We start from the raw sequence: 64,332 nt of genomic DNA, 5'->3' as shown, positions 1-64,332 counted from the left end.
TAAAGGTTTGAGAGGTAATAATAGAAGCAAAAGCAAGAGTGACCGATTTGCAAATGTTAAGTGTCACTATTTCCATGAAAAGTGACATATAAAGAAGTATTGTCGAAAATTGAAAAGAGATAGTAAAAATCATAAGGACAAAGAAAAGAATAATGACGATGACAATGATGTTGATACAATCATGGTAGCCACTAAAGATTTTTTTCATCTTGTCCGGAGGTGATGTTGTAAATCTTGCCACACAACATAGCAGTTGGGTGATTGATAGTGGTGGTTCAATTCCATTCTACTTCGAAGAGGGAATTTTTTGCATCCTATACTCCTGGTGATTTTGGCAGTGTTAGGATGGGCAATGATGGATAATCCAATTTAGTGGGCATAGAGATGTACACTTGAAGAACAAAAATGGTTTTAGGTTGATTATGAAAAATGTGAACTTGTCCATAAATGGTCTAGATATTCATATGAACTTGATTTCTACAGGTAAGCTTGATGACGAAGATTTCTACAATACCCTTTGATAATGGCATATGGAAGCTTACTTAAAGGTTCTATGGTTATAGCAAAGAACATAATTTTTTTTCACTATACTACAGTAAATGATGAAGTGAATGTTGAGCTTTGGCATAAGAGACTTAGTCATATGAGTGAGAAGGGCTTAAAGATTTTAACAAAAAAAAAAATCATCTTCCTGATTTAAGAGTGCACCTCTAAAACGGTGTCTTCATTGTTTGGCAGGAAAGCAAATGAGGGTTACCTTTAAATCATCTCAACATTCAATAAAGACAAATGTACTAGAGTTGGTACATTCTGATGTGTGTGATCCCATGAAAACAAAGTCGCTTGGGGGTGCATCGTATTTTATAACATTTATTGATGATCATTCAAGAAAAATATGGGTTTACAACTTGAAGACTAAAGATCAAGTGTTGCAAGTGTTTAACCAGTTTCATGCCTTTGTTGAGAGAGAATTTGGTGAAAAACTTAATGCGTTAAAACTGATAATGAAGGTGAGTATTATGGACTTTTTTTATGAATATTACAAAACTCATGGCATTGGACATCAAAAGAAACCTTTTAAGACTCGACAATTAAATGGAATAGTTATTGAAAGGTTGAACATTGATTGAGAGAGTGAGATGCTTACTATCTGAGTCACAGTTGCCACAATCATTTTGGGGCGAAGCATTAAATACAGTTGTACATGTTTTGAATCTCACATCATATGTTCCATTGGAATCAGAAGTTCCAAACAGAATATGGTGAGGTAAGGATATATCTTGCAATCACCTACATGTCTTTGGTTGTAAAGCTTTTGCTCATGTATCTAAAGATGAGAGAACAAAGCTTGATGCAAAAACTAACCATGTGTGTTCCTTGGATATGGCCAAGATCAATTCGGTTATAGATTACATGATCCAGTTAAGAAAAAGCTCATCAAAAGTTAAGATGTTGTATTTGTTGAAGACCTAACAATTAGGATTTAGGGTTTAGGGTTTAAGGTTTACAAATGTTTCACTCAGGAGATCTGTTAGAGATCGACATCAATCGATAAGATACTCACCTAATGAATATTTGTTATTAACTGATGGGGAAGAACCGGAGAGTTATGAAGAGGCCATAGAGGATGAGCACAAAAGATAGTGGAACGATGCAATGAAAAATGAGATGAAATCTTTACATGCAAACCACGCTTTTGAGCTTGTTAAGTTGCCCAAAGAAGAAACTGCACTGAAAAATAAGTGGGTTTACAAAATTAAACATGAACAACATACCTCAAAGTCACGTTACAAAGCAAGATTGGTTGTAAAAGGGTTCAGTCAGAAGAAAGGTATTGACTTTGATGAAAGTTTTGCTTCAGTTATCAAGTTGTCCTCCATATGTGTCGTTTTGGGTTTGGCAGCTAGTCTTGACTTAGAAGTTGAACAGATGGATGTTAAGACTGCATTTCTTCATGGGATTTACCACGTTATGTCCTAATCACAAGACTAACCTCTAATGTCTTCTCCCGTAGCATGCCTTAATGCCCATGATCTTCTCATCTAGCATGCTTTCTCGCCCAACTAAACTCTCAAGCTTGTCGCTAAGCCTCAACCCCAATGCATAGATAACCTCTTTGGAGATTATTTCACCTAGGTTTAAGTCCAATGCCTAGCAACTCCATGCATAGCCTCGTCTTTGGAGGTTTTTCATGCCCAAAAAACGTCTTCTCACCTAGGCCAACTTCAATATTAAACACTTAGCAACATAACCTCTTTATACTTAGCCAATATTTTAACCATCAAGCTTAGCTTTCCTTCTTGGTTGCCAACATCACATCTTCAACACTTCGCCAAATTTTTCAACTTTTCTCTTTCTCTTAAACCTAGATCTTATTTCTTAAAATTTTTCTCAGTATTTTTAGCTCTCTTTCCTATAAGCTTCACTTTCTTTTTTCTTTCTCAAGAATTAATAAGTTCCAAAGGTTTAAGTATTTTTAGCTCTCTCTGTCTCAGATGAAGCTGAGCAATAATCGTTTACCGTCCATCTATCTCTGCATTCGAGTCGTCCACTCCAATCTCAGTCGAATTCACCCAAACCAAGCCGAGATCAAGTTGATCCTTCCTCCTTCAGTCACGTGTGAGTTTCCTCTAGCCTTCACGAGCAGTGTAGCCAAGTTGTTGCAACCCTTTCTTTCAAGCCAATTGAGCTATTTTGATACTTTTGGTAAGTATTTGGTTGGATTTTAGGTATGTCCATCAAATATTAATTTTCGGTCTAAGTAAATTAAATTTGTGGGATTAAGTTGAATTATTTTTCTTAAAGTTGGAATTATTTTCGATTCAGTTGGCTAAATTAGAAGAACTAATGGGGAATTTTCCTTGATTGAATTTGGTTTCAGTCTCAACTTTAGGTAAGTTGATTAATTGGAGAATTTTAGAGGTCATATCTAACCGTTATTATTTATTAATTAAGATATGTGATTTCACTCTTATTAGAATTTGATGATTAAGGAATAAATTTTTAAGCTAATATCCGAAGTAAGAGATTCTACTACTAGACTTTCGAAAACAGAATCAAGAGCTTGCATGTATTTTCTATTATGCATTTATGTAGCTAAGATGCATAACGTGACTGTTAATATGTGATAGATATGGATGACTGATATGACTGATATGTTATTATGCATGATATATTATTAATCACATGATAAGAACGTTATGATTGATATTCATGTCATGTTATGATATTTATGACATGCTACATGTTATGGATGAGTGTTCTGTTAACTTTGTCTATTAGGGTTGTACCCATATCGATGTCCCTCGGGATCACCACCTTTTCACAAATTTATAAATGTGTGGGTTCGACGGAACCACCAGTTTGTCATGTTTATGTTTATGAGCGGTCCAACGGGATCACTACAGCTCGATATCATAGGTGTTCCTTCGGCTCACCGATAAATGAGAGTGTTTCTTTGAATCACTAAGTTGTGTGTGTTCCATCGGACATACGATAGTTATAGCCTAATGTCATAGGTGTTCCTTCAGGTTCACCGATATGAGAGTGTTCCTTCGGGATCACTAGATTGCATGTGTTTCATCAAACACATGATAGTTTCGGTACCTTCTCCCATACTCTTAATAGGAAGTTAACAGACACCTAGCGAAACTAGTAGTGAGTTTCTTACCTGGTATATTTTATATACTCACTTTTTCTTATGTTTAATATTTCATGCAAAGATAGAGGATTCGAAAAGTTGGCGAGTGACATGAAGGATCCGTGACATATCATATAGGGACACAATTTTGCTTCTGCATTTATTTATAAGTTTTTAAGTATTATAAAATTTAGATATTTTATTTAAAGTTGTCTTTTTTTTTTCTTTAAAACCGTTAGAACCCGCACGTCACATTTTAAAATTATTTTTATTGATTTTGTCGACTTTATGCCTTTTGAACATTTATTTGATAGTTAATTTTATAAAATTTTTAGTTTTCCTCATTTCAACAAAATGTCTCTAGGTGTTTATTTATCTTTTGAGTAATGACTTTAGCTTAGTATAAAGAGTTAGGTCATTACATTCTATTATACCCTTGCAGACATAAGAAGTCGAAATTCAAGAAGATGAAAAAACTGAAATAAAAGAACAAGAAAAGAAGAGGAAAAAGTTGGAATACAAGAAGATAAAACTTTACATTGTCTGCTTGAGATAAAGAGCAATATAACTCTATCGTTGTCTATCCACAATTGGTAACCCCAACTAGGAAAATGATAATAGTTTGTAGGAGGAGATAGTGAAATAGACCGTAGATATAAATAGTGATAAATTACAATTTAAGAGGGATAGATAGAGAGACAAAATAAATAAATAAAATTCATTCATAAATTGTAATGTCAATCCATTTGTATATACATGTATTATAGTGCAAAAAGAATGATTACATCTTTTGACTAATTGTTCCAACTTTGCAAGTCCAACTATGTGACCTTTACGACTACAATTAAAACATCTTAAAATGTTAAAATCGCCTTATATAGATGGAATTCTTTACTTTCGGCTTGATATTTGACAATAGGAGGTAATGTTTTCATGATATCATCTTTGACTCTCCAATCCTAATAAACTCCAGTTGAACACAACCACTGTACGTTGCTGTCAATGTTTCTCTATAATAAAACTCAGCTACATAAGAATAGATATCTAAATTAAGCATATGTAGAACAACGAGGACATGTGCACATGAAATTTCCTCAAATCTCATACTCAACAACTACAATATGTCAAAGTCTAGCTTCACGGTAAACTATTCATTTTCATCCATTACCTTGTACTTAGTGTTCCTAACAGGATCAACCTAATATACAAGATAAGTAAGAGAAAAGTAATCAGTATAAACAAATATCTGAGATACTATCTATGTCTAAATGAGATAGACATAGATATAATTCTATCTATATGCCTATCTCGAATTGAAAAATAACAATTTATTTGTGCCTATCCAAGGTACACACCCATAAGCCATAAAAATAAGAACAAAAACAAAATAGAACCATGGAACTTAATAGACTTTTTCTTTTTTTTTGTTATACTAAATATTTTAAATTTGGAGCATTTTTAAAAGTAGAAAAATAAATTAAAATATTTATGAGTTATAGCAATTTTTTTTATTCTATCAATGATAGCAAGCGATAGACTTCTATCACGGGTTATCAATATCACTAATAGAAGGATATCAAAAGAATCTAAAATTTTACTATAGATTGTAAATATTTTGTTAAATTTGATATTTTTTACCATTTTCCTTTACATTCTTGTTATATATAGACTACACTTGAAAATATTTACAATTATAACAAAATTTTACTTTCTACTTCTAATAGACCGATGAAAAGTAAAATTTGATTATATTTAAAACATCAATAAAGTAAAGTATAGTTAATTAATATACAAACTAATATCAATTAATCATTACTATTAATTCTAATGAATTATTAAATATAGTCGTTATCTAGAGTTAATAATTTTTAACTGGCGGATTTTTCAAATAACATAATACAAGGAACTAGATTTTTCAAATAACATAATACAAGGAACTAAATTATTTACAAGTAAAATTTTAGAGTAAAATTTTAGAGTAATGACAGACATTTGGTGTCTTAAGTATCTATCATGGATAGAATATGAATTTTTTAATATATTTTATAAATATTTTCAACAATTTTATCATTTACAACAATTTTCTTTTTAACTAAAAGATTTACAATTAATATTCTATATTGACCTAACTAATATAAAATTTAAGGAAAAATATCCCTTTATACACTCTTAGACTTTTGGGGTTGTATTAATTTAAAATTGAACTAATAATTAAATAAATTTTTAACTCTACACTGGTAACTGTATCAATTTATAACCTTTTTTTTCATTTGAAATCACCCACCTTATTGTAAACTTTTATAAATGAATCAATTTAACGACAGCCTAGCCTAAACACTTTGCATTTAATGTTGTGTACAAAAGTTGTGTTAGTTTGTACGCCTTGTTTTGCTCATCATCTATCACTAATGCACAACAATCATTTTTGCTTCTATTTTACATGGGGTATTATTAACTACAATGTTGAGCCTCCAGTCTTTGCAACTGTAGATATTAAAAGTCCGCTGCGTGGTTTTCTTCAAGCATTGTCATTAATTCATCAACTACTGAACTTGTGTCAACCTAGCTCGTTGAGCAAGTTGCACCATCAGGGAATGATAGGTCGATTGAGTTGGTTTCAAACCCCTTAACATCATGTCATTGCGCAACTGCAGAGCTCGGTCCAGTTCACCATTGAGACAACAGGCATGTATTAGAAAGTTAAATACTACTCTATCAGGCTTCAAGCCTCTTTGCAACATACACTCCCACATGTCCATAGCTGCATCCACATTGCCCCTCTTACAATATTCATAGATAAATGTCGAATATGTAATGCAATCTGGGACCATACCAATTCCAATCATTACATCGAGAAGCTTGGCTGCCTCTTGAAATTTTCCTATCTGGCAATAACCCCGGATAAGTATATTATAGGTGACAGTATTTGCAAAACTCCCTTGGAGCATTGCATTGTGTAGTTGTAGAGCATTCTCCATGTTTCCTTCTTTCGTGAGGTGATCCAAAAAACAACCATAAGTTATATGATTGGGAATGGCCTCACCAACCAGCATACGCTTGAAAAGCAGTTTGGCTTCATTCACATATCCTGCCTTGAATAATCCATTCACCAATGCCGTGTACGTCACACTATTGGGAACATATCCTTCACCAATCATAATGTACCAAAATTCAAATGCCTTTTTGAGATTTCCTGATTTAATGAACCCATCAATCAAAATGGTGTATATTACATTATCCGGTTGCATTCCTTTACCATGCATTTCCCTTAGAAGTTCAAACAATATTCTATCATTCTGATTCAGAGCTCCACTGATAAGCACAGCATAACTTACTAGATCCATCTGCAGTCCACGTCCTACCATTTCTTGGCGAGCAACTAAAGCTTCCTTAATTCTTCCTTCCTTGCAGAAACCCTGCAGAAGTGCAGTATAACACAACTCATCCAACCTTTGATGCTTGTGGTGAAGGTCGTTAATGAACTCCTTTGCTTCAGAAACTCTACCAGTAGAACAAAGACCAGCAATTAGGGGCCTATAGGTGTATGTGTCGGGTGAAAGGCCCTTCTTAATCATTTCATCCAGCAATTCAAAAGCTCTTGTGGTGTTACCTTCCCTACAGTGCCCCTCAATTAAAACATTATAAGTTACCTCATTTGGAAGAATTTTCAGTTCAACCATTTCATCAAATAATTTACTGGCCTCAGCCATTTTATTAATTTGGCACAGACCGCAAATAAGAGCAGTAAAGGTGACAGTATTTGGAGCAATGCCTTTTCCAGTCATTTCATGATATAACTTGAATGCTTTTGGCACTAACCCATCTTTGCAATATCCACTAATCAATGAAGTATAAGTTGCCACTGTTGGTTTCAATCCTTTGTCGACCATCTCCTTGAAGAGAAGCTCCGCCATTTTCATTTTCCCAAACTTGCATTGACAATTTATCATAGAATTGTACGAATACACAGTTGCACTTATGCCACACTCTATCATTTTATTGAAATAATAGAACGCAACATCCAGTTTGGCCCTTCTTCCAAATCCATCAATCAAGATCGTATAAGTGACATCATTTGGATTCAAACCCCTTTCAGCCATTACACTAAAAAGCAACTCGGCTTCTTCCAATTTCCCAGTTTTGCACAATGAATTGATCATTGAATTATAAACAAATAGGTTAGGCACTACTCCAAGTTTCCCAACTTTGTTTAGCAACTCAAAAGCACCTTCAATACTCCCCATTTTGATCAACCCCTCTATGAGTCCCGAAACAGCAGCTTCGCTCGGAACATAACCCAGCTCAATCATTTCGTCCATCATCTCCATCCCAACTTCAAACTCCTGGATTCTGCACAATCCCAACACTAGCGTGCAATACGTAACTAAATCTGCTTTCAATCCCTTTTCACCTAGCGATCTCTTGACCTCAACAGCCTCCCAAACTCTCTTGCTCTTGCAGAGACCATTGATAAACACGTTATATGTTACAATACTCAAACTACATCCATTTCCCTCAGCCTGATTAATTATTTCCTTGGCCTTGTTAAAATCCTTCAATTCACACAAGCATTTAACCACTACCGTGTAAATATAACAATCGGGCTTAACACCTGCATTCACAAGGGTATCAAATAATTCCAATACCTGACGAAATTTCCTAATTCGTGCTAGGGCATTTAACAGAGCACTTAAAGTTCTAACTTCAGGCAATAACCCATAATCTCTCATGAGATTTACAACCAAAACGCCATCCATTACTCTCTTGTTCTGTACATAATGCTGAATCAACATATCAAAACCTGAACTCGAAGAAAATTTGTACTTCTTATAAGATTCAAAAAAATTCTCAAAAATCTGATGTGGGTTTAGACCACGGAGCAAAAGGGTTTGCAAAAGCGAAGATGCAGGCCAAAACAAATTGTTCTGAAGGAGGGAATGAATTAAAATACAAAATGACGCAGTGGAGTGGTGGAAATTTCTATGAAGTCCCAAGAAATTGAAGAATCTCAAAGCCAACCGGGAGTCATCAAGAGTTCGAATCAAAACCTTTTCTACGTGATGGGGCTCTATATTACCTGAAATCGATGAGTTGTTGAAGGCAATCTTCCAGCTCTGATTTCCTCTTACTATTTGCTCAAGCACATAAACGAAATGCGAATCATTTTCATTGTCCAGTTCGAGGTTCCTCCGCCGTGTACAAAACTTTCTGAATCTACTTCCGTCTACATTGGGAGTTCTCAGCCATCGACGATACGCAATGAGCTTCATCAAGATCGTACTTTTAGACTGCAATCGGAGGTAGACGCTTTGCTTTCATTTGGAATGGGAATGATAGTTGAACTGAGTATGAAATCAGGGTTGAATGAATCCCTCTAAGGCCCATAGCGAAAATAATTAGTTAATCCATCGATCAAGAAAAAAAAAACTTCAATTAGAATCAAAATATAAATTATTTTCTAGCCCATAAATTATTTTTAAAATGGATATTCGTAAATTTAGCCCAAAATTTTAAAATAATTAAGTATATAGTAACATTTTAAAAAATTTACAAATATAACAAAATTTATCAAATTTTATTCATGATAGAAGTCTATCACCATCGATAGACCATGTTGCAAATTTTGGTCTATCAGCCATACAAATTTATCGGCCACCTATGAGATATATTTATGAGGCCATTGATAGAGAATGAAGCTATTGCTAAATCTTTCAATAATAATGAAGAAAAATACAAGGACATTTTCACCATAATCGATAAAAAATGGGAGCTTTAGTTGCATTGTCCTCTGCATGCAGCGGAGTATTATTTAAACCTGTCATTCTATAATTTGAATCCTAACATCCAGGAGGATGATGAAATAGTTAATGGACTATACTCATGCATAACGAAAATGGTTGCTTCATTGGAAGTACAAGACAAAATACTTGCAGAACTAAACAAGTATAAAAGAGTTGAAGCATTATTCGGACAACCTTTAGCAATCGAACAAAGGGACAAAATATCTCCAGGTAAATTTCAACTAAACGATTACTCAACGATACTAGCAACAAGCTCTTCTATTAATATATTTTTTTTTTGTTTGTGCCTATAGTGGAATGGTGGGATAATTTTGGACAATCAACTCAAAACTTGCAAAAGTTTGTTGTGAGAATTTTAGGTCTTACTTGTAGTGCTTCTGGATGCGAGCGTAATTGGAGTGTGTTTGAACAAGTTACGTTTCATTTCCTTAAGTACATTGAGAATGAGAATCAAAATTTGTTGATTCACTAACAATGTAACTTTCTAATTTTTCAGCTTCATAGCAAGAAACAAAATAGGCTTGCTCAAAGTCGTTTGAATAATCTAGTGTTCATCAAATACAACAGAGCATTAAAACGTCGATACAACCTACGAGATATTGTTGATTCCATCTCCTTGAAAAACATTGATGATAGTAACAAATGGTTGATTGGAAGATTGGATGACAATTCTGAGGAGGAGGATGAGTTGGTATTTGACGATGATTCTTTAACGTGGGGTGATGTTTCAAGAGCTGTCGGAACAAAAGAACCATCATTTTATTCTAGAGCAAAGACTAATGTTTCATGTTCATCCTCTTTTACCACGCAACGCAAACAAGTAAATTTGGATGACTTCGATTTGGAAGAAGAAGATACTGATTGGTATATGTGTAACAAAGGAGTAAAATGAAGACGAGGATCAATTGATGAATTTGATCTCTAGGGATGAACTTTTATTTTGATTGTTGATTTGTTGTTGAATATTGAGTAGTTTTCAGTTATGTTTTGTTTTTAGATAGAAAACTAATTTTATAATATTTTATACATTAGAGTTAAATTTCAATTCCACCTTGGTTATATACTTATATTTTATACATTGTTGCTCTACTATGTGTGAATTTTGATCATTTCATCAATTCCGAGCTTTCGAATATGAATCCATGTTTATATTTTTTAATATTTAAATCACATTTAAACATGAAACTCATCTTAAGCTTATAACCGACGATTATATCAAATATATTAGTTGGTTTCTCTTTCTTTACCTAATTCGAATTATTTCATCATAGTGTTCTAAGTTGATTCCGTGTGAGCTAGCGAAATAACCTAATGGACCTATAGATCATGGGCTCTAAAGATACGCGATTAGTTGGCTAAACTCTTTTAGACCGAGTTAATCAACATCGTTAACTAATGTGTCATTCCACTAAAGTCTCGTAGTTGCACTACCCTCACTAGAGATGTATTTTTGTCCATATGATATAACCATGATAAGTAAATTAATCATTCACAGGTTGTTTGTAATGTCGACTAGGTCAAAATACCGTTTTACTCCTAAGACTACATCTTGCTCCTTAAGTTTCACTGATCCACTATTGAACAATTGGTTTAAGGTCCAATCTATAAACTGAATCCCTTTCAGACCAATGAGAGAGTGAGATTCTTTGTTCAAGACTTGAATTTTGTCCTTAAGGGAACAACCTATCTAATATCCTTAAAACGGGTAGGAATTTTGTCTTGCATCCTATGTCCCTAGTTATCCATCTGGTCTTACCCCTAAAATGGAAGACTTATTGGGCTAGCGTTATTGAGTTGTCTTCACCTATGCAGATTTAAGAATAATTTCGTCCTTAAGGAGTTCATAATTAGCTAAGGATTAAGATTAAGTTACACTGAATATCTATAAACGAAATAGTCGATTTTATTAAAGTCAAAAGTGTTATAACCTAAAAGCGACTATTTCATGGTTTCAATTTTATGTAAACTCTTTACATATGATATCCTAACTTCCATGTCATTACATGAACAATTCAGGATCACATTGTTTGTACTAATTACAAAGCGGACTGCATCCATAGTGTCCCCATAATAAGGTGACCAACCGTATTCGTATACTATAAACTATTTAGGCTATATACTAAAACTTGATCCACGTTTATGTCTTTACATAAAGTTCAAGTTTACTCAATAATAGTATTGAGGTCTTAGTTTATTGACTTTAAGATTATAATATCAATAACGATTTTATTGAATAGAATATGATTACAAACTACGAGTTTTAAGACATAAATTCCAACAATTCTAAGATTTTTTTCGAGTGATATTCACAAAAAATTGTTACAGTGTATCAAGAACAAACAATAATTAAGTAAATGCTTTGAGACACATTGTTATGGTTGAAGAGGAAATTTCTCTCTATATAATATTAATGGTTACTTCTTAATTGAAACGACGATATTTTGTTTAATCTCATTTTAAATTACTCTTAGTGGTGAAAAAGAACATAGCTCATTTTTCATATATCAAAGTGTATTAGCCCCGTGAAGTTTGTAGTTTGAATTTTCCTACTCAATTATACTTTAAAAAAAGTTACTTTATTAATATATTATTTTGTTGAGTAATATTTAAATATAAAAAGACAACAATACAATCGTTACACGTGCAAATGCATGTTAATATTTTATAGTATTGAAAAATAAAAATATACATTAAATGGTTTAGTTATTAATTTCAAATATATCAAATATAATTATAATGATTTTTAATAAGTTAGGGAGTAGTAAGAATTAGAAAAGAAAAAAAATAGAAAACTTCAAATTTTGGTGAACTTGAGACGCGAGACCGACCCGTTAGAAATCACACTCCCTTTCTTCATCTCTCGTTGCTGCAGTACCGCCGCTGCTGGGTGTTTCTGTTTCTCCCTCTCTTTCTTACAGCTCTCTCTTTCTCACTGTTCGCTGGTGGGTTTAATTTATTTGGTGTCATCTAACTGTCACCTCATTTACAATCAGCACATTATCCTACAAATTTTCTCATTTTTTATGTTCAACCTACAGTTTTAGAGAAATTATTTGATGGAATTCTTTCCTTGGGTACAAAGAACGGTCTTCCTATTTTGGGTCCATAGTATATTGCATTCTTAGCATAATCATATACCAAAGCATACCCAATAGATTTTCCACCACCAAGGGAAGTTCGAAACTTGAAAACAAAGATTGCATGTGGTGAAGGTTGTAATATATTTAGAACTACTCTGTTTGTAGCTTTAGGTTGTTATTGGATTCATTTGAACACCATTCTGAAAGTTCCAAGTCTATTTTGCAACTCTTGGGAACTCTCTTGGTTGTAGTTTGGGACCAATTCACAGTATTTGAATTGAGGTTTAGGGGCAACTCTGAATGAAGTTTTGAGCTAAGGTTTTAGGGAAACCTTGTTTTCATCGTTTCATTAGTCTTTTGAATAGCTTAGAAGCACTCCACAACGTCAATTGATTAGTTCTTACTTGTAGAGTCTAATTACTTGTGTGCTAGCATGCTACGTGCTTCATTTATGTTGTGTTATATGACTTACACGAACTCATTTATAGGATCACTACGTGCGGTGATATTTGTGTTTTGTTATACGACTTCTCTTCGACTATTGTCATAGCCGCCTGCAAAAATGGCATACTCTTCGGCCTTCGCTCTATTTTGCTTGCCGACGGAACCAAACACACCACAATCAAATTTGTTCTCGACGTGCCAGAGTTAATCAAGCCAAGCAAACCCTTTGTTTAACAGAATAAATGGCAGAGCCGGACCTAGAACTCATTTCTACCATTAACGAAATCGACGATCAGTCATTCCTCTCGCTTTGCTTTGGTCCTTCAGTGTCCACCAGGACTTGGCTTCTCAATAATGCCGAGAAGTTCCAATTAAGGCCATCGTTGCTATTCACTGTTTTCCTAGGGTTTACGAAGGATCCGTATCCATATGTTAGGAAAGCTGCTCTTGATGGCCTATCGAGTTTGGGGAACAATGTTTTTGAGGATGGCAGCATGATTGAAGGTTGCTATTGCCGTGCCATTGAACTTCTAAATGACATGGAGGATTGTGTTAGGTCAGCTGCAATACGCGTAGTAAGTCGCTTGTTTTGTAGATATCTCACCATTGTTTCTTTTCTTTTATTAAACAAAAAATTTGGTGAAATCATTTTGTTTTGGTAGTAAGTCACATTTCCTTAAGATTTATGGTCCATTATTTGATGTATGTGTAGGTGTTTGATGAATTGATGATAATTTCCAGTCAATAGACTTAATTTTTTAATTATTGAGATCAAAGCCACCACACTCTCGCATTGACAGAATATCACATTCCTCTATTAGTAATAGCTCTTAACGATTGATCCAGGTCATAACTTGGGGTCTAATGCTTGCGGCGCATAGTCCAGAGAGGAAGCAACAGTTGTTTGATGAAATATTCGTTAATGTAAGTTTAAATTTAACACACTGTTGATTGGATTTTTGAAATTCATTCATTGAAAAATTTGTAATCCTTTGTTTAGGTTGTTTTTTTTTTAACTTATCATTCTTGTCTGGAACAATATGCCGTAGTATTTTTCTCCTAAACTCTGTTAGGTTGCTTTTTGTCTGGAAACCTGTTTTCTTTCTATCTATTGGTCTGTTCCATTTTTTTTATGACATCATTATTGCAACACTGGATTTTGAATATTTGGTTGAGAATATACATTCCATTTATTTATTCAGGAATATTGAAGAAAAAATTGAAAAGCTTAGATTATACATTGTGGATTTTTCACACATTCACGAGTATCCCTGTTTTTTTAATGTTCATGTATGGATACTCATTCTGTTACTGTTCATAGTTGGGAAAAATATTTCGGATAGCATTCTTGTGGTGTGCAGATCGAGTGAAACTTACTTGGACCTAGTCCTGTGTTGTGTCTTGATATTCTTTCTGTTATTTGCTAGTGATGGATTAACTTTTTCTTAGGTATTTAACTCCCTTGGTTGTGTGCAACTTCAGATATGCTTTCTCTTTTCCATGTTCATCTCTCTCAGTTCTAGTGCTTAAAACTTTCCATTTTGAATAGTGTTGTATGTCCACATGTCACATTTCCTTAGGAGATCTTTAAGGAAATGATCATCACTATTTTCCCATGCCAACTGAAGTTCTTCCTCTGTATCGAGTCTTAAAGTGAATGCTTTGAATTTTGAACTTGTAGGTTTAAAGTGCCTTTTCTGATATGTTTGTATTGGTTGTTTATATTGGTAATATCAGCTTTGTTCCATGACGAGAGATATGAACATGAAGGTCAGGGTTAATGCATTTGATGCAATAAGGAGGTTGGAAATTGTTTCCGAGGATCTTCTTTTACAAAGTGTGTCCAAGAGAGTCTTGAGTATCTTCAAGGGTAAAAAATCTCTTGTTCAATGCTCTACGGATCAATTAGAACTGTTGGCGTTGAATGTTGCTGGGGCTTTTGTGCATGGCATAGAAGATGAGTTCTATCAGGTAACTTATGTTGGTATGTGTTAGAAAGTTTGGGCTTGTTGTATTTTGAAAGCCCAAGGGTATTTACGTAAATTATTATACCCTAGTTTCTTTCCTTCTTTGTCAGGGCTCTTGTTGCCTATTATTTCTTCCCCCTTGTATTATTTCATTCATGAGAAAATAATAAGAAAAGTTTGATCATGGTTTTTCTCCCTGTACTAAGATTTCCACGTAACTTGGTGTTATTTAGCTTTATCTTTTTCAATAGTATGCATGTTTTGATTGAAACATACCTCTATATCTCAAATATTGTAGATAGTTTATGATCTCTAGTCTCCACCATACTTGTAATCAATCATAACTCGTGGCATAGTTTGCATTTCAAACTTTAATCTTGTACTTTTCTCATCTTTTATATCGAGGTCGTCAATGATAGTTGTTTCAGCACCATACCAATACCATGATGGTACGGACTTTCCAGCAAACTTATTGTTTTATTACATAGGAGCCTTTCATGTTTTTAAGTGAACAAGCACTAGCTTTTTCAAGAGAGAAATGAATAGAAGCTTTATGGATTGAACGCCTGTCTTCTAAGTTAAGACTTTCCAAATGAGTAAATTGTATATGCTCCTTATCATATAAACGTTTCTGCGACTAGATGTGATCATGATATTGACATTGTCTCAATCTCAAGGTGCGCAGGTCTGCATGCGATGCTTTGTTTAATTTGATCATCCTATCAACTAAATTCGCTGGCGAGGCCTTAAGCTTATTGATGGATATGCTGAATGATGATTCAGTTTCTGTCCGCTTGCAAGCTTTGGAAACATTACATCATATGGCAATGTCCAATTGTTTGAAATTGCAAGAAGCTCATATGCACATGGTATAACCAATCCTTGTTCTATGTTTCAGAGCATTTCGGTTACTCATAATAGGTGTTCATTGATAGCAGTCTAAGGTATAAATGATCGTATATGTATATAACTTTTGTGTCTGTAGTAGTTTACTGTTTCAAGTTTGAAATGTTCGATATCATACTAAGCTATTCACCTCACCGCACGTTAAGTCATCCCATGAATCAATTTATTTTGTTAATGCTTAAGTTGTGAGTATAAAGAACTATGTCTGTATTCGGTTCATATTATTCTTATCATTGTTGGGGTTTGCTTTGCAGTTTCTTAATGCTTTAAAAGACAACGATGGTCACGTAAGATCTGCTTTAAGGAAACTTCTTAAATTAGTGAAGTTGCCAGATTTGGTGACATTTCAATTGTCTTTTAATGGTCTTCTCGAAAGTTTAGAATCATACCCACAGGTTTTTGATCTCTCTTGATCCATCCCTTGTATTCCTTCTTCCTTTATGTTATTGTTTTTAATTTCTATATTTTTTTTACTATGTCAATTCCTTTCCAGAAATAGAATCTACATCCAACATAATTTCAAGCTTATTGACATGCCCTTGTCAACTTCGTTAATTGCTAGGATGAGTCTGATGTGCTCTCTGTGCTGTTTCATATGGGTCAGAATCATTTAAATATGGTTGACTGCATTATCAAGGATGTTTCTGAACAGGTTAGTTTGGTTCTTTTGTGCTGTATTAACTTTCAACTTCAATGTTATAAGAGATTCTAGTCAATAGTGTAAGCTCTTGATTAAGTTACTAGTTTGATTTTAAAAATATCTCTTTATATTTTTAAAAGCTGATGTCTAGTTAAACGAACCAGATTCAATTTGTGCAAGACAGACTTGAAATATTCATTGAGGATTAACTTTCAGCCATTATTGCTTAATCTTGTTTTAAGTAGTGCATTTGTGCCATATTTTTATTTCATTGTTTTATGTATATTAATAGAAACTAGAAAGCTAACTATATATACCAGCTGTAAATAGTCATAGTTTTTCTTTCCTTGTTAAAAATTGGAAACGTCTTTTATATGCTCTTTGATTAGGCTTCGTTTGTATCTTTCGATATTTCATTCAATCAGTGAAATTGTTTCTAATAAAATTTGTGAAGCTAAATGGATGATGATGATGCTGTTAACTCTCTTGTACTTGTGCTTCGCTTCAGATAGACCCAAAATCTGAAGGGAAACTTGAATTCGATAGTGTGAAGGTGATTGCATACATTGTTCTAGCTATTTCAGCTCTTGCTTCGGACAATCATACTCTTAGGATTCCACCAAGAATATTTTCTTATGCAGCTACATTGCTTGGAAGGATCTCTCATGCTTTGGGCGACATTATGGATCAAAGCACCATTTTTGCTTACTTGCTGCACAACAGTAAACACATTGGATTATCTGATCTGGGGTTTAATTCAGAGGGAGTCTCATGCTCGGCTACATGTGGTAGTTCTGTCAACGACATACCTGCTATTGCCTCCCTTAAGATACCTGCAATGATCCATGAGCAGCAGCAGAAAGACGATGATGCCATAGAATCTGTCAAGACCATCCTCTTAAAGGTGCAAGATATTTGGCCACTCATACAATCAGGAGTTTTGCATGAAGCTTTAAGGACTTTGAGGTTTGTAGATCAGTTCTTTGTCTAACTGGTTTTGAGTTCATACTTCAAATGACTTGTTCTTTAGACATGGTACTACTATGAAGCTTTTGTTAAAAATCTACGATAAAGTCACTATTTATTTTTAAAATTAATCAATATGATTTACCTGAAAATTTTGAGCTCGTAAATTTTGTTCTTAGTTTGGAAAGAAACAATGGAGTGTTCAATGATCATTGAAGTTTTTGTTCTGCCTTTTGATCCCAAAGCTTCCAACATCAAAACGAGGCTTGCTTTTATTCTAATAACCATTCGAAATATGTTGATTTATTATTAGTATTATGATTATTTTGTTCTCTTTAGTTCCTCAACCTTATCCTTTTCAGACGAGTAATATAAATTCAATCTTTGGTTTAACTTCTGCATTTTTTTGGAGTTCAGGTTCTGCAAGGAAGCTTTGGGAGTATTCACGTATGGAACAAACAAATACAATGGTGCTTTAGCTTTTACTTTGCAGTATCTCAAGATACTGAAACTAGTTGCAAAGGTATGGAGTTTGATGTCGTCAAAACGTAGTTATCCTCGTAGAACTGGAGAATGGGGGTTCCTATTAGGAAAACTAGAAAGGGGGCTGAAAGAGTTGAGAAGTAGATTCACTGGACTCACTAAAGAAGAAGAACAACATATCTTAGAACTGATGTTGGTCACTTGTATACTAAGATTGTCTAATGGAGAAGTTTGCTGTCATCTCACAGCTTTGAGAAAGTTGTCAACCATAGCTTCCAACATACAACATCTCCTTAAGGAAGAATGTAAAGAGCCATCAACTTTTGTATGTGAAGTTCAAAGATCATTGTCGAACTTGGGCACCATTACTCCTAAATCTCTTTGCAGCTCACTTGATTTGAGAGAAATGCTAAAATCTTTCACCCTTGGCCATCTAGAAATTTCAGAAGAACTTAAGCACATCAAAGCAGAACTAGTCATTTCTGATAACAACTATGAGAAACCTCTCTATTTTGTTCCAGGACTCCCTGTTGGTATTCCTTGCCAAATTATCCTACACAATGTTCCAAGTGAGAGGAAGTTGTGGTTTAGAATCACTATGGATAACGTGACAAGTCAGTTTGTCTTTTTGGATTTCCTTTCTTTAGGGGGTTGTGATGAGGTTAGAGAATTTATGTATACTGTTCCATTCTATAGAACGCCTAAAGCTTCTTCTTTTATAGCTAGGATTTGTATAGGACTTGAATGTTGGTTTGAGAATGCTGAAGTTAATGAACGTCGTGGAGGTCCAAAATGTGATCTAGCTTACATTTGTAAAGAGAAGGAAGTTTATCTCTCCATGATCCACAAAGGTTGATTTTGTGTAGTTTTCCTTCTTGCCATCCAAAAGTCGGTCTAATCGGGCTGGTAGGTTGAATGAAACAGGTTCATTTTAAAATATTGAGCATGGTATGTTATGAAGATTTGATAAAAATTAGTCATGTCAATGGTTCACATACTTACTGAACATTAGAATCTGAAAACAAGGGATTTAATAAGAATAGATTTGTATTTTCTTTCTTTTTTTTGGTTTGATTTGTAGGGTTTTTTCCCCTTCTTTGATTTAAGATATTCTAACTATTGCTATACTAAATTTAAAATAAATCCATTGTGACATATATTGATTATGACAGATATTCAATACTCACTTTGATTTACTAAAAGGAAACAACTCAAACAGCTATGTTGATATACTAAATACATACACTAATATATCAGTAAAATTTGTCAACAAGAGATTGTAAGTGTAAATTTTGATATACTATTTCTACTAATGTATTTAAATCCTATCAATTTTTTTTAGTATAGCAATAATATATAAAAGTTGTAAGGTATGCCAATTGACAGAAGTACAACGTTTTATTAGTGTATGAGATATCAATAAACAAATCTATTAAATCTTCAGTTCATCAACATACGATTAGATTTTGATGAATAAAAATATTTCATCAATCAACAAATACTTGAAGATGTACATCTGTATCTAATATCAATGACGAGTCATTTCCTTTGTGCTATTGAGCCTTGGTTAGCGTTGTCATCATAGTTGGTCAATCGATTTGCAATAGTGAAAGATTGCCATCAAGTTTTCACATTCAGTTCAAGGTCTTGGCTTCGTGCTGTTGAGCACTTATCAACATTCCCCCTGTTGTCTTGCTGGTCAATGTCCAACAATACAACATCATTGTTGAGCCCTTGCCTTCACGTCGTTTACAATCTTTGATGAATTTGAAATACATTGCTGTTGTTGAGCCCGATTAGTGTTACCCTTCTCATTGACCCCTTTCAACTCTAGATCTTACACATTTAAATCACCTATCATCTCTAAGATTTTTCATTAATTATAACATTAACTAACTCTATCAAACCTTTCTTTTGGGCATAATGTTGTGTGAATGCTTTAGAAATTTAAATATTAAATAATTGGCTTAAACTTTTTAGTTTTGTTTTTGGAAAACAAATTAATTTTGATTAGCAGTTTTGGTTTTGTTCAAATCTATTTTCGATCTCGTAAAATCTAATGTTGGAGTTTATATTTATACATCAAGAAATGAGTTTAAGTGTAATGGATTCATAATGTTAGAATGGAATGATTATCGTTTAGTTATACATTTATGGGATTAACTTAATTAAATGTTTTGGCAATCGTTTTTAAGTTATGTTTTACCTTTAATGGCACTTTAGCAGTATGGTTTTTAGTTTTTTTCAATTTTCACTTTTCCCATTTTGGTTTGTCCTTCTGGAAAAAAAAATACATATGTTTGATAACTTCATTTTACATTTTTGTTTCTAAAGAACAGAAACCAATGAAGGATGTTTGATAGCAATTTATTAAAAGAGGGAGGAAGAGATGTTTTAGAGAGACAAAAATTATGTTTAAAGATAAAAGAAATAGAAACATAGATATTACAAAATGTATTGTTTCTGAAAAAACAGAAATCAAGTATGTTTAACCTATATTTGCAACTGCTCCTATTTACATATATTTGTGGTATAACCAATGAAAAAGAATTTCGTGTTCCACATTCGTCCATGGAACTTTGATGAAGGAATGGAACAAAAATCATAATCTCATGGAGGAGGTATCAGTAGTTTGTCTACAAACATTGACACTATCAATTTCACTCTTAGTATCAATTCTATAAAGTTCGACTTCAGACTTCAATGAATCCATATCTTCTCTAAATTTCCTGTATATGTCTCCTTTATAAAACTCATTTGTTCTCTTCACCAAAATCAATGAAATCACAGCTCCCACCAATGACATCCCAGTCAAAATAGCAAAAGAATTTCTATAACAGAATTCCCCTTTGCATGTAAGATAAATTGAATTACCATTGATCGTTTTAGCTTCTTCATCATAGAATCTCCCAGCCACTAACACATTCAATATATAACTCCCAACTGGACAAGACAGTTGCCCAAAATTATACAACAAAGAGTAATGTTTGAGACCGAAAATCTCCGAAATCATGGCGAAATATAACGGGATTTGCGAACCTAAGCAAAACCCAATTAAGATTGATGCAACGTAGAGTGAATGATGGAAAGGAAATGCTACTAAGATATTTCCAATACAAGAGACCAAAAGAGTGAAAGTTAGCATCAGTGGTCTAGGGAATTTGAACTTCTCTAACAAGATTTCGGAAGCGAACCCGGAAAAGATTCGACCCAAGAAGTTGAAAATACTAGCCATCGAAATGATTAAATCAATGGATTCAGTTGAGTAGCGTTGAGATTCACCAATTTGGGCAAGGTTATCCATGGCTGTAAAGCTTGAACCAATCCCAATGATCATTGTCAAATATAAAATGAACATATCAATACTCATAACGGCTTGAAGAAAAGTGTAATCTTCTCCTCGTTCGGGTTTATCAAAAATGTTTTCGAAAAAGGAAGTGGTTTTTGGTGTAGGAGGGGAAATTGAAGTGAGGCGTTTCTGAGTGATGGTTTGAGATTTAACTAACTGAGTGATCTTGGTAAGATTCCATTGAACAAGTTCTTCTCTAATGGCAATAAAGAGGGGAGTTAAGAGCAAACCCATGATTGCGACGACGACGAAGGTGTAGGCTAACTGATCGAAATGAACTCTTCCTTGAAGGATGATTAAGATGAAGAGAAAGAAGGGAAGAATGAGAGAAACAAAGAGAAAGTGAAAGAAGACTCTAAATTCATTTGGATGTTTTACTACCCTGATTTCTCTGATTGTGAAAGCAAAAAGAAGAGTAATTAAAGAAGGGAACCAAGCGATTAAGAGAATGATAGACTTGGTTTCATGGCCATAAATTGCATAGTGAATTTGGGTTAGAACAGCTCCACCTATTCCCAAGAATCCTTTTAAAAGTCCTAAGATTACTCCTCTTCTTTCTGGGAAGTTCTTCACGCAAGTCACTAACACAACTGTTCAAATTGAATCCAACAACAAAAATGTTAGTGAGAATTTATGAAAAGTGAGTTGCAATTTTATTTATAGATATATTGGAAGAATATGATAACTAATTCACGATGAGGGATAAATCTCAGTATAAATCATAAAGTATCTCCAGCAAAAATTGTTTCTTACTTAGAAAGTTTGGGGCAAAAGAATGTAATAGCTAGAATTTAAACATAACTAAAAAAATTTAAACTTTAGAGTGCATTTGCATGGAGAGATTAAGTACCTGTATTGGCTAGGATTTGAGAGTTTCCCCCAACTGTTATGTAAAAGCAGAAGTACTCAACGGTCGGGTTCACGACTCTTCCGACGACGCCTTCCCATATCTTGAAGTAGCCGATGAAGTTAACGGCAGAGGCGAGAAGGAGAAGGCTCCAAGGCGGAGCGACCTCGGCCATAAAGCCAGAGATAATGCCGATGTTGGATCCAAGGTCTTTGTAAAAACCGATCTTGTTGAGTGTAGTTTGGTCACATTTGAGCGTTTCTTTGATGTCTTTAGAGAAATAAGCAAACAAATAAAAGCCACCGGCGCCAGTCATTACGAGGAAGGAAGCAAAAAGAGCAAACCATCGTCCGAGTACCACTTGTGTAGCAAAACTGGAGATCTCTACACTCCTGGTTCCACCATTATTATTGCCAACCGGTAACGTGGTGGACACAGCCATTTTGATCTCTTAAGGAAGAAGAAAAGAAGAGGGAGTGTAGAATTATTTGGTTTCCTTCAATTCTTGTTGTGTTTAATTATATATATTGAATGATGGGTACGTAACAAATTTAACAATATGTAGTTGGAAAGCTATTGACAAATAATCCCAACAAATTAGAACTGTGATGCTCATTTAACAATAGCAACATCTATAATAAATATTACTAATTTTAGTGGGTAAAAGACAGTCCCATTTTTTGTATCTATATTACTAATTGGTCAAACCAAACAACTTTAAATTACTTTCAACCTATATTACAATTAACTGTTTTGAAATTTTTCATTTGAAAATTCCTTATAAAACGTACTCTCTTCATGATTTGCTTTTTTAATTGTAAATCCATACGTCTGTATTGATCATAACATTTACTAAGTTTGAGGTTCAATATAGAGAAATCGAGAGTTTTATACCGTTAGAACTTGGTGATAACGGCCTAGAGCGTAATTATGTATGTCCAATTTTAATTGGATCCGTCAAGATTTGATACCATAGAGTTCAAAAAATGACTCTAGTAAGCACGATCCACTAAAGCTAAGAAGTATAATATATATGTCCAACGTAACCCCATTGATGGGAGGTCGAGGTAAGAGGTGGACAAGGAGGTCGAGTTGAGTTTTTGCATAATTTTAGCGATTGGAGAGGAAGGAGTCTGCAGAGGCTAGCTCTTAGCCATGCACACATAAGTTGGCAATTAAAAATCAAAATAAAGAAAATATATATATATATAATAAAATAAAGAGGGATTTTGGGTAATTTGCCAATGGTAAGAATTAGGTGCAACTTGGACAGATTGCACGTAATCTCATACTCTCCGATGGTTTATGTCAAAAAGAAAAAAGTAATCATTTTTTAAAATGAATAAAAAAAAGTGTATGATGTGAGAGTTTCGAGAGTAGTTGTGGTAAGAAATGCTTTTTGTTTAAAAATTTCTGATTTTGCTCGAGTTTGCATAACATGGGTGTTTTAAGGAAGAGGTGAAACTGGTATGTTGGGTGCAGCGACATCCATCTTATTTCCTATATTGACTATAGATGAAACATGCAAGGATTCACAAGTGGCATTATTATCTATGAAAAATGAGTAATTAGTGTCAACAATGGGAGGATTTGGAGGTGCACGCTGTGGAATGTTTAGTAAGGTAAGGAGTCTAAAGCTTGGATCAGGATTGGGTTGGGGTTGGGATGGAATGTATTGGAATTGGCAAAGGTAACATGTCGTGAAACAATGGTTTGTTTTGTTAATGGATTATAATATATATAACCTTTAAAATTGGGAGGATGATCCAAAAATATATATTGAGTAGTTTTGGGTTTAAGTTTATGTTTTGTATAAAGCTTGAGGAGGATAACATGCACACCCGAAAACTTTTAAATGATGCAAATTTAGAAGTGTAACCAAAAAGCATTTCAAATGGTGAAAACGTTTTAAGTGAGGAAGTGAGCGTTCGATTCATAAGAAAAACTGCAATAGAGAAGGTGTAAGGCAAAAATTCTACGGAAACATTGGAATGAAAAGTAAGGACATTGTTATTTCAACTATGTGACGATGTTTACGTTCTACGATGTCATTTTGTTCAGGTGTATAAGGGCATGATTTTTGGTGAGAAATACCTTTGGAATCAAAGAAGGATTGTAAAGGAGTGTTGCAAAATTCTCTACCACCATTCGACTGAAAAGTTTTTAATTTGTGAGAGAGTTGATTTTCCACGAGGGACAAATTTTTTAATAATGGAATTAGCATCTGATTTGTATGCAAGAGGAAAAAGCCAAGTAAATTTGCTAAACTTGCCGATAAAACTAACATAATATTGATTTCCATTAGAAGAAATTATTGGAGAAGGTCCTCGTACATCATTGTGAACAAGCTCAAGTGGTGTAAGAAAGGTAGATAAAGACATAAGAAAATGTAATTTTGTCATTTTTACTTTTAAACAACTAATGCACTTGCAAGTAGAGAGAGAAAGAGACATACATAGACCAATACGAGATAAGATAGAACTAAGAATCTTTGGAGCAAGATGACTAAAACGAAAATGTCATAATGATGAACCCTCTTGTTTTGCATAAATATTATAAGTTTGGGAATGCATAGTAGAAGTGGATAGAGTAGACGAAGTACACGGAATAGGGTAGAGGTTATTGATGATTTCACCGGTATATAGAGTTCGCCTAGTGACTTCATCCTAAACGAGGAACCAGTCAGTATAAAAGATAAATATGCAATTATTGTCAAGATAAAATTTATGAACATATAAAAGATTTATGAAAGTTTAGGAGCATGAAATATTTTGAAAAGATTAGAGGTATGAGAGGGAGTTAAGAGTATATCACTTCCAGTATTTTAAATATTTAAAGGTTGGTCATTGCTCACTATGACAGTTTCCTCACCATTATAATCGTTGGATTAATTGTAATTTACCAACTCATTAGTCATATGAACATTATATCCACTATCAGATAACAAAAAAATATTAGTATTTTCACTAAGTGATTTAAGAATTCTTAGAGTTTACCGTCATTGTTGCTAATTCATGAGACGGTGGATAGCGGCCTTGGTAAGAGAAATTCATGTGATGATACAGCAATCAAAAGCTTCATGGCTTGGTTTGTGGCAGGTTTTACAAGAAATGCGTCCAACATGCCCATAATTTTCTTCATACCCAAATTAAACCACGTCCAAGTGATGAGCCAATAATGTCACGCGATAAGAGAATGGGTCAGAATTTGAATTTGTGGAGAGATTTGGGTGAAATGAGTTGGATCCACCAGTGGGCCAAAAACTATTCTGATGGGCGCCTCCATGATGTATCCTTGCAACTCAGTACCCAACCCATTGTCCCTGTCCACCTGACCAATGTGAATTAGAGAAATTTGAATTAGAATTTAAGTTAGGGTTACCATTTCTTCTTCCTTATCCATGAGCAATATTGTGAGAAGGATGAAATTCAGTCATTTCTGTGGGAGTGGGATCAACGATTGGGTGTTTTATAATGGTGGATTCTTCCGTAATGAGCAAGGTATGAAGTTCTTCAAGGAAGATAGTGTCGCTACAAGTTCGAATGGAGGTGCAAAAAGCATTGAAGGCAGCCAGAAGACCATTTAAAGTATAGATCAAAATTTCTTCATCCTATAGAGAGATATATGCGACAACAAGTTTGTCAACGAGCGCTTTAATTCAATAGGAGATTTTTTTTATGATAGAAAGGGCAGATCATAAATGAAGGATGTTAGATTTAGTGTTTGAGGAATACTGTTTTTTAATAGAAAACCACAAATCTTTGGAAGAGACAAAGCCAACAACATGGACAAGAGGCAGAGGACAAGAAAGTAGCATTGATTAAGTGATGAGAGTTTGGTCACGAGAGAGCCATTGAAGATGTTGATGATTGATTCAAGGGTGACTTCAGTGATCGGTAAGGGAAGATGTTTTGGGGACAGGGAAGGGATGAAGGGATAAGAGCCAGACCTTAACTCAAATTAATTGAATGGATTTTTAAGAATACCAGTGCATTGGCAAATAAAGAAGCCTTAAACATGCTAATAAATTAAAGATTGCATAAAAGAAAATTTATGTTGTTGTCCACTTTGTATCTGCCAAACGCCAAATTTGGAACAACGCTGCTTGGAGACCTCCTTACTCTTTATGGTGAGATTTTGGTTTGTAAGAACAAAAAGAAAAAAAAAAAGGAAATTCTTACAGAGCAAAAGTTTTCTTTAGAGAATTGCATTATGCAAAAAAAAAATATTCCAGAACCATTATGTATACTTTTTGTCATATACGTAACTCATTTTCTTTAGATTGAGGAAGAGAGAAGTTGGAGAGAAAAAAATCATAACACGTTCCTTATTAATTTAAAAAATTAAATTAATAAATTTATTAAAATAAATAAATAATTAAATTATAGTTTATTAATATTTCATTTAAATCATATCACTCACATAACCTATACTTTTAATTTAATTAAATAAAATTAAAATAAACTATTGATTAATTCTATAACTAATTAATGATTAAATTAAATATAAGATATTTAATTTAATCCAAATTTCAATCATATTCTATATTTTTAATGTGTATCAAATACATATTAAAATGAATCTAATTCACATTAAATTAATATTTGAACTCATTCAAATATTTTATCTTTCAAAAATTAATTTTGGATCATAGCCAAAATTAAATTTATATTTTAATTAAACTTTATTATATTAATTAAAATATTATAATATAAAATTTATATTATAATATATCATTATACCTTATATTAATTCTCAAAGTAAATTTGAACATTACAAACTACAACCAATACAAAAGAAATCTTATTATTATTTACGAGCTAGAAATGTGATCTAATGGATCTACAGATCAGAAGCTGCAATGATATAAGATTAATTGGCTAAACTCATTAATTATATTAATCAATATTCGTTAACTGTGTACATATTAAAGACTCACCATTGAACTCTTCTCACTGTAGATATATTTTTGTGTCCATGAATAGAGACCAATAACAGTAAGTTAGTCATTCATAAGTATTTGTAAAACCAACTGGATCAAATTATCATTTTACCCCTAGGTTACTTTTAGTCCTTAAATATTAGTGCTTCTCTAATGAACAACTTATTTATGGTCCAACCACTAAACAAAAACTCATCTCGTGCCATAGAGGGGGTAGAGTCATTTGTTCAAGTTTTGGAGATATCATTTAAGGGAACACTTATCTACTTACCCTAAAGTCGGAAAGGAATAAATTTCATTTTGTGTGATTATGTTTCCAACTATCTCCACTCGATTTTGTCCCTAAGATGATAAATATATTGAGTCAGAAATCTGGTCATTCTAACCCATACAAATCAAAGAAAAATCTCTCAAGAACAAGACTTCATAATACACTCAGAATTAAGACTAAGTTGCTTAGATCATCATAATGAAATAGAAACCTAACTAGTTAACAGAGTTACATCTAGTGGTTACTACTTCGTTGTTCAGTCTTATGCAAACTCATTGCATAAGATACCCTCACTCGCATGTTACCTACATGAACGCGTTGGGTCATTGCATTTGTATCAAATACAAAGTAAGTTGTATCCATAGTGTTAGCAGGATACTATAGACCCTTTAAGTTGTATCTTGAACATTGATCTCTATATGTCTCTACATATTGTAAGATAAAACTAATATTATAACCAACAACACTTATTGAAATTATAATAAATAACACTTATATTAATAACAGTTAATGAATTATATTTAACATCTATGAGTTTTAGGACATAAAACCCAACAAAGGAGTCATCAAGATGACCAAAGAGAGAACTTTAAGTATGAAGGAGACTTGATACTTCAAGAGGACATAATTGGTGGAATCCATATGAATAAGCATGAGGTTACAAATATTAGACAACAAGAAGAGAGTAGAAGTATGAACAGAGGTGTTTCCTGAAGGTGAGGATTAAGTGAAAATGGGATGGCAAGGGTGTGGTCAGATTCAGAGTTGGATGCGACCATTGAAGAGATAAGGTATGTCGAAGAAAAAATATTTAGTTTGAAGATGATCACTCTAATACCAATAAAGAAATTAGAGAAGAATATATTTTTCTTGTCTCATTTCTTTTTACAATACTTGGTATAAATATACAATACAACAGATAAATATGGAAAAATTATAATATAATCAATATACAATTTAGGCAAAAATAAAGTACAGAGATTAAGGAGTAAATTATGGGGAGGATTGTGATTCTAAAAAGTATCCTCTCTAATACTCACAAAATGCCCTACAAGGCATATATGAGGTAGACTCAATAATGCCAATGGCATAGAAACACAGTACAACTTGTATTGATCCTTTATGGAGGCAAATTGAATGAGCTTTTTGAAGCAGATACTCCTTCTCCTCAGCGAGCTCGATATTCACTCAAAAACATCTATTATGTCACATTGAATTCACTCAGCCCATAGACAATTTAAGACACTTGGAATGGACTCAAGAGTTGTACCAATATATGGCTCCATATTCGTGTTGAAATCACCTAGGGTTGCGTATGTCAATTATAGAGACCTTGATATTGAAAGAATTAACGAGGATGGAATCCTGACAAGCTACGAGAAAGCAAGCATTTAGGAGTTGAAGTATTTTGACCTGGAGAATTTTGAGAGGTTGGTTGGGGTGAAAACTAAGGTGAATCCCTTTAACTTGTTCTAACATGAACAACGCATACTGTCGGTTGCTCAAGAATAAGCCCAAGCAACAATGTTTTCATGCTCTGATGCGTTGTACAATACAATGTTATATTTCTAAGGTGCAAAGTTTTATTTTTTGTTTTGCTATGTCATCCAAATGAAAACTTAAGTTTCGTTTTAGTAATGTTAAATTTGGATTCTTAACCTTTAAAATGATAATCTCTAACTTTAGAGTATTAAATCTCCATCTCTACTATATTAAAAGTGCGTAAAAGGAAAAAAAAAATCACCCTTCATTTTGCCCTTTCTTTTTAAGAAAATGCTTATTTTATCCTCTATCTCTCACTCTTTTAAGAGATTGTTACAATGACATTTGACAACCTTTTTTTTCTTCTTCTCATTTTGCCATGTCTTCACAAAGAATCAATCAAAATACTCCTTTTTTAGTTTTCTTTAATTCCCTTTTCTAGGAGAAAAGACGAGTGAGTGACAGAAATTACGAAAAAAAAAGAAGCATTCTCGTTAATTTACTTCTTTGAACCAAAATTTTAATCGCTTTTTTATCGGTTTGAATTTAAATTTTTTGTTCTTTTTATGTTAGGAGAATTAACTTTTCATTGTCATGGCATGACACAACAATAGTGATGAACAACATCTTAAACTTGAGACAGAGACGTAAAACAAAGATATTAATATTAGTATCACATATATCTCAAACTGTTTATTTGGATTTATTCTCAAATTTACTATTAGAGCAATATTTGTGAGTTTGTATATTCATTTCTTATTTTATTGAAATTTCATCAACAAAATTGATCTTCTAAAGATTTGTTATCACTTGCGATGCACATGTCTTGTATCTTGTAATATATAAATTTAAAATTATGAAAATTTCCAAATTAGTAATATATAAAAATAAATATTATCACACCATTTAAAATTTAAAATCTACAATTATTATATCTATTCACATGCTAAAATCTAAAACTTAAAATTAGAGTAATATATAAAATCCATATTACACGAAAAAAACGACGGTAAATGATAAAATGGTTGAAAATATTTACAAAATATTGTAGAATTTTATATATTTATCAATTTTATATTGTAGTGGCAAAATTGTTGACAATAAAAGATATTGACATAGAAGTATATTAGGGGTCGTTTAATTAAATGATTGTGAGCATACCTGAAGAGGTTTTGACGTCTGAAAATTACAGATGCATGTTTGGGATGTAGAAATTGAGTGCATAAATTGATAATCTGAATTTCTAATTCTTGTGTTTGGAGTGTTGGTCTTGAATTCGTAAGGTTAGCTAGTATTTTTTTTTTTTTTTTGTCAATTGTATATCCTAGATTTATCCTCTATAAAACTTTTAATTGATTTTTTAAATATTTTGTACCTATAATTCAATTTTTTGACTTATTGATTTTTATGATAATAATATAAAAACAATAAAAATTAACCTTCAAAAACAATAATTTTGTTTACATTTGCACTAACGTGAATGGTCTAATTAGGAATATTACAAATTATTAACAAAATATAATAAATCATGTAATTGAATAGAGTTTATAAAAGTTTCAGTTCAGTAAAACATTAAAAATTGTATGATAGCTAAGTTTCAAAATAAACATAGCAAAAGGATCATGCAAGCGAAAGTCAAATGAGTTACATTTAGTGATAATTATGATCGTATTCCTACGCACATGTAATGTAATATTTAAACGGCTTTTATCAAAATAGTTTAAATAAAAATGAGTTTTTTTAATTAAAAAACACTTTTTTCTTAAATAATTCCAAATAAGTCTTTATTTCTCTAGTTAAAGTGATCAATAAAAAAAATAAAAAATATATATTTAAATCCTAAATTTAGTGATGTATATTTAAATCCTAAATTTTGTACACTAAATATAACATACTCTTAAATTTTTAAATTACTTATAATTGTATTTTAAAATTTAATTGTGTCAAATATATTCAAATTTTGAAGCTTTTGTTATTTTAAAATTACTCATAATTGTGTTTTAAAATTTAATTACGTGTTAAATATATTCAAATTTGTAAGCTTTTGCTATTTATTTTGTTAAAAATGATAAAACAAAGATGAAAAGGAAAGTTATAACGTGTTGATTTATTTTTATTCTTTAAACTAAAATGTATTATTTTCTTTTTTTTTTTTTTTTGATTGAGTAATAATTTTTTTATAGAAAATTTATATTTATTCGCACGAAATTCTAGTAACTACCTTCACTAAAGAAAATCCTATAAACAAATTTTTACAAGGCTCATCTTTTTTAGTCAAAGCAATTTAAGTTATTACAATATTTAATTTATTTCACTTGTCATCCAAATTATAGTAATAGTTTTAAAATACTAATAAATGTCTATTGGAATCTTGTAAAGAAAGTATATTTTACTTTTTTTCTTGTTGGTTTTTCAATTAGCTTTTTTGCGTTGTTCCCTGTTATCAAAACATAAATTTACAAACAAATTTCTCACTCGTTTTCTCTGATTCGTTTTAGAACAAAATAACAAAAATTAGTGAACTTGAAGACCAAAATTAGACATCAGGAAAGAATATTAGTGATCATCACAGGTTATATTAATTCCCATAAGTTTCTGTTTAATTAATTAGTTTTTACTAACGGTAATCTTCAACTACCCTTTGTTAAATCTGTTATTCATAACAATTCATATCTACATAAATATATATATAAACATGAGATCAATAATTGAAAACAAGAAAGAAAAAATTAAATTGAATTTTAAAGATTTTTTATAAAAGAAAAATGATTGTAGCAGCAGGGCAGAGGTCCAATGGCGGAATTGGGAGCGGAGAATTGTGCGATTTTGTCCGGCAAATGGTGGCCGGACGGTGGTTTTCGCTTTTCGCTTCGTTCCTTGTAATGGCCGGTGCGGGTGGAGTTTATTTGTTTGCTTATTACTCTAGAGACATCAAAACGACGCTCCAATGTGATCAAACGACATTGAACAAAATTGGGTTTTATAAAGACTTGGGATCCAATGTCGGCGTTTTCGCCGGACTTTTGGCCGAGGTGGTGCCAACTTGGCTTCTTCTTCTCATCGGCGCCGCCTTCAATTTTATGGGTTACTTTAAGATTTGGCAAGCGGTTACCGGCAAAATTGTCCGCCCCACCGTCGCCTTCTTTTGCTTTTACATTATGATTGGAGCTAATTCTCAAAATTTTGCTAACACAGGTAAATGTGCAAAATTAAAAGTGTGTTTGAAAATTTTATTAATGTTTGTGTTTAATCCAATGTATATTTTTCTATGGAATAGGAGTGCTAGTGACGTGCGTGAAGAACTTTCCAGAGAGAAGAGGAGTAATGCTGGGGCTTCTAAAGGGCTTCGTGGGTCTAAGTGGAGCCATAATGACCCAATTTTACATCGCCATTTACGGCCATGATACAAAATCTCTTGTTCTTCTACTCGCTTGGTTCCCTTCTTTAATCTCATTGCTCTTCGTCTACACAATCCGAGAAATCAAATCCGTAAAACACCCAAATGAATTCAGAGTTTTCATTCAATTCCTTTGTGTCACCGTCCTCTTAACTATCTTACTCACCGTCATAATCTTCATTCAAAAACGTATCCATTTCGATCAATCCGCTCACATCGCCATTGTCGCTGCAATCCTTGCTCTCCTCTTTGTTCCATTGTTAATCGCCATTAGAGAAGAAGTCGTGCTCTGGAATCTCAACAAACGGACCCGAATTTCAAACCCTTTTACCAGAATCAAAATCGAAACCTCACAAACAAACTCCCCAGTTGATTCTCCCTCAACCTCACAACATCCGCATCCACATCCACCTCAAACCCAACCCACATCATGTTTCTCCAAAATTTTCAACAAGCCCGAACGAGGCGAGGATTACACTGTTCTTCAAGCCATTTTCAGTATCGATATGCTTATTATATGCTTCACTATGATGATCGGCGTCGGTGCGAGTTTAACCGCCATTGATAATCTAGGTCAAATCGGTGAAGCACAAGCCTACTCGTCTGAAACAATCAACTTACTCGTTTCATTAATGAGTATTTTCAATTTCGCTGGTAGAATCTTTTCTGGGTTTGTCTCCGAAATCTTGCTTGAGAAATTCCAATTCCCTCGTCCATTGATGCTCACATTGATCCTCCTGATTTCCTGTCTTGGACATCTTTTAGTAGCTTTCCCATTTGATGATTCACTTTACGTTGCATCAATCATAATAGGATTCTCAATGGGTTCACAAGTCCCATTACATTTCGCTATGATTTCAGAGATTTTTGGTCTTAAACATTACTCAACATTGTTTAATTTTGGGCAACTCTCTTGTCCAATTGGGTCTTATATTCTGAATGTTTTGGTGACTGGGAAGTTGTACGATGAAGTAGCACGTATTGGGAGTAATCCAAACATGCTACATTGTGTAGGGACCCATTGTTATGAACGATCGTTCTTGATTTTGGCTGGATTAACGTTTATGGTAGCGATGGTATCATTGATTTTGGTGAAAAGGACCAGGGAATTTTATAGAGGGGATATATACAAGAAATTCAGGGAAGATATGGAAACTTTGAAGACAGAAGTGGAGTTTTATAGAGTGGACGAGAAGAAAACTAGGATTGGAAATTTACTTGTTGATAAACATTCTATTCATTTCAAGAAATGATTTTGTAATTATAATATATGTAATCTTCTGTTCGTGTAGGAAAAATTAAAAACAAAATTCCTTTTATTTTTTTTTGTTGATGATCCATTATTGCTTCCATGAACTCACTTTGCTTTAGCTTATGATATACAAATAATCAATAAAATAATTATATACATTACTAATAAATCTCAAATCTAAGAATGGAGAATGAGATCAACTCTTGTGGAACTATGCCTTTTACTCGTTGATTTTCTCTAAATACCAAATCTTCAATCTTTTGCTAAATAAATAAACACAATTTTAATTTGAAAATAGTAAAAATTACCCACTTAAAAATTAAATGAAAATAAATATTATAAATATTCATTTAGATAAATGTAACCGAATCCAAAAATATTATACTCATCACTTTTTTTTTCTATTTATTCATCTTCATTTCATTCTCCCTTCCACCCGATTTTTTCTTCTTCTATTTAAATTTTTATTTCTTTTTTGCAATTTATTCATCTTTCTCATATCTGACAATATCATTGTCAATACAATCGTTTGATTTAACTATCATTTACATTTGACTATAGGATTGCTTATTATAGCTTATCATAATCAATACGATCGTTTTTTTTATGATCAACATGAATGTTTGTCATAGTCAACACGATTATTTAAATTTGAAACATTTTTCATCATCGTTAAAAAAGACTACATGTTCATGTATTATGACCTAAATGATAGTAGATCATCGATTGTTTAGAAGAAAATTACTAGCATCACATGTAGTCGATTAATCACGTGTTTACAGTAAACTTTTTTGTATTTATAATTATTATGGTCATGTGCATTTTTTTCATCCTTAGAATTGTAGTAAATATCGATTTGTTATATATTTTTCTAAAACTCATATTATAAATTAGGAGAAGAAAATAATAAACAGAACGGAATACAAACCAATTTATTAATTTTGTTATTTATGGTTAAAATTGATTGATTTGGTTTAGTTTTTGTTAGCGTGGAAAGCAAAAAAATTGAATCAATTGACTGAGAATGAAAAGTAAGGAATCCACAAAATTTGGTACTCTCATTGTACAAGTGAAGGCAACTTTTTTAATGAAAAGACATGGTTTCATAAGCCATAAAATTGTGATCTCCCTAGAAGAAATTCCATTATTTTGTTTACTTTAAACTATTTGTCACCTCTCTTTCCTTTAATTTACCCCTTCAATTTTAAATTTTTATGTTATTTTCTTAGATAATATCAAATTTCACCCCTAAAATGTAAGATGGTGGTTTTAAATAAAATAATTGTATGGATTTAAACTTTAGATTTTTGTAAGTATTCACATCATCCATTATGTTTTATTCAAAATTAAGGGGTTAAATAGATGTGATTTTTTTTAACTTTGAGCCGCGCCATTGAAGTAAACCGATTTCAAACTGTACTCATCCCCAAGTTTCTTCTCCAACTCCCTGCTTCTTCCATTTTGGCGCTTTTCTTTCAAAATTCCGGACCCGTAACTGAAAAATCTGTACTTACGAGTCCATGGAAATGGATGCTCCTCTGGACTTCGAGTCGGAAGACCCACTTCTCAGTTCCCCAGTCGCTCTCAAGAAAAGGTTTCATTCTCCCCGAAATCACCCCCGAATCCTTTATTTCACTCCTTTTTTTCTTTTTTGCTTTCATATCTGGGCTTTGAACATTTGTTTCAGTTCAAATTGCTCTACTGTTGTCTTGTTGCATATTTATTCTATAGAGGGAGACAGAGAAACATTATATGTATGTGTGCAACTTTTTATTTCATTGTTACAGTAAATGGGCTTTGACGTTTTTTCTTTTTATACCAATTAGGAAAAAGATTATAGGGTTAGATGATCTTCTGACTGATCACTACAAGGATAAGTGTAAATTGGTTGAGAAAGAATCTAAACTGGCAAAGAAGAGAAAGAACTATGATTCGGATGATGATGATTTTGGCAAAGAGGCTGTGGTGTCCCAAGTTGTTGATGAATGCCAAAATAAGGTAAAATATGTCCACCGAGGCATATAAATTTTTTTTTTGGAGCTTTCTTCAGCCTTCTTTTACTAATGATTGAAGAATGTTTTGTGTAGATGAATCAATTGGGAGGTGAGGAAGATACATCTATATGGGGGTTAAACGTCTTTGGAGAGCAGGTTTGTGGTTTAACATTACGACTTTCTATATGCTTTTGGACTTATCTTCATCCGAGAGGGTTTTTTTTTGGGGTGAAAAATGAGTTAGCTGCATTTCTATGCATCTAAATTGCAGAAACCCCCACCAGCTTTGCAAACTCCTGAACTCGAAAGTTGCCAATTTTTGCAAACGTTCCTAAATAATGAAGTTAATTCTTTGGTTAATCTCACTGTGGAGAAAGGTGCGTATTTCCTTTATGTTTGAATTCTCGTAATCTCCCTGATCATCTACTTATCCTTTTTTCATTTATCCCTTACTGTTAATGATCTTGTATAATAAATACATAAGTTATCGAGTTTAAATCTTTACTCACTGGCAAAAATGTGTGAATTTGAGGGTAAATTTCAAGGTGGTACCTTGAATATGCTGCATGATCATTAAAAAAGAGTGTTAAGGAAAACTAAAAAAAGGAGAATAAACGGGCATGCATTTTGAATTCTGTTTGTCTTTTCTCTTGAAGAGGCCTTCTTCTCACCAATTCTATTTGTCTAACATATGCCCCTATATTTTCATTATCTTAGAAATCCAATCCTCTATGGTGAATCTGATCAGGATTATCAAGTAGAAATTATTTTGGGAAGGTGGGAATGATAAAGATGTCAATCGCTTGGTGAACTGGAAACTAGCTTCCTTGCAGAAAAATTACATTTTTCTTTGACGAGCCTAACTATCTATGGGGCACTATTGTTGCTGGTAGATATAGCTTGAATTGGTTTGGTTGACCAGAGTACTAAGAAAAATGTATTAATTACAGCTCTTGGAGTTCCCTTTCAAAGACAACATGATTTACAGATATAGTATAGCTTTCTGTACATTCACTCTGAAAGTTAATGCAATAAAGGACTTGAAGGTTTGTATGCCTGTGTATTCTTTCATTTGTTCTCAATGAAAGTTGTTGCTCTTAAATATAAAAAGAAAAAATAAAGGAGTTGAGGTCTATATGGGCAGTCTCTTAAACTTGATGTGGAGGTTCAGAAGTCCATTTCTTTGCATGAAAGTTGTTGCTTAGAAGGCCAAATTCTATTATCTATAAATAGAATTCAAAGAAGTTACCTTTCCTTTTGTCTCTATTATCCTATGTGCATCCTTTAAGAGAACACAAGTGAAGACGTGTACTGAGTTTGACACATTGCCCTCTTAGAGTGAAGTTGTGGGAGAATTATTAAGAGATGCTTAGACTTTCATGGTATTAATATAATTAGATTATTCTTAGGAGATATTATTCTGGAGATATTATTCTGGAGATATTATTCTGGAGATATTATTTGATATTATTTCCTTAAGTGTATTTCTCTATGGTTATATATAGGCTTGTATCTCTATTAAGTAATTAATGAAATATAGATTTATTCCATAAAATCAACACATGGGAGCCCCTACTTTTGGTTGAAATAAACTCAGATAATCTTTGGGCCTTTGTTTGTTGGCCAGAAAAAAGGGAAAAATGATATAGAAGTCTCACCTTATGGCATCTTATGGATGGTTTAGGATGTAGAAAGAGTTGAGGATATATCACGGGACTTCAAAAAGGTGTGAAATAAAGTAGTTGTCTTGCAGTTTGCCTTTTAACACTCATATAGAATTTATCCAATACATCTGTACTTCCTTAGTATAGATGATGGATAAAACACTCATCTAGAATTTATCCAATACATCTATACTTCCTTATTTATATATAGTCTTGAAGCAATTCATTCATTTTCATCCATATAGATGAAAGAAAGGAAAACCATGAACCTCAACACAAAAAATTAATGATGGATAAAACACTCATTTTTGCATTTTATCTTGTTTCTCTTTCCTTCTTTGATCAAATTTAAGTTAGTACCTCCAAGCTGATCTTGTCTTTTTGAATTTTCTTAAGCTCTACAACTTAGCACAAACTATTTAAGTAAGTTGTTGATAATATTTATTTAATGTGTTCTTGCAGGTGATGTATTCCTTGAAGGTTTATTGGTAAATGGTTGGCTGTCAACACTCGTTTCTTTGACAGGTCATGTGGAGAAATCACTTGCCATATGGACTTTCAATTTAAGTGAGTAGATCTAGTGTTTCAGTCATGTTTATGGAACTCCAGACATTATCGTTAATTATTTTTTATAAGTTTATTTTCATGTTTCAGTGTTATATTCATCAAGAGAGGGTCTAAGAACATCAGCTTGTGATTTCTGGAAGGATATCATGTTAACAACAAATGAGGTTTATCTTTTTACTTTGACCACATGGCACATGTTTCTTTTATTTATTTCGTTTATCAATTTCTTTTACGGCTTATCTAGAATTCTTAAATAGGTTGAGCAACAGCATCTTCAGGTCGATTGGTTTCCAAGCTATGCTCAGTTAGGAGAAGCTCTTGACACTTATGGATATAGATTTGAATGCTCATTAAACCCTGGGTTGATCCACACTGGTAAACTTCTTTGACATCAAACTAACATATCCAAGGGAAAAAATATGTAACATTATGAAGGGCTGTTTGTTGTCGCTCATAATTCTCTTATTTGTTTCTTAAAACCCAAGATTGCGAGTGACATGATTGAATTCTTCCTCTATTTGATGAAATAACCTTAAAATGCTCTCTTTGGGCAGGCCTACTGCACGTTGAATGCTTTAAAAAAAATCTTTAGAACTTGGAAAGACCAATCTTTTTGATAATGGTCTTTTTGGGTTTCTGATGCACCACCTTTGCTTGCTGCTTGTATAATATGTTTGAATTTACGGTAATCGGTTTATTTGTACCAATTGAGATAGAAGACATTGTGAAAGCATTCCTCTTCATATTAGTTCTTTAACTTTTAAAATGACCTTTTTAGCACACGACTTGGTAGCCTGTTATAGAGCCGATGTTAGCTTTGGAGTCCTATGTAAATAAGCTAAAAATAACAATGTAAAGAGTGGTGAGGTTGAAACTCTTAAAAAATTCATGTTCAATTGTTGGAACTTAAGGACCTTCAAGAATTAGTGTTTTGCTTCTGATAGTGTGCACTCTAATTTTATGCTCTGTAAAAGAATATGAAAGTAATACTCATTGAAACTAATTCTGTACTATATTTTTTTAGAACAAGTTTTTGCATTCATTTGGTTTGTCTTTAATTTTATTGTGTTGTACGAGTTGCTATATTTTGGGATTTCCTTACATGAAGGCATTCAATGGTCATGCAGAGCCCCAAGCCCTTGCTATTTGAATTAGTTGGTATAGTATTTCTTATAAAAATTTTGGAATATTGTTAGGTTCTGGACGTGGTGGGCCACCTCAGAATATAAGGGCTTGGATCAAGTTTATTACTATTTGTTGTCAAACAAAGTAAGTAACCTTTTTCTTGATAACTTTGCAAGTTTTAACTCTTGTGCCTTTGGCAATCATTAGAATTTGAATCCTAGCTCAATGTGGCTATTGTTAAAGTAAAACAACTTTATTCTCAACTTAAGATTTTACTTGCATCGTACAATAAATAAAGCTGTTTTCATGTCTATCTGTTGTTTTTATTTCAGGGTTAAAAAGAATATATTTACATCTTCTGAAGTTGGGCGGCTAGCTGAAGCCATTATTTGTTTATTTCTGGACCGCCAGTTTCAAGGCATAACCGTGCTCTTATGTGAATGCCTGCAATCGCTTATCCATTACTTCACAGATGAAGATTGGAAAGCATGTTGTGAGAAAATAGCAAAATCTCTAGTCTGCAGGTACTAGACTCTTCGTTGCTATATAAAGTATCGAGGTTACACAAATTACAAGTGTATGTCAATATGTTTGGTTTGGTTTATTCCAAACTGCTATATTTGATTTAGAACATTTTGGATGTGGCAGGAGACCGATTATTTTAAAACTTAACTTATCAAAAGTGAAAAAATCTATCTAATCTGAACTGAGTGATTGGTTTTACACTTGAGAAAACTGAACCAATTGACACGTATACTTCAAAGAGACCAAGCGACTCAGTGTGGTTAATTTATTTTACAGTTTGTCAATTTTGGCTCGCACCCTTGATATGATTGTGGATTTGAACTTATTGCTAGCAACCGTATCATAACTACTCTTTTTGCTGCCTTTATTCTGCTTTTGCAGAATTCCTATGGATCTAAACTGTTTACGAGCTGTGGAATGCATTTCTGGAGTTGATCCCCGTAGTAAATATCTGAGGAGTACAGTTGCCTATCAAATTCTTCTTATCTGCTTTAAAAACGAGGTGATCTATCTTCAAAGTTATTTACATGCTTAATCAATTCCACATATTCTCAATTACTGCTTCTCTTCCTTCACTCACCAACTTTCTATTTATAACCATATTCTGTAACTGACTATTAGCAACTACCAAATCAATTATCCAATTACCCTTATACCCCTAACCCCATACTTCTTGGTACCTAACAGAATCTATGTCAAAGTTTCTATTGAATAATGCATAAAAGGGTTTTAAAATTTAAGGATAAAGCTGAATGAAAGTTGAGAAATCAAAGTATGGTTTAAACCAACTTTCTAACTTCTCATATTATCTTTCAGGCTACTAATGAAGAAGAGGTTTTGAGAGTACTTACTTCCATCACCGTGAAAGATAAAAGTTGTGACCTATTTAAGCTGTACATTTACTTGGTGTTGACGGAGAACTGGCTTGTCGGTAGTCGAATGTGTGAAGGCAAGCCACTAACTCGTGAAATGTGGGGTCTGTTTCTCAGAAACTGCTCCTGCCAAATCGCCAGTACTGATTTGAGGTCGTATGCATCAAAGGTGTGAACAACTCTCACAATCCTGACTTGAAATGAATGAATGGATGTTAACACTTGAGATTCATGAGAAAAACTCTCTTTGCACTTTCAGGTTCGTAACAAAGCTTCATATATCTTGCAAAGCTCTTTCGACGAATAGATTTTGATGCATCATCCCCCTGGCTCTGCATTTGCTTTGCTGACATGAAATACTTAAAACTAATGAACAGGTCGTCTAATTAGTTTATTTTGTACAGCCAACAGGTAATCTTTTTTAATCCATATTCCAATGTTAAAATATCCACTTCATCAAGTTACTGAGTTATTTTTTTTGGAATGGAGCATTATTAGTATTAAAAAATATGAACGAATTATATGTTCAACGGATTGATAGATTGGGGGAGAGACCAGTGTAGGGGTTTTGGGTGCAAAATCAAATGAGTGGAAAGGACTTAAGGAACCCAGAATTTGATGAATCAGGGACATTATAAACTTAATGATACAGCCAGTTTTAGTGAAAATTCTATGTTTGGTTCTCTTATACGCTCTCTTTGTACTTACCTCTCATTATTATACTACATCATGGAGTTTCATTCTGATTATAAATAAGATACTATCCTACTGCAGTTCAATCCATTCAAAATATTTATATGTAAGGCCATGTTTACCGACCCTTAATGAAAATCGGTGTAGCTATAATGAGATTTCATTGATTGATTAATCATGATGGTCTCAATCCCAAATGTAATTAAATTGTTTTTCTTTTTGTCATATTTACTTAGAACTACAAATCTATCTCATTTACCATTATCGTTATTGTTTGACTCTAACGGTTTTTACTATAATGATATATGTAACTGTAAAGGTGCTAGGTGCCACGTAATTTTCAAGAGCGACCAAATTGAGCACTATTTGTTCCTTAATTAGATTAGAAGGTAGATCTACAATTCATCACAGTTATACAATACAGGTGAATAACAATAAAGGTAATCTCTATTTTTCAAATTAACATTGACTCATTATGTTCAACGTGGCCTAGAAGCTGTGGGTCGGATTTGGCTCAACATGTTGAAACTTGAAAGAGAGAAACTTATCTTACCATTCACGTTTGTGCCATCAAAGTATTCAATTTTATTTGTTTAATTTTTTGTTCTTAGTGTGAAACAAAACAGGTAAATAGGATTTTTTATGGCATTTGACCCTATTCTGTTTTTCTTCCTATCAAATTAAATCAAACTTTTCTAAACAAAATCATATCATATTACAATTTATTTTTTTATTAACTTAGAGATCAAATCACAATTTTTGGCATTTACTATTATTATTATTTATTGCATTTAAAAGAAAAAAGTTCTAGAATAGCTTAGATATCCAAACTATTCATTTTCTTAAAATTAAATTGTTTTCTTCATAATTTTTTCTTATTACTCGTCTAATCGTGAGTACATGATTATATATTTCTCATGGAGTAATAATCGTAAACATGATTATATATTTCTCATCAATTAAAATATAAAACTAGTAACAATAATCTCAAAATCATATTACAACGAGAATTTAATATAGGTTGGGTGACTCGAGCCCCTTATTTATATATATATATAAACTATTTAATTTTTAATATATATAAAAAACTACTTAAAATTTTAATATATATGGTTAGCTTACTAGTTACTGTGGTTGTCAGTATTTTTATAAAACTTCAACATTTTTTTTCTTCTTTAACATCTTTTCAAAGCTGGTGAAGAGATAAATTTTGTAATTTATTTTCTTTTCTTATTAAGTTTGTTATTTTATTTTCATGTATTTAGTTTTTATATTTCAAATAACTTTTTTGTATTAGTTAATTTGTTTTATACCTATTTTATTAATTCTTGAAATAGTGTATGAATCTTAGTTAAACTTGTTGGATTGTTTAAGTTATATTTTTGTTATATGTCAATATCTTCTTGATTTATTCTCATTATACTATAAATGAAAAATATTTTAAAAGAAAATTAACCAGGTAACCATCTCTTTTAAAGAAAAGTAATAATAATGATTAAAAGAGTAATAATAATGATGAGGGATACTATATATATACTTTTACTAAACTATAAAGCTTAGGTCAATAAATTTTTTAGATCCGCCACTAATTACAAATATTTATCATTCATAGATCATAAGAGTCTATCGCTAATATTTATTTATATTTACAAATTTTAAATAATATTGTTGGATACTTAGGTATTGTTCTTAGAATTGGTCTCCCTTGTAATTATTTATTACTTCAAATATGTGATGGAATAAAATTGAGAAGCTCAATCCAATTAGATGTAACACAAATAGTAACAATAATGATCTCACCTCTCTCCCACTCTCTTACCTCTTCTTGAGGAAACCCACAAATCCAAAGGTCCCTCGCTCTTGCTCCTAAGCCACTTTCTAGTAATCAAACATATATATGAGCGGTAGAAAATTTGATCGGCCAAATTAAAGAAAAGCCTATTTTGTAGGGAAAATCCACATATGTAACGTTCCAATCATATCTCAAATCCATTTTGAGGCAACCCCCATGACCTCTCTAGTAAACCTACAATTGACAATCACTAGAAAACAATAAAGAGAGAAGAAAATTGAAAACAGGAAGAGAACAAAAAGATTAAGGATATTTTAGTAATGTTGATCGGTGATGATGTAAAGGAACGACCAAAAATTTGACAAAAACCATCTTAAGTGTTATAGGAGCTTTTAATAGAAAATTCATATTGATGGCTTACACTAAGAAACTCAATCGAGCAATGAGTACTTCTTTTTAAAACCAACAGTGTGTGGTCTTCTACTTACGTTACGTTATGTTATCATCGTAAAATTAACATTTTAACCTTAAATGCATATTTTCTTCTCTTTTCTTCTTTTTGCAACTTTGCTCTTTTTTCTTTCTTCTCCTCCTTCCATTCATGTTTCTAAAGATTTTTTCTTTGCATTTTTTTAAAAAAGAATCCTTCCATTTTATTTACTCATTTTCTTTTGTGTTTTTTTAATAGGTTCTTCTTTCCTTTTTTGCATTTTCTTTTCACAAATCTTTTCATGGGTTCTTTAACTTTAAAAGATTGAATGATAAATATATATATAACATAAATAAAATGTAGAGCATCAAGTATTGAGCATCGAATAGCGAGTAGCTAGCATTTAGTATCAATGATTGAGTATCTAGTATACACTATATGACATAGAACATATAATATAAAGTATAAAGTATAAAGCATAAAACATCAAGTATCGAGCATAGAGTAACGTTCTCAATTGCAAGTGTGTAGATGGTTTTAAGAGATAAATTAGTAAATTCACAAAATGTTGAGGCAAACGAGATGCTACTTTTCATTCACTTTTCGAAAATGAGACATTTTTGATTTAGAGATGATTTGCACAAATCATCAAACTTGTATAGAATTATTTAAGAATATAAAATCCATAAAACTAAAAACGAAATGGTTGCATGTAGAATGTCCAAATGTGCAATTTAACCAAATATTGTATGCATATGTGGATATGGTTACATGTACCCCTACAGATAAGATTGCAGCAAGGGCGATATAAAGAAGAAAGAACTTCAAAGTGGAAGGAGCTTTACAGTGTGTGAAAATTTGAAATGGCTTCTATCACAACCGCTCTGTCGTGGAGTTCTTCCCTTCTGGATATGGGTCTACCAAATGTAGCTGGAAACATCGAAGAAACTGCCAAGTTCTCATATGGAAGGACCGCCATGGTTGTTGTCGCCCAAAAGAAAGCTTCGAAGTCAAGAAAGGTAATGGCCCATAATGGGGTTTCTTCAAATTTCTCCCCAACGCCTTTTTTTTCTGTAGCTGCTTTCGTTTTTCTTTCTTTCTATCTGTTGGGTGTTAGTAGTTGCAATTGTAATTTGGTTCTGTGGTGTGTGGAATTGGGGCAGATAATTTTGAAGGAGGATGTTGCGGACCTGGGAAAGAAAGGGCAGCTTATTGATGTGAAGGCTGGGTATTACAGAAACTATCTGTTCCCCATGGGCAAGGCCCAGATTGTCACTCCAGTTTTGCTCAAGTAATGTCTTACAGAACCTATTTAATTTATAGATGTCATTTGTTTTTTTTTTTTTATCTATAATATTTCTGGTCTCAAAATTGTACTTTTGGAAATGATCCTACCGAATAAGGGATTTTAAAACGTTTCTATCAATTCTTAAATCTTGGTAATCAGGATGGAATTGTAAGTGTGACCAAATAGTTATTAGTAAGTTGCTGGGTCAGAGTGGTTATTTATTGGTTGTTATCAACTAAATTTGTGTAGCTGGTTAATGGAGTGAGTCTAACGAACTAATTTTCTGCTGTACATAGTCAATGAATGATAATGACAATGAGAGTTTGATGATAAGAAAGCGTGGAAGTTTCATGGTATCAGTCTTTGAGTGATAAGGTTCTGTTTGATATTTTCCTCTCTACTTGGTATTCAAACGAAATACAGGGGACTAGAGTTGGATTACATTGAAACAAAGAAGCAAATACAAACCACAGACAAATTGGAGGGTTGCTCTCTCCACAGTTTGAACTACTGTTCATACATAAAACACAAGACATCTAACCCTGGCCAAGACAAAGGTTTAAATACCAACATTCCCCTGCATACCACAATAGCTACCCAACGCCACCTCTTGTGTACTTGCTTAATGGGAGGTCTAGCAGTCCTCTCTCTATCTCTTTCCCTTTTACTTCCCTGTGATTTAAACCTTAAACAATGCGTGTCATGTCTACTATCTGAAAAATGATCCCTATTCAATTGGACTTTTGGGCAATTTCATCTGTGGAATTATATGATTATCTATGAATTAGGAGAGAACCCCCAAATCCATCTACCTCATTTTTCCTACCTACTTCATATGCTAGAGACCACAAAAAGAACTTCTAATTTTTAGGATGTTTGAACATCCAAATGATATCGACCAACGCAGCTTTCAAGAGGGTAGACTACTCTGTAAGATTTGTGAAGACAGACTTAGTGTGGAGGGACCATACAACCTTGTCTTTCCTGAAGTCCAACTTTACTGCATTGAGCATTTCAATTTATTAGATGGAAAGAACATTCTTATGAATTTCATTTTTGCTCAATATTGGAGAGCTGATATGCTATGCTTATGAACCAATTGTCTTATTTGAGGTCCATATCTCATGCCTTTCTAGCCCAATCATTTGATAGAGGATGTTAGTAAAATAAATTTTTGGTGCTCAGTCACAGTGGTATCACTATTTGGTTAACTAACTTTGTTGAACTGGTTATTGGAATTCGATGTTCATTGGCACTGTGCTTTAAATATTTCATGTGAATGGCAATATCACTTGACCAAACTATGACAATTCAAACATAAAAGCATGATGATATCTATCAAAAAGTAAAAATACGTTAAACAGTAAAGGGTCGCCTGAAATTAAGTGTGGATCAGAACTGTTGTCTATATGTACATTGGTGGAATTTCTTGGGATTTATTTTTATTTTTCTCAGGGAAATGCGGATTGAAGAGGAAAGAATTGAGGCTGAGAAAAAGCGGGTAACAAATCCTTTTCTTTTATTTCTTTATCTTCCATGCATAATCTGTCCTTTCCATCTATTTCTTGACCATCATATTCTATCTTCAATAGGATTTTAGAACTATTTGAATCACTAATTACTCAATATAATTTAAATTCTTCACTATAAGCATCAACGACAAGGATTAGCTTTTACTCTTTGACATGATTTGGGCTCCTAGTTTGAAATACCTTTACATATTTTTATTGTACTTTGTTTTTTGGAAGTGAGACACTTCTATAACAATTTTGGAAAGAACTAAGAAGCATCGGTAAAGTGCTTACTCTGAAAATATTTTACAGATTTTACTACTATCTATAATTTCCAAATGATTGGATGCTCATTTATTGGAACTTTGCGAGTTCGTTGGATTCATTCTGTTCCCTATGCTACAAGTGTCACGCCCTGTTCCGCATACATCCCAAAACAAGAATGTATTACAGTAGGAGACATGATTTAATAAGGTTCCTTCAAACTCAGATTTTACCGCCTAGTACACTTAAGATCTTAACAGTAAAACTTAATCATTTGGCAATAAGAAACAGTATAACGCAGTAGAGATATAGCAAACAACTTCTTTTATTCACTTTAACCATTCAACAATCATAAATTACATCATTCCTTGATACAAAATATAATAACTTAAAACTTAAACATCTCGCCAAGCTTTCTCACCCAACCAAGCATTGTCCCTTCTTACCTGGCCTTTAATGCCTGGTCGCTTGGGGAGAGAGAACATAAAAACATAAGTCAAAAACTTAGTGAGGAAGCTTTTAAAAAAACCTTTGGGAAAAACATTTCATAATAAGATCATTATAGTCAAAACAGGTTCATCGCCTTGTTTCAGAATAACATTATTACAAAACACACATTAGTCTTTTATCCTTCTCGCTGAGAGCATAGTCATTCCCAACACCAAAACTCATCGCCTTGTGTTAAGACTACTTTGATGGCCTTTTCATCATCAGCATCCGGGAATCATCTGGCTCACTCCTCGTTGCTCAGGCTGCCTAACACAATACCCATCTTTTATGCATTGGCTGGCTTCACTCCACCATGCAGGTCTTTTCCAAATGGCTGCCTTGAACCCTTGTGTGCACATAAAAGTTTGCTCAATGCTAGACATAAGACTAATGGTTCGAAACACACTTTTACATTCATAAACAACATGAAACTCCTTTAACCATAAGCCTTCTTTAGAAATATTTATGTATAAAACATTATTATACATAAACATTATTATTATACATAGATCAACATGAAATTTAAAGAAAACTTTAAAGTACAAAACACATCTCAAAATCACTCTCTAAGACTTGGTTTCCTTTAGCCCAACGTCTAACTTCAGCTCTTCTTCTTGCCTAGTCACTTACTTGACAGTTCCACACTTTGGCAAAATCTCATAAAATCAACAGACTCTTTAATTTAGCCAGCTTTATTTATACTAATCCGAAACTAGATTAGTCACCTTTGAGCTTCTCCCAAAATGCCAGCTTCTACTTATAACTTTACACGTGTAAGTTTAATATTTTGCTTAACTATGCTTAACCCTTAATCTTACACGTAAACCCATGTCAAATCAGAAATGACATCTTCTCGCCTGGCTTCTCTCACGTGGTCTTTCAAAATACCTAACATCTTCTCATCTCACCTCATCCTAACATCGACTTCAAAACTCAAGCTTCTTCTCGAAACGCCTATTCCATACTTTATCAATACTTTGACCCTTCTATTCCAAACACGGGTCTCACAACAAGGGACATTTTTTATATGCATTCTTTCATCTTTTCCTGAACACCAGCAAATCTTAGACTGCATACTTTCATTCTGTAGATAAGATAACATATTATTGTCACTAAATTTCTAAACTGGACTTGGTCATATGCAGAGTAGTTAATTGAATATGGCAACAAATATTTTGTTTTCTTGACTATCACTACCTTTTCTATGGGGATTTATTCAAATGAGAATTAACTTATCAGGTAATAGAGGAGGCACAGCAACTCGCTCTGATTTTTCAAACTGTTGGAGCTTTCAAGGTGAAACGAAAAGGTGGAAAAGGAAAACAGATATTTGGAACGTGAGTTGAATTTTGGCAGTATTAAGATGAAATTTTCTATTTCTTTTCTTTTCATTAGGCCTACTCAATTGGACTTATTTTTGCAGTGTCACCGCACAGGATCTTGTTGATATTATCAAGGCACAACTTCAGAGGTACTTTATCTATTTACTTTTCTATTTGTATAGAAACCTATTTTAGTTGATGATAGTTCAGAACTTAGGGGAGGGGGTTTGTGGTCCATCAGACGTCAACTACTGGGGAGAGTTGGCCTTTCGAGGTATCTTACCAGACTTTATGAATGGGGAAATGGCATTGTCGAGTATATCAAAACCCCACAAAGATGGAAAGTTGCTTTGCTTATACTAAACTGAAAGCAGTTTGTTTCCGTGCTGGTGTTGTGTAAGATGTTGGGTGGTCGGTAAGTCTGAGTCAGAGTGCTGAACTAGAACAAAGTTATTGTAGCTACCAAGAGGAACCTCCATGAAGACAGTGGAAAATCCTTGAGACACTCCAGGTTTGGACCCAAGACTCCTACCCTATCAACCCTTTTCATCCAAATAGTACTCCTATAATACTCTTCCATGGACACAGTAAGGCTTCTTCCAAGTTGCAATACACAAGGGACAGATTGTTTTAGGTCCTTCACTTTGAAGTTGGAAAACTTGAATTTTCACAAACGCTGGAGAATTAACTTGGTCCCTACCTACAGAGAATGGGTGAGATTCAGAAATATCTCCTAAACTATTGGATGTTGGCTATTTTAAAGATGAGTAGCAATGGCTTCTAGGGCTTTTTAGACTATGCAGTTAATTCCTACCTCATTGAATGCTTGGAACTTGCCATCAAGTTATGAGAAAGTATCGTGGTTTCATTTCCAAAGAGGTTAAATAGATAGATAAGGACCAGGTCTTTATGGCCCAAGTAAGTTCCTTCTGGGGCTGCAGTTTGATGATTAAAAAAGAAGTTGCAACACAAGGCTGTTAAGAAGAAATGGATCATGGCATTATGCAGTTTTCGAAGGAAAATTTGGAAAGTCGAGTTCATTTGAGAAAATTTAGTAAAATAGGGTCATTTTTGTCTCTTTGCAAATGTATATTTCAAAGGCATACATTTGATTGAATACGTCTTGGATAAGTGTTCAAAGCCATGCATGTTTGTCCAAAATCTTGGACAAATGCTGAAAGAGATGCATTTGGTTTGGAATACATCTTAGAATGTCCAAAATCACGCGTGATCAGTGTGCTTGGCTATAAATATGTTAAACCTCTTAGTTGGGAGGTGGGGACTGGAGGCTAAAGAGGGAAAGTGCTCAAAACCCTAAAAAATTCAAAATATATATCATTGCTCCGGAGCGAGTTCCAAATTGGCTGGTTTCTAAAATTTTCTAAACTGAACCAAATTGAAAATTTCTCCAACCCAGCCGTGTTACTCGAGGGAACTTTATCTTACCCTCTAATTCTAGGCCGGCTAAATCACTTTGTCATGGCAATGACCTAACAAGTCCATGTAAACCTAAATCATATGAGTGAACTACTAGCTCCAAAGATGTCATCTCAATTCTCAGATGCACCCCTACACATGATACACTGCTACAACCCCAAGAAGGAGGAACACCCCACAACGTGGTGCTGAACATAGAGTTGAACATCCTAACCATCCAGTGAAAGAAGCTGGCACATTTTTTGTCTCTCCACGTGCAAAAGGGCTATGAAAACCCGAAAATGTAAGGGAGGTCGCCTGAGGATGGCAAGATAACAAGACAGGCCACAAAATGCAATCTCAAAGCTGACTTGAGTATTGGTTTAAGTATTTCAAGTAGTTTGAAATCAGGAGAACAAGGAAGGGCACTCAACTTTCTTTCCTAACTTCTATAATCTTCATTTCAATACAGATAACTATTATTTGGTTCTTCTCAAATTCCCTTCTAAGTTCTAACATGGCTAAAAAATGTTCCCAGTAACATCTTGAGCTCTGCTGGAAATGTGACAATCAAGCAACAGCCGTCTTGTGCTAGTCAAGCTTGATCTTTTACAAATTTTAAGCGTATACCTTTATGATTAAAGTTTAGAGAATGTTTTTGAGCTGCACCTCAAACTTCAATTTAATCCTTGAATGTTCTCCTCTGATACAAGTATAATACAATTATGTGCAGGGATATTGACAAACGGATTGTTGATCTTCCCGAGATCAGGGAAACAGGAGAATATGTTGCAGAGTTGAAGCTTCACCCTGAAGTTACTGCTCGAGTGAGAGTGAATGTCTTTGCCAACTGAAATTATTTCTAGATAACAAGTTCATGTAGCAGCAACACATTTTTCAAAAGGTAAATGATAACATCATTTTGAGTTCATTTTCATCAAATTCATCTAAACGTTTCAAATATGGTGATCTTTTTTTAAAGTGGACAACTTAGATTTTTTAACCATCTTCTAAGCATTGGATAATGATTCTACATGAAATATATTAGAAATTCAAAGTCGTTCAATCTTCAAAAACTCATCAAATCAATCCCATGATGAAACCCAACAATTACTTATTTAAGGGTTTAGTATAACAACCGTAGAGTGGGGGATTGAATTTTCGATCTCCATGTCAATACTATTGATCTAAATTTGTTTTCTCTTGCTCCTTCAAGTTAATGATGATACTTGTGTGAGCAGTCTACTTGTTCGTAAAAGAAAGGAAATTTGAGTAGAAAATCCAGCTGAAAGTTTTGTTTTTAAATATGATTGAATTTTAGTATTAATATTTGTATGCAATTGATTTTATTTGGTTACAGCTTAGGAGAAAAATGAAGTCTCTCTAATATGTTTTTCTTAATAAATCTGTATGTAGACATTGAGAAATTAAGTGCAACTAAATATAAGAAAATTAAATATGAGAATGAGCATACTCTAATTTACATAAAACATAACAACATATACTATCAACTTTGATTTTCTCACTATATTTATTGGTTTCCTAGTTTGGAACTCCATAGTATCTGCAACTAAAACCAAAGCCAAATTCAAACAAAAGGATTTGTTCGCTAAGATGATATAATTAAATTCACATTTATTGGTTCTCTAGCTTTGAATTTCATAGTATTTGTAACTAAAACCAAAGCAAAACATAAAAGACTTGCTTAGTTGGATGATATAATTAAAATTGTATTCACCTATTAATTTAAGCTTTAGAGTCAATCGGTGATTTAATATGATATTATAGTAGGTGGTCTATGGATGTTTTGTCTTCAAAAATTTTAAACGATTTTTTTTCCTTTTTTAACTAACATTCATTTCCACTTGTTGAATTTTCTTCTTATTTTAAAGTCCACAAGTGGAGCAATGTTAAAAAGTTCTTTAGACCCTTCTATCGATTCTTTTTTAAAGAACTTTAAGCCAAGTATTTCAACATTTCTAATATGCCTTTTCAAAATATTATAAAAATGTTTTCAATACAAGTTAATTTTCTTTTATATTTAAATTGACCTCAATTTAAATTTTATAAGTGATAGTGATATTAATCTATCAATAATAGACCTTAGACAATTATTTTTATTCTATTCATGACAAACTTTGTATCATGTTAATAATTGAAATGTCATGTAGACATCAACGATAGATCATTGATAGACTTTTATTCTTGATATGGTAATTTTTATATACCTTCTGTTGTATGACTTTCCATATCAACGAGAGTTCAAGTCCTTAACTAATAAGTTGATATTTATTTGAAAGTATAATAGAAGAATATCTTTCTTTCGATAATATAGAATACTATATATATGAATATAGTCTACCGATGTAATAACAAATTAACATCAGTATGCCAAAATTTCAGACATTTAGTTTGATGAGTGTGCTGATAGCAAGTTATGTGTGTTCTAATATTCAAATTATAAATGCCATTAAAGAGTTTCTAAAGTCTGACACTTTGTTGTTTGTATTCAAGAGATTGGAAATTTGTATCTAATATATGTAATTATTTAGTTGTGATTTGTTAACAATTATTTAAAAAAAGAAATGAAATGATTGAAGAAAGGATGATTAGAGGCGGCAACTGATTTGATCACTGTCTTCTGATGTGTAGTGTGTATGAAGATGGGATGGATGGGTAGCGGACAAATAATGGGTCAATTTTATGATGGCTATCGGATAGGCGATGGGATGATGGGGTGCCGGACAAGTCTGTCATCTTTCTTTCCACTTCCACTAAACCAATAATTAATTGCCTAAATACTTGTCATTAAACAACCTAATTTCGTTCCTTACCAGACCACTTTATCATATTTCTAGTTTTTGTGTTATATATTTATATGAGTATCTATTCATTACGATCATATCATTTTTTCTTTTACTGCTCATTTAGCAACATTATTTGAGGGACATTTTCATCGAGAAAGATGCTTTTTTGCTGCTTCTTTCGTTACAATACAAGATTTGAATTTTTCATTGTTAGAGTGTAAGTAAGAGATTGAGATTTGACGTAAGGTCTGGAGAGTGTAATCGTATGTGTGTTCATGAAACTATCTTGCATTCTTCGAAGTGGTTAGTCAATTAGTTGTTATATGTAACAAATCAAATGTAACAACTTATATGTCGTCAAAATCATAGTGTTAGAATAATCATGTCAGTTAATGCAATTGAATGAGAAAGTGATCAAACTAATTATCTAATGAAAATATATTTCTTGTAACATCTTGAGTTTAAGAGGGAGATGTGAATGAACCAATATTACATTTGAATAAGAGAGATCATGAAAATATAAAAGTAATGTTAAGACTTAAAAAAAATATACTACCTATATTAACAAGATGCACCTTTCTTTTCGATGACTCAATCTTAGGAGAACTTTTTAGTGTGTCATTATTTATTATATGTTTGTGTAGCGTGCTTAGCTCAGAGTAATTTTATGTTGGATGATCTCTTGGTAATTTTTCAAGGATGCATGTTAGTGAGGATAAAACATGCTGAAATGATTCATGTTGATTTGTAAGAGAGGCTTTTACTCTCATAAACATTTGAGACAAGTAAGAATGATGTTGTTAGATCGCAGGGGAATGAACATTTTAACGTGACACCATGTTGCATAAATGATATAATTAAATTATATCCAAAGACTAAACTATATCAAATATACTCAACCATGCTACACAAACAAATGTTAGATTGAAATAATAGAAGAAAAAAAATGTTGTAAAAACGAGACACAATCGAAATATGGAAAATATATAATAAATACTAATAAAAATAAGAAATTAGAAATTGTCCAAAAATTCCACCAAACATCCAATTTCTTTGTAATTTAACCCACATGTATCTCTAACAAAACCCATTAAATGCCACTAAGGGTATGTTCGATAACATTTTTGTTTACTCTTTCTTGTTTCTTGTTTCATATTTCTTATTCATTGTTTCTTTTTTTAGAACAAGAAACAAGACTATGTTTGATAACCACCCTCGTCTTCTGTTTATTTTTAAAGAAATAGAAACATAAACTTATTTTACAATCATTTCTCGTTCTTTTTTTGTGTTCTTTTTTCTAACATTTTTGCGTATTTTTTTTATTTCAAATATAATTTAATTAGATCAATAATAAAAAAATATATAATTTCATTAAAATATGAAAAAAAAATATAAAACATTAACATTATCAAGTACACAAAAAATTCGTTATAAAATTAATAACTATAATACAATAATTTTTTATTAATCATATTTGGTTAAAATTGGATTTGAAATATTGTTTGAATTAATTCATTTCTCTAATTCAAATTAATTATATTATTATGTATAAAATATTAAAGATAAACTAGATGATTATTTAGTAAAATTATATAAGGTAAAATTCTTACTAATTTCGATTATACTATCAATTTAAATTTAAAATGACATATAAGCATGTATATTGAAAAGTTTGAAATTAAAATTATAGAAAATATTTAAATAATACATATTCATAATTTAAATTTAGAAGTTAAAAATAATATATAAATATAAATGTCGATCAAACTAAAATTTAAAATTAAATTAAACATATAAACATAAAATATAAAATAGATATAGCTAAATAGAAAAGAAAATTTAAAATTAGATCTACAATTTGTAACTCAAATAATACATTAACCTAAAATATTGAAAATTCAAAATTCAAAATAAAGTTTTAACATATAATTATAAAAAAAAACTAAGAGTAGAACAAAATATAAACAAATTAAAAAATATTAAACATATATATGAAAAAATTAATAAAGCAATGAAAGAGATAAACTAAGAAATATTAAATAGAAATAAAAAGGTCATTAAAATTGGAATTTGAACTCAACATGTTTAGGCCAAAATTAAGTATAAGTATGTCTCCCCCACCAATCAACCAACTAAAGATTGTAAAATAAAAAAGAAATAAAATCAAGAAAAATGGAAACATAATTGGAATAAACTATTTTCAATAGCTTCTCTGGTTTTGTCCAATTTTCATAAACGATTCTAAATTTGAGGAACAACAAACGAAAATGATTATCAAAACACATGGATGTAGTGGTACGTATCTAGAAATCATATGTGGAAGGACACGATTTGAATGTTTATGTATATGGAGTTGTTTATGTTTGAACGTCATTTATATTTTATTGGTAGACGTTGAGAATGTAGAGATTGGTTGTCAAAGAAAGAGGAGAGATTTGTCGGGTAGTTCTCCACCCACAGGCATAAGACATAAGGGGTAGGACACTGTTGCCCTATTTTTTAAATGCCTTTTCTTCTTCTTCACAAACATTTCTGCTTTATTCTTTTTTTTTTCCTTTCTAAATTGCATTTTCTTCTTTTAAAATAACCAATATACAATTATTGTTCTATTTTACAAAATTTTAATATAATAATTGCTAACAAAAAATAAAATTTATATGACATCTCCCTTCATTCATATATTAAACTACTAAATCTAAATGTTGAATGAAAATCTCTTTTTTTAAAAAAATGATAATAAGTAGAAAAAAAATTGTTGTCACTTTCGTGTATTTATGTACTTTGAGTCGTAAAACTTTATTGACTTTATCAAGTTGTGTTATTATTATTTTTTAAAATAAATAATGGAATTTAACAACTTTCGTCAAAATTTTAAAAACCAACTAGACCAATCCAACAAAATTTCTTTACTTGGTTTAATCATTATTCAATTCCATTAAATATAAATCAGAAAATGTTTTAGTTGAAATTGGAACGTGGTAGATTTGTGGATGGTATGTTGTATTCTACTTAAGGTATACAATTATGAATGAATTTTAGCACTTTCAAAACTACATTTTTGGTGAATATAAAAGATGTAATTCGTCACATAGATTTTGAACAAAAGTGGTTTTAACAGTTTTAAAATCACTCCCAAACATGTACTAATACACGCCTTTGAGTGTCAATCACAAACATAGTTTATTAGAAAATTTTGGTAAAAATATATGAAAGGCAACCAAATTTGACTTAAATTAAATGTCACAATCCAACTAGAGAGAATGTGACACTAAAATTGCACCATCTTTTTGGATGGATAATGTTAAAGAATGTAGCACGGTTCACATCAACTATGTGCCTCATCATTAATAAATTGATACAAGTATAATAATTAAGCCCAAAATATTAGTATATATAATAAAATGTAAAATATTTTGTACATATGACAAATTTTATATCAATTTTTGAAGTATATCAATATGAGGTATAACATTAGCGTTTTCTCCTCTACCATCTCAACTTTTGAAACTCATTTGATATATATGAGTTTTATTATAATCTACCCTCCCTGCAATTGGAATTTTTATTTATGGGATATGGACATTAAAAATATAACCTAATGATCAATAAGTTAATATCAATTACTCATCACAGCTAGTTTTAATTAAATAATTATATTATTCACACACGCTATAAAATTTCAACTAGTACATATTTTATAATCTTAACTATTTAATTAATATTATCCTTAAAATCTTTATTTACACAAACCCCTTGTCTTAAAGAAAAAATATCAATATTAATTGAACTAAACTTTTATAGCTAAGTAATTAAATAATTAATTAATACAACAATATATTAAATAGTTCAAACTTTAACTAATGTCTAACGTAACTAAATTTAAAATTATTAGTGGTTTTAAATTAATTATTTTACGTATCTTAATTAGAGCATTAACTATTCTTTTGAAAGTCTTTGATTTTAGACTTTTATTATTATTATTTTTTTTTTACTTTTAATTCTATGAATTTAGACTTTAACAAATTTAAACACTTACATTTATAAAATTGTGGTTTTTCTTCTCTTTTCTGTAGGGGTTGGATGTCACTATCCCATTTTAAGTTTAAACTAACTATTTCCCTAAAGTTACAAACCGATCGATTTCTAACCATCACCTCTTTACCATTGGCCACGTGTCTCCTCTTCAAATCAAAACCCACCACGCGTCCCCGGTGAAACCAAAACACATTTTTATATATTCAACGAATGAATGCTTCTTGCATCCTACGTGTCTTCGTTTTATTGGTTCAGAACCCTAAGACTCCTAAACGATCGGTCCAACTTCTCCGCCAGGGCACTTAGAACTTGCCACGTGGCGTCTTGTGGTTGGGTTGGGTTATGGAACAGAAGGGCCCGCCGGTTTTTAGGGTCCCACAGGTTTTTTTGAATGGCGGTGAGATTGGTCGCCGCCACGCGTTCGAGAATTTTCCTCAATTTTCCGACGTCTTTCTCCGCCACTGTCAACGATATTCCCGGCCAGTCCACGGCGGAAGGAAACGGCAAGCGGATACCGTCGGCTATGATGACCGGGACGCAACCAAGTGCAACTGATTCAACCAACCTCGGACTCCACGGGGCCCACCCCAAAGGACATAAGCAAAAAACAGAACGGGCAATCTCTGACCGGTAACCGGCAAATCGATGCCTTCTGAGGTAAAACCGCCGGTCACGGTGGAATTTCTTCCAAATCGTCGTCCGAACACGCCTGAAGAAAGTCAAAGCCACCACCCAAATTAAAAATCCATTTCAAAATACACACAAAATAAGGATAAATATATAATAAATAAAGACAATCTTTGTTTTTTCTTTAAAAAAACATTTCCTTACTTGCCGTAGAATCGGCCACCGACGTTTTTGGGATTGACCTCCATTTTTCCCCGGAAAAATGCGAATATGTCTCTCCGGCGGCCGTCAACGACGGCGGGTTCCATGAATTCCGGCGAAATATAAGGTGGTATTAAAATATTCTCAACATCTTGACATGGGTGCTTATATTTGACTCCAAAAGTCTGTAAAATGATTGAGTTCTTCAAGAATTCCGGTATTCCGTTTGCTATTGCCATATCTTCCTTCAATATTTTCAAACATAAACAAACACAAAAGTTAAATCAACTTCCCAATTATTATATCCATAATCTTTCAATTACTTAAATCAATTTTTTTCAAAGAAAATTCATTTGAACATTAATTAAAAGCCATATTACCTATAAACTAAATTAAAGTAAATAATACGCACTATACTATTCCGTAATTGGGTTTTGAGGACACCCTAATCACATAGCAGATGAAATTGAAAATATTTTTTTCACGTTAAATCATGGATGATGTTCAATTATTATTAGGTAAATCATCTGATTGAGATCAATATAAATTAATTTGAAAGGAAATAACATTTTCATGTGTGGACACACCACTTCTTAGACCACTATTTTGATGTTTGTATTAAATTTCCTCAAATCAGATAAAGATAAATTTAATATTATTTCAGCCAATTGTAATTCTTTCTTACCAAGGAATGGAAACAAGCGCCATAGTCATGAGAGGCAACGAAGACGTGGTCAAAGCCACGGCTACGGTTCCAAAACGGGAATTGACCGGAGATGACGTCGACCGCAGAGGCCAAAAGAGAAGGAGCGTGAGCAATAGCCGGAAAGCCATTAAAGGAGCTAAAATTACAAGAAACATAAACAGGAACAAAGAAGAAATCAGCTTCAGAAGGGTCCAAAGTCCTTACATGGCTCGTCAAAAGAGCCTTATGAATGGCCACCTCAGAAGCAAACAAATGACCACCGCACCGGGCGTCAGAAAGCCAATTGGCGTTGAATTCGGGCGGCAAGTCGTAGACGAAAACTTTCAAGTCGTTGGTATTGCCATAATAATCAAAAGTGGATTCAACAAGAGCTTTTGAAGGAAAGGGTTTGGAATTGGAGAGATGATGAATTAAATTTGGATGATTTGGGCTATTATTATGGGTTAGGAGAAAAGAAGTGAAGACATAGAAGGAAAAACAAGTAGAAAGAAGAAGGTATTTGGAAGATTTGAAGCAAATTAGTGTATTCTTTCTATGATTGATGATATTGAAATTCAAGAACCTTTTTTTCTTGGAGGTTCTTGAAATCTCCACCATCTTAGGAAGAACAATCATGTTATATGATACTCATTTTTTGGGTGGATAAGCCATATAAGATAGAAAGTATGGATTTTGTTTATTTGGTGGGTGATGCTTAGAGGGGAAGAAAGAGAAAATGTGTGTGTTGGATTTGGAGTTAGCCAAAGATTAAGCAATGGCCAAAAAAAGAACACTTTTATTTTATCAAAATATTTGATGGGTTATCTTTGTAATTCATAATTGGAGTTTGGTTGAATTTGCCAAACTATTGAAGGGAAGAGCGAGAGAGAGAGAGATGATAGGGGAGAAGATAAATGACTTAGGGAGTTGGGATTATTATCTTGTGATTTGGATTTGACTATTATTTGAAAAGACTAAATTGCCCTTTAAAGTGTTTTTAGCATAAATGAATACACGAATATATATGTGTTTGTGTGTGTGATTGTGAGGGAAAATACATTTTTTCTATCTCTATTTTTAGGTATAGTTTTTATTTAGTGGTTAGGTTTTAAAAGGTAATACGTTTAGTTCTAAATTTATGAGTTTGTATTCAATTTATTCACATGATTCTCAAAACGCTTTTACTCTATGTTTCACAATTTATGTTTTTAACTTTAATTTTTATTAAACATCACTCACTTTGATTTGTTGCATATTAATTACTTTAAAATAATTAGGAATAAAACAATTTAAAACAAAAAAAATTAATACTGATAAAAAAAGAGTGAAACTTAATTAATTATATTTTATTTTAAATTAATTAGTAAACAATTATCACTCCATATGGAAGCAAGTGGTTAGTAAGAAAATTAGGTTAAAAGTAGAATTTTGAAACCCTAGAGAGCAAAAACGTTTTTTCCCCTATATTTCAATTTCCAAGTTTAGTCTCAACTTTCTAATACAGTTAGTTTATGATTTACCATTAAATGAGTTAATTAAAGTATAAAATTCATGTTATTTAGTATTGAGATACATGGATACTTAGGCCAAACAAAGAGTACACCCTCAATTCGACTTTCCAACTCCTTAGGCAAAAACATTGATTTAAACATACATATAAAAAAAAGATAATTGTAATCTGGATAGTAATTTTGGAGATAATCATTATGCATACCAAAAAAGATTACAAATATAACAAAATTTATATGTGAAACCTTCTATCGTTGATCAATTTTCAGAGTCCATCAATTATAGAAGTCTATTGATTTTTCAAAAATGTTGTATAAATACTTTAAATTTAGTTGCAAATTGTCCTTAAAAAATGTCAATAAATTTTTGGACTTGTAATTGTGTGCGTCACAAGTTTGATGTCTAATAAATTTTATAATTTGAGACCCCTAAAATAAATAATGATGAAAGTATTGTTTGATAATTCACCTAATTATAGGATTATCAATGATAATAAGAAGAACAATTATTGTTATTATTTGGAATAATGTATAGGATTATCAAATATTGAATGTTATGTTGTATTAATATGAAAATGTTTGGAAAAGATATGATTAGGAAATGAAATGGACATCGGAATACCAAACCTAAAATTAGGTGAAACGTAGTAGTTTTGTCCATATTAATTAAGGAGTTAATACCCACAACTTTACTAAAAAAATATTTAGATATACATAACCAAACCACTAAAAACAGATTAAAGGTAAGCTCCTTAATTATTAATTTCTTCTAAGTTAGACTTTATCCTTTTCCCAAAACCATATTGGTCAGTCCGATAATTTTCTACTTTACACACTTAATTCACTTAAGTCCACACATGAGATCTACTAAAATTAAAACAAGGTCTACAAAAATATATATGAAGAAAAATATGTGTGGTATATCTTTATAGAGTATGGTAATTAACTTTATAATACTAAGAAAATAGGCCATGTTCTTCTCTTTCTAATTAATACTCTATATTAAGAATATATAAATTAAAAAGAAGATAAAATAATTACATAAATTGTTATGATGTGAGTATCCAATTATTAATAGGGTAGGAAAGAGAGTAAGATGAACTTCCAATAAATATATATATATATATTTTTGGAATATAAGATTGAGAAAATGAAATGAAGATTCTAACATTTTAAATTTAGGAACCAATTGGTTAACCTCTAATATCAAATTCTAAAACTTCAATCAATTCGACACAATCCAAGAAAAATTGTTAGATTTTTGGATTATCCTTTGATCGAAGGTAAGAGATAAGGAGAACTAGCTAGTTCGTTACTTCAAGTTTAAACACTCCACAAGCAAGGTGATCAAACTTTACTTGAAGGCATGCTAAATAGAGATATTTATTTAACCCATATGGAACCCATTCCAAACGGGAAATGGAGAGAGTGGAGATTATTTTTTTTCTTGTTTACATTTCGAGGGCGGGGCCGTGGAATAATTATGTGAAAGAAATTATTAAGATTGATTTTGAGAGGAGCAATCGGGATAAAAAAAACCTTTAGATTTGAATAAAATTGGATTTAGTAATTCCATTGATGAAGTAGATAATTTTGCATCAACATGGATCCATTAAATAAAATTAGAAAAATCTGAAAAGAGGTAGAAGACTATCAAACTAATTCGGTGAAGATGATACTTGACCAAGAACCAGTTTAACTGTATTATAATTTGGTCACTAAACTTGCTCTCCATCACATATGCACACTTAAAACAACGCACATGTATTCTTTTTTGGACATTAGAGAATTTTGGTTAGAAACCTTACAAGATGCTTCACTATTGGAGAATGAATATATTGTCATTAAGCTAATGTGTACATGTGTATCATCAATACTTTCTAACTCTTTCTAACGTACAAGTATCATTGGTTAGAAACCTTACAATCAACTAGCTTTTTTCTCTAAACTATTATACCAATCAATATTTCTATACATCTATATAAAATTTTGTCGTTTCTAAACGCAAACACAACTCAATTGGTAAAGACACTCTCGATTGCAATTCTGTCAAGCCTGAGGGAGAGCATCAGCCATCAGTTAAGATAACAGTAAAAGTAAGCAAAATTCAATGGAATGAATCTTTTCCAAAGCCAGTAACAAACCCATCTTAACGAACTATAAACTACAATAAGTATTGAACCAGAAAAGTAAATAAATAAATTACAAGACAAAGAAAAAGAAAGGTTCCCATTCTATTTGATATTAATGTCTCGCACAGGGTTGGTGAGTTTGACATCAAGCACAGCTTTGTCAAATGTGTTCCTCACATGTTGGCACACCACCATCAAGTTCTGACAAGCATCTTTCAAAACCTCTCTCGCAGGATCACCTACCATGTTCAATAAAAAATCCAGCTTAATTCAACCATAATTAACCTTTCTTTCAGTAATGCTAAATTGCTGATAGTCTTCTGTTTGCTATATTGCTCCTACCATATTTCCATGTGCTTTGTTTTCCCTAGTAATCAATAATGGAACTCCAACTATGGTTGCGCCTAAGTATTTCAAGTTTTAAATATGGTTTGCACACTTTGCAAGTATAATTAATCATGTATAGTCATGTGTAGTCATAGTTATTAACATTATTGTTGATTAGACAATAGTGGGTATGTCCTAATTGCCAAGTCGTAGAAAATTAACTCTTAGGTAGGTAGCCACCATGGATTGAACCCATGACGTCTTAATTAGCTATTGAGACTATATCTCCTTTTTAACCAGTACACCAATCCATGATGGTTAACTATTCAAATTTTAAATAGACAATTGAATCTTGTTAAAGTTATGAAACTAAATAGATACAACCTTTCATATGAATACTAAAACATATATTTATATGCTTATAAAAATAACGGGGTTGGTTCTAGCTAAGCAACAAGGTGATTTTACTGAAAGATTTTTCTTTAAAGAGGATCACACTTCCCATAGATCCATAAGCTATATATCTCATGGATGCATAGATTGGATGTGTATAAAGCATAAAAACAGAAAGACCAAATCTAACCATTAGAAAACATGTCCTAAATGGGAACCAATCGGCTCCACTTTTAAAGAGACAAATTACCTGTTGTCTGAACTCGAATATTAACTCGATTATCTGAAGGATGAGGGATGCTGTATCCACAGAATGTCACTCTTGGACTGCAAGATCATTGCAAGCCATTTAAAAGTATGTCTGAATATGATTTACTAAAGAATAAATAACAATAATCGAAACCAGCTAGATCCTAATTAACTTTTCAAGGACCTTTTTGATGATATGTTCACAAGAACCAAGAATCTGTTTAATTAGTTATGTCACGAATTAATAGAAATCAGTGATGAAATGGTTAGAAAAGATAAGTAGTCCAAGAACTGCAAATTCTTTGGCTTGTCCATGTCATGTTAACATTTCAAAATATTCACTCAAGAATAACTGAATAAGAGGTCATACTCTTGGTTCAAAGTGTATCTGAGAGTATTTGCAAGTGTATGATCTTCATCAGCCACAGAAAATGTTGATTTGGTCTCATCTGTGAAGGATCCATGTTCCATTGCTATTTAAAAAATAGAAAACCAAACAAAATACCATCTTGATTAGCAATGAAGGTAAATAAATTGAGAATATCAAAGAAAATAAACCAAAAATTTGATAACATAAAAAAAAAAAAGCCGAAATTCTACATAATCAACGGATCCAAGAAGTTAAAATCTTTTCTCCACCAACTTTATAGAATTGAAATATCAATCATGAGAAGTTAACAGATAAAATTAGACAGACTAGTTTCATGATTCTTCAATTATCCACCTCAAAAATCTCTCACCTTAAACCACAAATTAAGCATACCAAGAGTTATAGACTAATTTACACCATCTAAATCTAATCCAAAAGGGTGAAAAGTGTCCAAATAAAGGATCTTAAACAAGTTCAAAAGGAAATTTAGACCATTCTTACCCCCGCAGAAACTTATCCAAACGACTTGAAACTTTGCTGGTTGGCGTCCGAATACGTTCAATCCTACATGTTTGGAGCCGTTAAGAAGTGGGTAACTCAAATCTAATGTTGAAATAGAATGGGTAAGTACCGAAACTCCTTGAACTAGAGAAAACGGTGCTAAAAAAGCCAGAAGACGTTGGTGGCGTCACTCACAGTTGCTCCAAGCTATTGGCCAAGCAAACGTGTCGGGTGTAGTCCGCCACTGTGCTCTTGGGCGATACGGTGTCGTGGGCACCGTTCGTATGCGGTTCAAAGAAGCTCACCGAAGAGAGGGGCTGCGGCTGGGCTGTAGTGGAGCAGGAAGAGAGATTATAGCAAGGTTGTAATTAAAAATAAATCAAATTTAAGAACAATTATTTTAGGAGTTTTTTCACAAAAATTAGCAAACTATTTATAAACAAAATTTATTATAAATATTTTCTCCAATCTTCTAATCTTAACCATTATTTTAATTATAAATGTGTAATGTTTTTTTTCTTTTTTTGTTATTAAGTGTAAATAGATTTATTGTTATTGTTATTATTTACAAATTAGAATTTAGAAAGTTTTCTAATTTAGAACTATGATAATTAAAGAAATAATATACTAAGGCAAATTCATTTGTTCTTCTCTCTCGGGTGTGGTTCCTCTTTTCTCTCATCTGCCATCACTCCTCCTCTCTATCTTGCTTCCATTAACAACCGTCTCAACTTCTTCAACCTTCACACCCACACCCTTTTCACTTCAGCCACTCTATCTCCTTCTTTCTATAACTTTCCTTCTCAACCTTCAAACTTCTACCCATTCTCACTCTGTTTCAGCTTAATTAACGGTGTACCTCCATACCCTTTTGCTTTTTCTTCTTGCATTTGAAACCTACCCATGTAATCTCTGCCCTTGAACTCATTTTGTTGCTTTTTTTAATTCTATTTCTGTTCTCTTCAATTCTCTGCTTGATTGGATTAGCTTCTCTAATGGTCTACTTCTACCTCTAACTTTGCTTTCACAAAATATTTGTGATTAAACCATAGAGAATAAAAATAGGTGAGTATTCTTA

General features: G+C 32.4%; 8 protein-coding genes across 11 annotated transcripts; 4 read left to right on the top strand and 4 right to left on the bottom strand.

Moving 5' to 3' along the window:
- Positions 1-5,875: 5,875 nt before the first annotated feature.
- Positions 5,876-9,019, bottom strand: LOC101217055 (putative pentatricopeptide repeat-containing protein At5g59900). Its single transcript, XM_004147229.3, has one exon. It carries the CDS (start codon positions 8,908-8,910, stop codon positions 6,184-6,186), a length of 2,727 nt encoding a protein of 908 aa, XP_004147277.1. The 5' UTR covers positions 8,911-9,019; the 3' UTR covers positions 5,876-6,183.
- A 3,207-nt stretch (positions 9,020-12,226) lies between these two features.
- On the top strand, positions 12,227-18,993 carry LOC101203415 (protein SIEL). The gene is made up of 9 exons (XM_004147257.3): positions 12,227-12,383; positions 13,010-13,540; positions 13,812-13,889; positions 14,703-14,936; positions 15,610-15,801; positions 16,093-16,233; positions 16,401-16,490; positions 16,987-17,444; positions 17,862-18,993. The coding sequence occupies exons 2-9, from the start codon at positions 13,208-13,210 to the stop codon at positions 18,781-18,783; spliced, it is 2,448 nt and encodes an 815-aa protein (XP_004147305.1). The 5' UTR covers positions 12,227-12,383; positions 13,010-13,207; the 3' UTR covers positions 18,784-18,993.
- A 1,348-nt stretch (positions 18,994-20,341) lies between these two features.
- On the bottom strand, positions 20,342-22,590 carry LOC101203173. The gene is made up of 2 exons (XM_004147256.2): positions 22,127-22,590; positions 20,342-21,866 (listed from the first exon to the last, which is right to left on the bottom strand). Exons 1-2 carry the CDS (start codon positions 22,563-22,565, stop codon positions 20,530-20,532), a joined length of 1,776 nt encoding a protein of 591 aa, XP_004147304.1. The 5' UTR covers positions 22,566-22,590; the 3' UTR covers positions 20,342-20,529.
- Positions 22,591-31,576: 8,986 nt separating this feature from the next.
- On the top strand, positions 31,577-33,534 carry LOC101202941. Its single transcript, XM_004147255.3, has 2 exons — positions 31,577-32,013; positions 32,096-33,534. The coding sequence occupies exons 1-2, from the start codon at positions 31,584-31,586 to the stop codon at positions 33,466-33,468; spliced, it is 1,803 nt and encodes a 600-aa protein (XP_004147303.3). The 5' UTR covers positions 31,577-31,583; the 3' UTR covers positions 33,469-33,534.
- A 1,299-nt stretch (positions 33,535-34,833) lies between these two features.
- Positions 34,834-40,902, top strand: LOC101216339. Of its 2 annotated transcripts, none has more exons than XM_031880741.1 (12): positions 34,834-35,061; positions 35,294-35,465; positions 35,555-35,617; positions 35,733-35,838; positions 37,588-37,692; positions 37,780-37,856; positions 37,962-38,067; positions 38,889-38,961; positions 39,150-39,341; positions 39,724-39,844; positions 40,159-40,383; positions 40,474-40,902. In XM_031880741.1, exons 1-12 carry the CDS (start codon positions 34,988-34,990, stop codon positions 40,519-40,521), a joined length of 1,362 nt encoding a protein of 453 aa, XP_031736601.1. In that variant the 5' UTR covers positions 34,834-34,987; the 3' UTR covers positions 40,522-40,902. The 2 variants fall into 2 exon arrangements, with proteins under 2 accessions (XP_031736601.1, XP_011653682.1); XM_011655380.2 differs by having other exon boundaries at positions 37,950-38,067.
- Positions 40,903-43,810: 2,908 nt separating this feature from the next.
- LOC101216586 (50S ribosomal protein L9, chloroplastic) lies at positions 43,811-52,400 on the top strand. 2 transcript variants are annotated; one of them, XR_969269.2, is made up of 7 exons: positions 43,811-44,148; positions 44,293-44,420; positions 45,873-45,918; positions 47,921-48,018; positions 48,105-48,152; positions 50,153-50,323; positions 52,072-52,400. XR_969269.2 is itself a non-coding variant. In XM_004147227.3 (6 exons), exons 1-6 carry the CDS (start codon positions 43,993-43,995, stop codon positions 50,271-50,273), a joined length of 597 nt encoding a protein of 198 aa, XP_004147275.1. In that variant the 5' UTR covers positions 43,811-43,992; the 3' UTR covers positions 50,274-50,479. The 2 variants fall into 2 exon arrangements, 1 of the variants encoding a protein (XP_004147275.1); XM_004147227.3 differs by lacking the exon at positions 52,072-52,400 and having other exon boundaries at positions 50,153-50,479.
- A 3,833-nt stretch (positions 52,401-56,233) lies between these two features.
- LOC101223209 (probable glucuronoxylan glucuronosyltransferase F8H) lies at positions 56,234-58,656 on the bottom strand. The gene is made up of 3 exons (XM_004147254.3): positions 57,775-58,656; positions 57,093-57,334; positions 56,234-56,970 (listed from the first exon to the last, which is right to left on the bottom strand). Exons 1-3 carry the CDS (start codon positions 58,408-58,410, stop codon positions 56,505-56,507), a joined length of 1,344 nt encoding a protein of 447 aa, XP_004147302.1. The 5' UTR covers positions 58,411-58,656; the 3' UTR covers positions 56,234-56,504.
- Positions 58,657-61,301: 2,645 nt separating this feature from the next.
- Positions 61,302-63,626, bottom strand: LOC101216823 (DNA-directed RNA polymerases I and III subunit RPAC2). Of its 2 annotated transcripts, none has more exons than XM_011655364.2 (5): positions 63,450-63,626; positions 63,255-63,317; positions 62,754-62,856; positions 62,385-62,461; positions 61,302-61,653 (listed from the first exon to the last, which is right to left on the bottom strand). In XM_011655364.2, exons 3-5 carry the CDS (start codon positions 62,852-62,854, stop codon positions 61,517-61,519), a joined length of 315 nt encoding a protein of 104 aa, XP_011653666.1. In that variant the 5' UTR covers positions 62,855-62,856; positions 63,255-63,317; positions 63,450-63,626; the 3' UTR covers positions 61,302-61,516. The 2 variants fall into 2 exon arrangements, with proteins under 2 accessions (XP_011653666.1, XP_004147276.2); XM_004147228.3 differs by having other exon boundaries at positions 63,385-63,625.
- Positions 63,627-64,332: the final 706 nt, after the last annotated feature.

This window comes from Cucumis sativus, chromosome 1, assembly GCF_000004075.3.
Source record: "Cucumis sativus cultivar 9930 chromosome 1, Cucumber_9930_V3, whole genome shotgun sequence".
Classification (NCBI taxonomy): Eukaryota; Viridiplantae; Streptophyta; class Magnoliopsida; order Cucurbitales; family Cucurbitaceae; genus Cucumis; species Cucumis sativus.
This window is presented reverse-complemented; position numbering and strand designations above follow the sequence as displayed.

What these genes read in the sequence shown, in the direction of transcription:
- LOC101217055 (XM_004147229.3), bottom strand. Translation starts at nt 8,910, where the DNA reads ATGAAGCTCATTGCGTATCGTCGATGGCTGAGAACTCCCAATGTAGAC.
- LOC101203415 (XM_004147257.3), top strand. Translation starts at nt 13,208, where the DNA reads ATGGCAGAGCCGGACCTAGAACTCATTTCTACCATTAACGAAATCGAC. An exon ending in TAGAAGATGAGTTCTATCAG is followed by an intron (nt 14,937 to 15,609) that starts GTAACTTATGTT and finishes CTCAATCTCAAG; the next exon opens with GTGCGCAGGTCTGCATGCGA. An exon ending in AAGAAGCTCATATGCACATG is followed by an intron (nt 15,802 to 16,092) that starts GTATAACCAATC and finishes TTTGCTTTGCAG; the next exon opens with TTTCTTAATGCTTTAAAAGA.
- LOC101203173 (XM_004147256.2), bottom strand. Translation starts at nt 22,565, where the DNA reads ATGGCTGTGTCCACCACGTTACCGGTTGGCAATAATAATGGTGGAACC. An exon ending in TCAAATCCTAGCCAATACAG is followed by an intron (nt 21,867 to 22,126) that starts GTACTTAATCTC and finishes CAATTTGAACAG; the next exon opens with TTGTGTTAGTGACTTGCGTG.
- LOC101202941 (XM_004147255.3), top strand. Translation starts at nt 31,584, where the DNA reads ATGATTGTAGCAGCAGGGCAGAGGTCCAATGGCGGAATTGGGAGCGGA. An exon ending in TCAAAATTTTGCTAACACAG is followed by an intron (nt 32,014 to 32,095) that starts GTAAATGTGCAA and finishes TCTATGGAATAG; the next exon opens with GAGTGCTAGTGACGTGCGTG.
- LOC101216339 (XM_011655380.2), top strand. Translation starts at nt 34,988, where the DNA reads ATGGAAATGGATGCTCCTCTGGACTTCGAGTCGGAAGACCCACTTCTC. An exon ending in TAAACGTCTTTGGAGAGCAG is followed by an intron (nt 35,618 to 35,732) that starts GTTTGTGGTTTA and finishes TCTAAATTGCAG; the next exon opens with AAACCCCCACCAGCTTTGCA. An exon ending in TAATCTCACTGTGGAGAAAG is followed by an intron (nt 35,839 to 37,587) that starts GTGCGTATTTCC and finishes GTGTTCTTGCAG; the next exon opens with GTGATGTATTCCTTGAAGGT.
- LOC101216586 (XM_004147227.3), top strand. Translation starts at nt 43,993, where the DNA reads ATGGCTTCTATCACAACCGCTCTGTCGTGGAGTTCTTCCCTTCTGGAT. An exon ending in AAGCTTCGAAGTCAAGAAAG is followed by an intron (nt 44,149 to 44,292) that starts GTAATGGCCCAT and finishes GAATTGGGGCAG; the next exon opens with ATAATTTTGAAGGAGGATGT. An exon ending in TTGAGGCTGAGAAAAAGCGG is followed by an intron (nt 45,919 to 47,920) that starts GTAACAAATCCT and finishes TTAACTTATCAG; the next exon opens with GTAATAGAGGAGGCACAGCA.
- LOC101223209 (XM_004147254.3), bottom strand. Translation starts at nt 58,410, where the DNA reads ATGATTGTTCTTCCTAAGATGGTGGAGATTTCAAGAACCTCCAAGAAA. An exon ending in GCGCTTGTTTCCATTCCTTG is followed by an intron (nt 57,335 to 57,774) that starts GTAAGAAAGAAT and finishes AAAATATTGAAG; the next exon opens with GAAGATATGGCAATAGCAAA. An exon ending in GGTGGCCGATTCTACGGCAA is followed by an intron (nt 56,971 to 57,092) that starts GTAAGGAAATGT and finishes GACTTTCTTCAG; the next exon opens with GCGTGTTCGGACGACGATTT.
- LOC101216823 (XM_011655364.2), bottom strand. Translation starts at nt 62,854, where the DNA reads ATGGAACATGGATCCTTCACAGATGAGACCAAATCAACATTTTCTGTG. An exon ending in AGATACACTTTGAACCAAGA is followed by an intron (nt 62,462 to 62,753) that starts GTATGACCTCTT and finishes ATGATCTTGCAG; the next exon opens with TCCAAGAGTGACATTCTGTG. An exon ending in TATTCGAGTTCAGACAACAG is followed by an intron (nt 61,654 to 62,384) that starts GTAATTTGTCTC and finishes TGAACATGGTAG; the next exon opens with GTGATCCTGCGAGAGAGGTT.